The 72,089-nt window shown below is 36.8% G+C and overlaps 1 protein-coding gene, 1 long non-coding RNA gene and 1 other non-coding gene across 3 annotated transcripts; 2 read left to right on the forward strand and 1 right to left on the reverse strand.

Moving 5' to 3' along the window:
* Nucleotides 1–34,705: 34,705 nt before the first annotated feature.
* LOC127083682 (uncharacterized) lies at nucleotides 34,706–35,857 on the forward strand. The gene is made up of 3 exons (XR_007788499.1): nucleotides 34,706–34,741; nucleotides 34,905–34,955; nucleotides 35,707–35,857. It is a non-coding gene; the product is annotated as an uncharacterized LOC127083682 (long non-coding RNA).
* A 59-nt stretch (nucleotides 35,858–35,916) lies between these two features.
* LOC127082672 (uncharacterized) lies at nucleotides 35,917–37,560 on the forward strand. The gene is made up of 3 exons (XM_051022897.1): nucleotides 35,917–35,927; nucleotides 36,421–36,658; nucleotides 36,738–37,560. Exons 1-3 carry the CDS (start codon nucleotides 35,917–35,919, stop codon nucleotides 36,942–36,944), a joined length of 456 nt encoding a protein of 151 aa, XP_050878854.1. The 3' UTR covers nucleotides 36,945–37,560.
* A 13,897-nt stretch (nucleotides 37,561–51,457) lies between these two features.
* Nucleotides 51,458–51,564, reverse strand: LOC127088665 (small nucleolar RNA R71). Its single transcript, XR_007790491.1, has one exon. It is a non-coding gene; the product is annotated as a small nucleolar RNA R71 (small nucleolar RNA).
* Between the last annotated feature and the right edge of the window lie 20,525 nt (nucleotides 51,565–72,089).

Below are 72,089 nucleotides of genomic sequence, written 5' to 3' on the forward strand. Positions count from 1 at the left end.
TCACGAAATGCAATAGAGGTCGGAGATGAAGACTCACCACTTGCAATGGGATTGACCAACAAGCTTTGACGACCAGGTAAAGCGGCCTCTTCAATCCCTCCGAGCGCTCTCTTTCTTTTATTTCGTTAGGTTTTTTTTGAACTGTAGCCGCAAAGATCTTCTAGGGTTTCTTCTTCGCTGCTCTCTCTAACCTTTTTCAATTTTTCGTCTCTGATTGATTAGGGTTTTTTTCGAATCGACCTCCTCCCCCTCCTCTCTCTCACTCGCTTCCTTTTATGCTGCGGATTAGGGTTTCAGTTGGTGTGACTGGCTTTCAAAGGAGAAAGCTTCCAGTATTGCTTTTGCTGCTCAGAGTTGGAGTTCAACCTGTTTGGTGATAGGTTCGGAAAGGTAATCTGCACTCTTGCTTTCTTCTTCGCTTTTTTGTCTCAATTCCGATTCGGGAACTTTTTGGAATTTTACTGCTTGACAGTTATTAATCCTATTCTTTTTACTGCAGCGACTTAGAGGGAGCATTGATTGATTTTTTTTTTTTAACTGCCTGTGACCATGTGAAGGAATTCGTGACTTTCGTCTAAGTAAAGCAGTATCCATAATACTTCCAGCCGGTAGACCATCAACGAAAGAAGTCTTGAAGATGTTGATCGGTTGCAGAGATCCGCGGGCCAAAGCAAGGACGATCGTTGGTATCTATGATGATGCTCCACTTTTTGTGAATTCTTCAGTCAATGGCCCCCATCAACCACAAGAACTTCCCAAGAAAACTCCCCGAAAATGAGGATAGTCGGCAAGAACCCTTTCAATGAGGTTAAAAGCACATTAATCTTATAGGCTTCTGTTTTCTTATTCAGTCCGCTTTGATCACTTGCAAGCCATTCAACTGTCGAATTATAACTCTTGCTTTTGCACAACCATGATATTGAACCACATTCACATCTGGAGCCCAAAGCGCAAACTCAGTGAGCCAATTGCCCATCCGTACCCATTGTCATCAGCCACGCCGGTAACAAAAGCTCTTTTACCTTTCAAATTAATTGGTAATATTGGAATTGGGCTTGTTTTCACGGTTTTGCCTGGCCCTTTGTTGTTTGTTGCAGGTTTTGAAGTCTGTTCGAAAAATCTTCTAGATAAGATCGTCGGTGGCAGCGTCGACGAATATTGTTGCTTCATCACGTACAAGTATTTTTGACTGCTTCAATAGAGTTCGGCCAAGAGAAACAAGTTGCCGTTGCCCTACACTCTAATTGTCTCCATCTGCTTTTTTCTATGTTCAAATTGTGGAGAAAATTGCATCTGATGTTGCCCTTGCATCTGACCCGTTTCTTGCATTGCAGGTATTGATGTGGGCTTGTTTTGGCGCAGGAGGCTGGACAGGTGGTTTTGGTTGTCTTGCATAGCCATTGCAGTCATAAATGCCGGTGTCTTGGAAATTGATGCGACTGGAGAGTGCAGCTGCTAAGTTTTCCAAATCTTCCCTTGTATGGACAGCACTTAGGGACACTCGCAGCCCGCATGAGTTAGGAGGCACTATTGGTGGATATTATTATGGGAATTACCGCGTATGAAAGAGAACATGCAGAGCACCAAATGAAGCTACTTGAAGCTCAAAATGCTGCATCTGAAATTTCATTGGATGAGACAAATACTGATTCATAACTTCTGTATCTTGATGTTATCATTGTTGTCAAATTTGTATGGTCAGACAATTGTAACAAACTTAATGCAATTTTACGGCAGCCTGATCAAATGTGCCTTCAATCTATGTTCCGTGAGCATCATAAACAAGAGTTGTTTCTTCTAAAGACGTGTCAAGCACACAATGTGATAAAATAAGTGATGCATGTTCCACTCCCACATTTCTAAAGAAATTGGTATTAATATTTTGTAGGCATCCAAAATAACATCATGATCAAACCAACCCAAACTAGATGTTGTATTCAGCTGACGAAGAAGTTTGGCCACCGTAACACTTAATGACTCTTGAGTAGCAGACTGGCCCACATGAATGATTAATTAAATGAGCGATGCTTCCTGCTCTAGTGGCATCAAAGTCTCTTTGATGCATGCTCTCATCATTAAATAATAAAGGATGTAAAACAGATGACAAAAGAGCAACAATCGAAGCAACTCTTTGCTTGTTGTAATTTATATGTAATATCCAAGATGAATGCACCAAATTCCAAGTAAACTGTGCATCTATCACATGACTACAGGAAACAACTGCACTTGGTGTCACTTTGGCAACTAGCTCAAATAACATTCTGAGTGATCTTAGCATGGATAAAACAGGACTTCCTCCAGCATTTTCAAAGCTCTCAACGAGATCACCAAAAATGCATCTCAGAGTGTCATCTGAGAAGAAAGTGTAGTTTTCTTCCAAATGAATCCCATTTTTGAGAGCATGAGAAAGAACTGACAGCAACGATTCAGGCATGCCCACTTAATATCCAACAAAATAGCCCTTCGAGATCTTGCCAAAATTCCGGGTCCTAGGAGATCATTTGGCGCTCACGAAAAAGGAGTACCATATTAGAGGAATAAAATCATGAGGACTAAATGATGAATGAAATGATGATACGAATATCAGGGTCAAAATCAGGGTGTGACAGTTGCCCCTATTTAAGTATCTTCTACTAGAGAATATGAAGTAGGACACTCTTCATATGATCATAGTGGGAGATGGTTAAATACTAAGAAGACCCGGATTTTGATCCTGAATTCCTATGACATGATGTGATATGATATGATATGACATGATATGATATGATATGGATATGCATGGATATGCATGGACGCATGATTCTTTTTTTTTGTAATTTTATCTGCTAGGGATATGATGGACCCTTGACAGGAGATGCTAACAGACAGACCAAACTGTGGGGAATGCTGATGATCTACAGGGAGACAGACAAATGGTAAGAAACAACTTGCTGGGGAAAACTGTCCCGCTTGGAGAATCAGGCACACTGGGGAGTATTCAAAATGAGGTTTGATGAACGACACTTAGAATACAACCGAATAAAGGAAAAGATGCTACAACAGGTTCATAAACGACCTGACAACGCTGGGGAAAAATCAAGGAGAAAACTCTTCAGAACAGGTTCATGTATGAACTGACACCGGAATAAGGAGGTTCAATGACACTTTCATACATGACCTGAATAGGATTAAACAAAGAATCTTCAGAGTAGGTTCAAGCATGACCGGACCCCGGAATAAAAAGGTTCAATGACAGGTTCATATAAGACCTGAATAGGATTGAACAAAGAATCTTCAGAGCAGGTTCAAGCATAACCGGACCCCGGAATAAAAAGGTTCAATGACAGGTTCATATAAGACCTGAATAGGATTGAACAAAGAATCTTCAGAGCAGGTTCAAGCATGACCGGACCCCGGAATAAAGAGGTTCAATGACAGGTTCGTACATGACCTGAATAGGATTGAACAAAGAATCTTCAGAGTAGGTTCAAGCATGACCGGACCCCGGAATAAAAAGGTTCAATGACAGGTTCATATAAGACCTGAATAGGATTGAACAAAGAATCTTCAGAGCAGGTTCAAGCATGACCGGACCCCGGAATAAAAAGGTTCAATGACAGGTTCATATAAGACCTGAATAGGATTGAACAAAGAATCTTCAGAGTAGGTTCAAGCATGACCGGACCCCGGAATAAAAAGGTTCAATGACAGGTTCGTATAAGACCTGAATAGGATTGAACAAAGAATCTTCAGAGTAGGTTCAAGCATGACCGGACCCCGGAATAAAAAGGTTCAATGACAGGTTCGTATAAGACCTGAATAGGATTGAACAAAGAATCTTCAGAGTAGGTTCAAGCATGAACGGACCCCGGAATAAAATGGTTCAATGACAGGTTCGTATAAGACCTGAATAGGATTGAACAAAGAAAGGAAAAACTCTTCAGAGCAGGTTCAAGGATGGCCTGACCCCGGAATAAAAAGGTTCAATGACAGGTTCGTATAAGACCTGAATAGGATTGAACAAAGAATCTTCAGAGTAGGTTCAAGCATGACCGGACCCCGGAATAAAAAGGTTCAATGACAGGTTCGTATAAGACCTGAATAGGATTGAACAAAGAATCTTCAGAGTAGGTTCAAGCATGAACGGACCCCGGAATAAAATGGTTCAATGACAGGTTCGTATAAGACCTGAATAGGATTGAACAAAGAAAGGAAAAACTCTTCAGAGCAGGTTCAAGGATGGCCTGACCCCGGAATAAAAAGGTTCAATGACAGGTTCGTATAAGACCTGAATAGGATTGAACAAAGAATCTTCAGAGTAGGTTCAAGCATGACCGGACCCCGGAATAAAAGGGTTCAATGACAGGTTCGTACATGACCTGAATAGGATTGAACAAAGGATCTTCAGAGCAGGTTCAAGCATGACCGGACCCCGGAATAAAAAGGTTCAATGACAGGTTCGTACATGACCTGAATAGGATTGAACAAAGAATGGAAAAACTCTTCAGAGCAGGTTCAAGGATGGCCTGACCCCGGAATAAAAAGGATTGGACTTTGACCGTAAGCAATGGACTACAACCAGCTTTTAACGGATTTTGCCAACAACAATTGGACTTTGAAATGAGTTCTAGTAACAACTGAGCTTGGAATAATGCCTAGCAACAACTGATTTTTAGGAGACACCAATGAGTCTTGAAATAATTCAAGGAAAGACATAGGGGTTCTGGAACTTCGTCAGAATAAAAGTGACATGTCTGGGAATTCATCAGAGAGTAAAAGAAACAAATTCTGGAAATGCATCAGAATTACAAGTGATATTCCGGAAATACAACAGAATGCAGACACATTTGGTAATATATCAAGGAAATTCTGGAAATACATCAGAATATTGACACATCAGAGAACACCTCAGATAGATGGTGAAACATCTGGAAATACATCAGACAAGTTGTGGAAATTCATCAATAAACCAAGGAGTAATCCGGAAATTCATCGGATAATCCAAAAAGAAAATGAACCTTAATGGAAAATTTTCTAATAGGTGCCAACTGGGTTGGATTTGAAAATGACTGCAAAAACCGGATGATGGTTTAAGGGCACCAAATACATACCGGAATCAAAGGTCAAAGGATATAGGATCAACAACAAGACCTGGGTCAATGCAAAATGAGCACGAAGTACATTTCGGCCATGCATGATTTGTATTCTTTTATGCATGATATATGAATGATCATGCTATGAGAATGCTGACACTTGAGTGGACTGGGAGTTGGTAAAGGCTTTTTATGGAAGCTCATGATTCCTCAACACCGAGAACTTAACCAAATATTTTATGATAGATGTTGCCAAAGGAGGATTCTACCCAGTTTGATAGCCACAACTTAGCCAATGGATCCTTTTGGAGGATTAATGAATCGTGCTAGCATAACTTTCGGGCACTCGTCTTGAACTCAATAGTTGTTGACGTATGGCAGAATTCGTTTGAGCAGTTTGAAAGCACGAAGAAAGAAGTTCTGCCCCTCTGTGGCTCATCTTGCCCCAGTTTGTTGGGACTTTGGAGATGTTCACTTTGAAAGTGAGTTTGGAAACAACTTTCCATGAGATCACCTCGAGATGGCTTGCCCCAAGTGTTTGAAACTTGCAATGGTCTGAACTTGACTAACCAAATGTTGGAATGGTAGACTCTTGATTGATTGTCCTTTGGATAGCTGGACTCATTGAGCTCCGAGGTGGCTTGCCCCGGACTAAGTCTTGAAGCAAATTACTCTTGGCTAACTGAACCATGGAGTGATTGGACTTACTGAGCTCTGAGGTGGCTTGCCCCAGTCTGATTCTTGAAGCAGATTACTCTTGGCTAACTGAACCATGGAGTGATTGGACTTACTGAGCTCTGAGGTGGCTTGCCCCGGTCTGATTCTTGAAACAGATTACTCTTGCCTTAAGGACCCTTAGAGTGATTAGCTCGAATTAACTGATGCTCAAAGTGATTTGCCCTTGACTAGACTTCTTTCACTCCATCAAGTTCTTCAACTGTATATTGTTGGAATTTCTTTGACGCTAAGTGTTGACTTGCAAATAAGATTGTTCATTCAAAAATGGTAATTTTAATGCAGTGTTTATGCAAAAATTTGAAATCAAAATTTATTGATATGAACGGGTGAAATGCAGTGAGCGGGTCAATGATAAGAACACAATGATGATCTAGTCACTCACAGTACACAAGTTGGTGCCATCAAATGATTAACAAAAATCGTTTGGGGTCAGGTTAACACAACCTTGTTGTAGTATGCTTTCAAAATAAACCCTGCCTCAATTAGGTCTTTTAAGGGTTGTAACGTGGTCTGGTTCACGGTTTTTTTTTTTTGAAACAAAAGGGTATAAGGCTCAAAATTTATTTTTACCCACCCCTTCTTCTTGATGATCTCCAGTTCCTACGTTCAGTTAATTCAATACACGCATTCGACTTCCAAGATGGTTCGAAGGTGTGATGAGGATTCAAGACGAATTTTCTTGAAATGGCAGTCCCCTTATTTTGTTTTTGTTGAGGATTTAATGACCTCCTTTTTTTGTTTTTCTTTATCCCTTATTTTGCCTGGACCACTTCTTTGAAGCTTTCGGCCCACCGGGATGCCCTAACTTTTGCCTAAGTCATTTTGTGGTATTTGGCTTAGCGGGCTTTTTCGACTGCCATATTATTGGTGGATGAGGATCAACCAACACTAATTTTAGCTTTCCTTAACTTCTTCGACACTTCAATATGTGCGCGAAGGATAACATGTGGTTGAACCTAATTGGAGGGTGTACATATGGACGATCTTTTTGAAAGATCGAATGCACGATCAAACTATCTGAACACAACTACCCTGCCCCAGGTTAAGATTAAGGGTTTTAGATCCGAAATAAACACCAACTTCTAGGCTCAAAGTGGTTGACTAGGGATTAACTCCTTATCTCTTCAGTGTTTGGGGATTTGAAACAATGCCTTACATCATCGACAAGGTTTTACTCAAAAGCATACCACAACAATTTCAGGTGTTTCGTTTTCATCATCCTCCCTCCAATCTTTGTTAACACAACAGTTTGATAAACAAGAGTGAATGAGAGGAGAATTTTTGTTTTTTAACATAAATGAAAAACGAGTGAATACGAATGGATCGATTCAAAAGATGCATAAACATTTCGTTAATCTTACCAATTCAAATAAAACAACAATGTTTAAAAGCAAATAACAACCAACATGCAAAGAAACTACAAAAGAAGTGTTGAAACAACCAAATGATTGCCAGCTTTAGGGGATTGATTTCTTCAAACTTGAAGATTAGGATCAACCACCTTTTTGACATGATGATCTTCAAATTCTTTTATTTCAATCTCATCGTCGAACGCAGCCCTCTTGGATCCACTACTCACTTCTCCTTTCCTTTCATTGGTATAGGTCGTGACATTGGAAATCCAAGGCGGTATCTCCATGCTCTTACCAGGAAACAATGATAGCTCACTAGCCACATCCCTGACATCTTCCTTGTGGTACAAAACCTTGAGGGGTCTCAAGGGTCCTTTCCCTTTCTCATTACCTGGCCCAGAAATCAAGGTATATGTACTTGAGCCTTCCTCCTTGAGTGTTAGTGACCCTATGTCAATCAATCTTTGCAGCTTGAGTTTAAAACTCATACATTCCTCGATGGAGTGCCCCATTGTTCCAGTATGGTATTCGCACTTGATCTTCGGGTGATCTTCTTCAAAGACTAAGCTCTTCTTGTTAATCAGTTCTCGTACCAAATATTTTAGCGCACAGCAAGAATCTAGGTCATGTCCCAATGCCCCTTTATGGAATTCACACGTTGCATTTGGATTGTACCATGGTAGGTTTGGTGACACAGGCGTGAGAGCTCGAGGGGTCACCAAAGCATTCTGGATCAGTAGCGGGTAGAGCTTGCTATATGGTACCGGAATCGAGTCATTGTGATCCTGGTTCTTCTTGCTCTGATTCTGATTTTTGTTTTGAACCTGACTTCGGTGATTTTGAGGAGGAATGGCCAGAGGATGTTGATGATGACGTCTTGAGGGAGGTCCATATATTGGTAAATGAGGAGTTGCCACATAGAATTTCCCTTGACCTGGGGTAACACCAGATGGATGTGGCGTAGTAGCTCTCTTTGTTGCAGCAGCGTATATTGGGTGACCCTCTCTTCCCAACAAGACTTGCACCGTTTCCAAGACCCATCTCATTTGGCTCTTCAAAAGATTAAGTTCCCCCTTCAGTGCTTCTTGGCCTTGCCTTAGCTCGTCCATCATCTCCTGAGACATGGTTCTTTGTTCTAAACGCGTGTTAGGAATCACTTTGCTTCACGGACAAAAAATGGATGAGTTTTTGGTATTTTCGAGAAATGATATGAAATGCATGATGACAAATGCATATGCAATGGAATGTGAATGAATGCAATGCAAGCCATGCATATTTGTGTTTTTTCTTCAATACACGGGTTCAAAAGTCCGAGGTACTGACGAATCTGATTGTTTTCCAAGAATAGGTTCTCACCGGGTAAGATCTAAGGCTTTGTTACAAAGGATCCTCAGAGTCATTGATTCACAAGAATGTTTGACGCTTACGGGAAATACTTCCCGGTCGTCAACTCCATCAAGGGAATCTATTCTGGGTGAGGTTCTCGTACCGACTCTTACGAAGTATACACCTCGCGAGTCCGTACTACGCAACCATCGACTGGGTTCTAGACAGGGTACTCAGAGTCATGGATTCGAAAGACTGTTTGACGCTTACGGAAAATACTTTCCGGTCATCAACTCCATCTAGGGAATCTATTCTGAGCGAGGTTCTCGTATCGATTCTTACGAAGTATACACCTCGGGAATCCATACTACGCAACCATCATTTCTAGTTGGCCAAAGGTTTAATGTTCTAAAAGGTCCTTAGAGTCATGGACCCCTTTGAAACATCGCCGCTTACGAGGTATACACCTCGGGCGACAATATTTGCAAAAGGATCTACTCTAAGTGAGGTTCTCGTACCGACTCTTACGAAGTATACACCTCGGGAGTCCGTACTACTCAACCATCGTCCTATCTTATGTTTTTTCACTCTAGACTCGGGTGTAGAGTCCTTCCCACATGGTTTGCAATCAAATCATCCAAGTACCAACAATCACAATAGAACCAATATACAACAGATATATCAATATAATAATAAAGATAATCAAAAGCAATAAATAAGGAAAAGCCACACAATTAAACAAACAAAGGCACACAAACGTCCTAACTAGGCTTGACTCGCTTAGGGATTAGTCTGACTCCCCAGCAGAGTCGCCATCTGTCGCACCTCGAAAAAAATGGGGATACGACTACAAAGCGAAGCGCGATCGCACGCTCGCAATGATGGACTAAACAGAGTCGCCACCGAACTTTATTTATTCCTAAAAAGGAAAGGGGAAATATCGATAAAACCCAAGACAAACGAAAGGATAAGATATGGTCATCGCAACCAATATCCGGGTTCGGGAGTCGATTACGCAAGGGGAAGGTATTAGCACCCCTCACGTCCGTTGTACTCAACGGGAACCATTAGGTCAGTTGTGTGCATTAATGTTAGTTTGAAATGTTAGGCTTTTCGAATTATTATGTGGGAAAGAATAAATAGAATCAAAAGAAAAGAGAAGATGTTTTTGGATTTTTTTTTAACGAAGGACTAAACCTAAGCTTTTTATTAGTGGGCCTGACAAGATTTACAAATCCTGCTCCTACGTATCTCAAAAGAGAAATCAAGGCTTACGTAGTTCTGGGTAGAAAAATGTTTGTTTGTTGGTCGATTTTAGCGAAAGCTATATTGTATTAATCGACGAAAACATTGTTTTACCCAAAACAGATGAGGAGTGGACGCATACCACACATCGAACGGATTTATAGATCTACATTCGGAAAAGCGTCATTTATCTCTACTCAACAATCGTGGCCGAAACATTGTTTTGTATCACTTAAGACAACATATCTTTCGTTTATGAAAAAGGTTTTTGACTAGTCGCACGACGGCGAGAAAAAGTTTGATTGGTTGGATGTATTTTGAGTGATGGCGAGAACTTGGATGAGCGAGATATACATCTCGAATCCTAGCCTCAGGAGTGCACGGCATACGCCATGTTCCATTTCCATCTTTATTGAAAAAGTATCAAGTTAGGAATTAGGTATTTTAGAATTTGATTGAGAAAGGGTTTGAAGAAACCGCATTGACAATTTTTAGGCGATGGCGAGAGTTGAGATTGGCGAGGCATACGTCTCGAATCTTAACCTCAGGAGTGCATGATATACATCATGTTCCATTTCCACCTTTATTGAGAAAAGTGTTTAATAAAAATTAGGTATTTTGAGTTTTTGTTATAAAAATGACTTGACATTAGATCAAGCCTTTGATGAACGATTGAGAAAGATTTGGATAATTGTTTGAGAGGAAACAAAGTGGATAAATTTGGATGATGGCGAGAGTTAAGATCGGCGAGGCATACGTCTCGAATCTTAACCTCAGGAGTGCATGATATACATCATGTTCCATTTCCATCTTTATTGAAAAAGTCTTGAATATGAATTAATATTTTTGAGTTTTTATTATGAAAAATGGCTTGACGTTGGATCAAGCATTTGATGAGGTTTTGAAATGGGATGGAATAGGAGGGAGAAATGAGTTGGTTCGTTTATTGAGAAAAAGCTCGACGTTGGATCGAGTCACATTTTTTTGTATTTTTGAAATTTGTTGATTTTATTCTTATATTAGCATCTAACTAAACAAACAAGCAATAGAGAAATAAAAAGTACAAAATTATTACACATTGGGGAAGTGGGGTACATTTGTCAAATGGGGATTAAAAAATCATGACATAAATAAAATCGGGCCCAAACAAATAATGCATGAGTGTAAGTGCAAGGGAACCGGCTCATTGTAAGAAAGCCCAAGAGTAAGCTATGTGAGGTTGATGGCGATGCTTAAAAAGCAATCGACTTACAAGGGTGTGAAAAAGGGGGGGCTCGATATTAAATCGAGAAAATATGATTTTTTTTTGTTTTAGAAATGGTTTTGCATGTATGATGAAATTAATAAAGAAACATGGACATACAAAAAAATTACAAGAAACAAAATACTAAGAGACAATAAAATAATAAAAATTAGAAGCTAAAAGAAAATGAAATACTAAAAAACTAAAGAAAAAAAATGAAATACTAAAAAAAATTACGTATGAGTATCGAACCCACTCCCCCTAAGACTATGGAACTACCCCCTCTCCACCAAGCCACTTAACAACTAACTATTATTTCAGTACTAATCTAAATATACAAACTAAAGTAAATTAAAAAGAAAGAATTAAAATAAAAACTAAAATGAAAGAAAACTGTTGGCCTACCGGTAATTAAACCCAGCCGCATGGCTGTTGGGTTTAAGAGACTGGATGAGTTGGGAATAGTAAAAAAAAGAAACATGGGAAAATACCAACGTTAATATCTACTGTAAATACCAACGTTAATGTCACTTAAATGGAGTTAAATGATTTTTAAACATTCCTTAAGTTAAATAATAAAAAGAAAAGACAATGAAAGAACTGGTGTTCGATGAACATGAACTCTTCCTTTCTCAAACTCTCTACCACTCTCATTCTGTATCACACGTCTCTCATGAACCCGTCTCTCTCAATCGCGTCTTTAATCGCTCTCCACGTCCCTCAACGTTCGCCCAAAAAATCTCTCAAACGCGTCTCTCTCGTCTCTCTCACGCTATCAAACTCTTAAAAAAACTTAAGAGGAAAGATTCTGAAGGGAAGTGAATCACGAAATGCAATAGAGGTCGGAGATGAAGACTCACCACTTGCAATGGGATTGACCAACAAGCTTTGACGACCAGGTAAAGCGGCCTCTTCAATCCCTCCGAGCGCTCTCTTTCTTTTATTTCGTTAGGTTTTTTTTGAACTGTAGCCGCAAAGATCTTCTAGGGTTTCTTCTTCGCTGCTCTCTCTAACCTTTTTCAATTTTTCGTCTCTGATTGATTAGGGTTTTTTTCGAATCGACCTCCTCCCCCTCCTCTCTCTCACTCGCTTCCTTTTATGCTGCGGATTAGGGTTTCAGTTGGTGTGACTGGCTTTCAAAGGAGAAAGCTTCCAGTATTGCTTTTGCTGCTCAGAGTTGGAGTTCAACCTGTTTGGTGATAGGTTCGGAAAGGTAATCTGCACTCTTGCTTTCTTCTTCGCTTTTTTGTCTCAATTCCGATTCGGGAACTTTTTGGAATTTTACTGCTTGACAGTTATTAATCCTATTCTTTTTACTGCAGCGACTTAGAGGGAGCATTGATTGATTTTTTTTTTTAACTGCCTGTGACCATGTGAAGGAATTCGTGACTTTCGTCTAAGTAAAGCAGTATCCATAATACTTCCAGCCGGTAGACCATCAACGAAAGAAGTCTTGAAGATGTTGATCGGTTGCAGAGATCCGCGGGCCAAAGCAAGGACGATCGTTGGTATCTATGATGATGCTCCACTTTTTGTGAATTCTTCAGTCAATGGCCCCCATCAACCACAAGAACTTCCCAAGAAAACTCCCCGAAAATGAGGATAGTCGGCAAGAACCCTTTCAATGAGGTTAAAAGCACATTAATCTTATAGGCTTCTGTTTTCTTATTCAGTCCGCTTTGATCACTTGCAAGCCATTCAACTGTCGAATTATAACTCTTGCTTTTGCACAACCATGATATTGAACCACATTCACATCTGGAGCCCAAAGCGCAAACTCAGTGAGCCAATTGCCCATCCGTACCCATTGTCATCAGCCACGCCGGTAACAAAAGCTCTTTTACCTTTCAAATTAATTGGTAATATTGGAATTGGGCTTGTTTTCACGGTTTTGCCTGGCCCTTTGTTGTTTGTTGCAGGTTTTGAAGTCTGTTCGAAAAATCTTCTAGATAAGATCGTCGGTGGCAGCGTCGACGGATATTGTTGCTTCATCACGTACAAGTATTTTTGACTGCTTCAATAGAGTTCGGCCAAGAGAAACAAGTTGCCGTTGCCCTACACTCTAATTGTCTCCATCTGCTTTTTTCTATGTTCAAATTGTGGAGAAAATTGCATCTGATGTTGCCCTTGCATCTGACCCGTTTCTTGCATTGCAGGTATTGATGTGGGCTTGTTTTGGCGCAGGAGGCTGGACAGGTGGTTTTGGTTGTCTTGCATAGCCATTGCAGTCATAAATGCCGGTGTCTTGGAAATTGATGCGACTGGAGAGTGCAGCTGCTAAGTTTTCCAAATCTTCCCTTGTATGGACAGCACTTAGGGACACTCGCAGCCCGCATGAGTTAGGAGGCACTATTGGTGGATATTATTATGGGAATTACCGCGTATGAAAGAGAACATGCAGAGCACCAAATGAAGCTACTTGAAGCTCAAAATGCTGCATCTGAAATTTCATTGGATGAGACAAATACTGATTCATAACTTCTGTATCTTGATGTTATCATTGTTGTCAAATTTGTATGGTCAGACAATTGTAACAAACTTAATGCAATTTTACGGCAGCCTGATCAAATGTGCCTTCAATCTATGTTCCGTGAGCATCATAAACAAGAGTTGTTTCTTCTAAAGACGTGTCAAGCACACAATGTGATAAAATAAGTGATGCATGTTCCACTCCCACATTTCTAAAGAAATTGGTATTAATATTTTGTAGGCATCCAAAATAACATCATGATCAAACCAACCCAAACTAGATGTTGTATTCAGCTGACGAAGAAGTTTGGCCACCGTAACACTTAATGACTCTTGAGTAGCAGACTGGCCCACATGAATGATTAATTAAATGAGCGATGCTTCCTGCTCTAGTGGCATCAAAGTCTCTTTGATGCATGCTCTCATCATTAAATAATAAAGGATGTAAAACAGATGACAAAAGAGCAACAATCGAAGCAACTCTTTGCTTGTTGTAATTTATATGTAATATCCAAGATGAATGCACCAAATTCCAAGTAAACTGTGCATCTATCACATGACTACAGGAAACAACTGCACTTGGTGTCACTTTGGCAACTAGCTCAAATAACATTCTGAGTGATCTTAGCATGGATAAAACAGGACTTCCTCCAGCATTTTCAAAGCTCTCAACGAGATCACCAAAAATGCATCTCAGAGTGTCATCTGAGAAGAAAGTGTAGTTTTCTTCCAAATGAATCCCATTTTTGAGAGCATGAGAAAGAACTGACAGCAACGATTCAGGCATGCCCACTTAATATCCAACAAAATAGCCCTTCGAGATCTTGCCAAAATTCCGGGTCCTAGGAGATCATTTGGCGCTCAGGAAAAAGGAGTACCATATTAGAGGAATAAAATCATGAGGACTAAATGATGAATGAAATGATGATACGAATATCAGGGTCAAAATCAGGGTGTGACACATATGACATTTCAATTATTGTCAACATGCGCAAACCGACTTTGAGCACATTATTTAGGTTTTGTGTATCCTTCAATTCCCATCCGTACAAATCCCGATTTTACCTTTTTTCGATTTAATTTTGAAGTGTTTTATAAATATAACTTATTGTGTTATTTATTTTCTTCACATGGCTTACTCTTAGGCCTTCTTACAAAGAGACATTTATCTTGCACTTACACTCATACATCACATTGTTTGTTGTTTGGGCCCGATTTAATTATTTCATTACTTTGAATCCCCATTTGACAAAATGTACCCCCACTCCCCTGGCATGTAATAATTTTACTGTTTTATTTCTTTATTGCTTGACTGTTTAGCTAGCTACTAACACAAGAATAAAATCAACCATTTCCAAAAGACCAAAAATAAGACTCGATCCAACGTCGAGTATTTTCTCAATAAACAATTCAATCCATTTCTTCCTCCCATTCTATTCCATTTCTTTCAAAACTTCATCAAATGCTTGATCCAACGTCAAGCCATTTTTCATAATCAAAAACAAACTTAATTCATATTTAAAGACCTTTTCAATAAAGGTTGAAATGGAACATGGTGGATACCACACACTCTTGAGATTAGGGTTCGAGATGGATGTCTCGCCTATCCTAGCTCTCGCCATCATCCAAACTTATCTATTCTGTTTCTCTCAGACATTCATTCAAAAATTTCTCTTAAACGTCCATCAATGCTTGATCCAGCATGAAGCCGTTTTCATAATAAAACTGAAAAATACTTAATTCCTATCTAAAGACTTTTCAATAAAGATGGAAATGGAACGTGGTGGATACCACGCACTTCTGAGATTAAGATTCGAGGTGGATGCCTCGCCTATCTTAGTTCTCGCTATCATTTAAAATTGTCAATGCGGTTTCTTCAAACCCTTTCTGAATCAAACCTCAAAAACACTTAATTCTTATTAAACTTTTTTGCAAATAAGATGGAAATGGAACGTGGTGGATACCACGCCCTCCTGAGACTAAGATTCGAGATGGATGTCTCGCCCATCCAAGTTCTCGCCATTATTCAAAACACATCAAACCAATCAATTTCTTTTCTCGCCGCCGTGCGATTGACTCTCAAACCTTTTCTCGCCACCGTGCGATTGACCCTTCAAACCTTTTCTCAAACGAAAGGTACTTTGTTTCAAAATAATGCAAGGCAATGTTTCTCCACCTGTTTTGGGTAGTCCAACAATGTTTCCGTCGATTTGACACAAAGTAGCTTTCGCTAAAATCGACCAACAAACAAACATTTTTCTACCCAGAACTACGTAAGCCTTGATTTCTCTGTTGAGATACGTAGGAGCAGGATTTGTAAATCTTGTCAGGCCCACTAATAAAAAACTTAGGTTTAGTATTTCGTTAAAAAATTCAAAAAACATTCTCCTCTCTTCTATTCTTTCTTTCCCATCTAATAACTTAAAGCCTAACATTTCAACTAACACTAATGCGCACAACTTACCTAATGGTTCCCGTTGAGTACAACGGACGTGAGGGGTGTTAATACCTTCCCCTCGCGTAATCGACTCCCGAACCATGATTTGGTTGCGACGACCATAAACATTGTCGTTCTTTCTTGGGTTTTATCGATATTTCCCCTTTCCTTTTTAGGAATAAATAAAGTTCAGTGGCGACTCTGTTCAGTCCATCATTGTGATCGTGCGATTGCGTTTCAATAGGTCGTATCCCCATAAACCGAGGTACGACAATTGCATGCTTGCATGGGCGTGTGATAGGCCCATCAAGTGATGTATTCAGATCCAAAATTTCTTGAGAATCATACTGAAATCATGTCATGTAGCCATGCATTTGAGTTTGAAATATGAAGTTGAAAATCATCCAATTGGTGCCTTGAAAAGAACTGATGCGCATGTCCTTCATTCTTTGTCCAAATGAGGTGATCTTGGACTTTTTAAAAAGGTCAGATCAAGGGAAAGAAATTTCATGTTGAACACGTTTACATTTGAATGTTGGATCTTGATGAATTTTGAGGTGGAAGTTTGGAAAATCAAACATGTTTAAAAAATTTCTAAGTACTAAGTCAAATGTTCACTTCTTCCACCTTGAATAACCTTTTCTATGGGCTTCAAATGGAAAAAGTTCCTTCATAAAAGTTGTAGATATTTAAAATGTATTCCATTTGGTCATAAATTTGACCTAATTTGGATTTGGCGTGAAGGAGTTATGCATTTTAGAAGTTGAGGAAAATCACTTGTTCAATGGTAATGACCCAAAATGACCTATAATGTTTCCTATTGGCACATGCATTTGAAAGTTGAATTTTAAATTATTCCAAACATCAAAGTTGAAAAGGACATCTTCAATGTTATCATAAAACTTTAATGGCTTTAATCTCATAAAAATTGAGCAAGTTATGGTCTTTGGAAGTTGACCTCCTAACAAGGGTTCAAACAAAATGACCTATAATCTTTGACCATAAAAAATTCCTTTCTAAGAAAAAATAGCTCTTGACTTCAACATGAAATTTTTTTGGAATTGTAGGAGATAGGGTCTAGGGAACCCCGGTTTTGACTAGTTTACTTTCTCTGGTCAACCACCCTGAACCAACTTGCTAACTTTACGTTATTTTCATCTTTAGGACTCGTGGAGGATCATATATGAGTAATATGATGTAATATGAAGTATCCATTGAAATATTTGATCAAATGTTGAAGAAACTTTTTGAGTAAGTCACATAAGATACCTAAATGAATTAGGGTTTCCAAGGCAAACAATCTTAAAACTCTTGATGATTTCTTGATCAAAATGATATGTGAAGATCATGGGGACCCATATATGATGTCTAGAGTCAATGTAAACCATATCTTGATTGATCTTCTTGCATTGAGGGTCTTAAACCCTATATATGAGCTTGATGGAGCATGGGCGAACTCACACACTACCTACAAAAGCAACAAAATATACATGGACATATTTTTTGATATTTTGGCTAGTAAATAATGAAAAACAAAGTATGGTACAATCAAATGTGCTCGGTGACCTCTCCCAATGTAAAACCAATGAATGAGGGGTAAGGAAGATACCAAGGTGTGATCACAATGCCAATGCATATGATGAGATAACATGAGGGATCTTTGGGTCAAAATTGGGGTCTTACAACTGCCCCTATTTAAGGAAATTCTAATTGAGGATGTGTAGTTTAAAATCTTCGTATCAACTCAGTAAAATGGACTTAAATATCAACATATAGAAAAAAAACTTTGGTCCCTTAGAGACCTCATGATGCATATGATATGAATGTTAAAACTAATCTTAGTGGGGAAAATATTGCCATAAAGGAAAAGAATCTGGAGAGACTGAAAGTCCACAGGAGCATATTGCATTCCATAAGGAAAACACACTGGGGAGACAGAGACTCTAAGGATGAACAACTGTGTGTAGGCCAGGCTACGACTTGAAAACTATTGGAGACTCGATGGAAATTTCCATGGAAATAACTCAATGAAAAGACTTGGTTGTGGATAAGGGAAATCTATAGGGAAACAAGTAAATCGGGACAAAGCTGGAATACCTGAATCAAACTCAACTGGGGAAGAATGATCTTCAACAGATGAGTACCAGAAATATATTATCTATTACCAGCTACTAGGTAGGAAGATAATATACTCTGATAGAGGGACATCCGTTACCGATTAGGGTAAACATGTCAAGGATGACTCGCTGAGAAAAAGAAGGTGTATTCATTACCGGTTACTAGGTAAGAATGACCTACTGGGAAAAATAGGATTTATAACTACCTGTTACTGCGCAGAAGACCAAAGAGAGTATATCTGCCACTGGTTAAAGTGAACAAATCCGGGATAAACTCAAAAGGAAGAATATTTGTCATCAGTTAGGATGAACATATCAAGGATAGATTTCCGGGGAAAAATAGGAATTATATCTACCAGTTACTAGATAGAATACCAAAAAGAGAATATATGTCACTGGTTAGGGTGAACATATCAAGGATAGACTCTGCAGGGGAAAGTTAGATTTATAACTACCTGTTACTGGGTAGAATACCACAAAGGGAGAAAAGTTGTCATTAGTTATGATGAACATATCAAGGATTAACTCTGAGGGGAGAAGTCAGATTTATATCTATCGGTTACTGGATAGAATACCGAAAAGAGGAGAAAATTTGTCATCAGTTAAGATGAACATATCAAGGATTAACTCTCTAGGGGGTGAAATAGGGATTACAACTACCTTTTTATTGGGTAGAAAACCATAAAGGGAGAATATCTGTCATCGATTAGGATGAAGATATCAAGGATGGGCTGCCTGGGGAAATGTCAAAATGAACACGCTAGGGAAAACAAAGGAAGTAAATTACATTTACCGGGTATTGGGAAAATGTAAAGTACTCAAATTTTGAGAAGAATATTACCAGTTACTCAGTAATAGACTCTCAGGGGACCAAAACATACATCTAGGTAATAACTAGAAAGAAACGGTCAAACAAAGACTTGACCCAATGAGGATATAACTCAAGAGGAGTGGTTCCATCCAGATAATTGACCGGGGAGGAAACTGAAACAATAATCATCCATGAGGAAATAACTAAGTGGGGAAATGAGGTTAAATTCTTTCTGCTTAATGGGCTGACACTCTACTATTGAGAGAGGACAGACACACCAAACCTGTATAGGGAAATAGTATCACTGTAGCAGGGGATCAGAAATAAGGAATCAAATGTAATAAAGATGCATAATGAAATATATGATGCTGTGTTTTATGCATGAATATGTATATGTTTGATGATTATGCTGACAAAACTAGCATAGAGGATACAAATATCACAAATTTGAATCACCACTACAATACTCGACTAATATCAACAAGATGGAAACACCGAATGGAGAAAAGATGTTGGGGATGAACACCAATCATCTAGCTCTGAATAATTCAATCCTGGTTGGGGAAGGAGAAAATATCTACTGAGGATCTAAAGTGTCAACTCTACGAGGAATGTTAGGTCAACATCATATTAAATGGGAGACAACCTCGCAGAGGACCAAATCAAATACTGTTCAAAATTCACACGGTCGTATTTGAGGTTGAACACCGCGGGGAAGAACAAGAGATAAAACTCTGCACAGAGGATCTAGTTAAATTGCTCAGGATGCGAGCCTACAACTCAGCTGGGAAAATGGTTTTCAAAAGGGACCGACCACCAGTTCAACTCTATTGGGGACAAATGATGAATCGTTGGGAATTATCAACATACCAACTGCTTGGGGAAGACAAACGAGGCTCCGCATTGTCAAGACTTACCTTTTTTCAAACTGCTGTTGATATTCCTTACTGAAATTAATTGTTTTTAAAGTAATTATTTTTATTATTTAAGAAAAATTATTTTTATTTATTAATTTAATTCAAAATTATCATCATCAAAATTCAATTTTATTTAGCTAAAATAAATAAGAGTAGAAACAATTGGATAAAAGCTCAACTTTATTTAATAGGATGGTAATCTGTAAATGACAAGACCCCATAGTTCTTTACAAAATTTGAAAATGGTAATTTACATGGAAAAGGGATACATTGAATACAATGATCACTACTCTTCCTACCAACTTCAATATTCGTTGTGCTCTTGGCTTTGGTTGAGAATGATGAATCCGAACCAAATGACTTGCTCAAAACTACTCCAATGAGACGCTCATTTTTGCCTAAGCCGCCCTTTCAGGTTTTCAACTTAACGAGCTATTCTTTTCTTTTTAGGCGAAGTATTTCTTGACTGCATCGACATTTATAGGATGAGTGAACTCTTTGCCATCCATAGTTGTAAGAATCAAAGCACCGCCTAAAAAGGTTCTCTTCACAACATATGGGCCTTCATAATTAGGAGTCCATTTGCCTCTAGCATCAGGTTGAAAAGATAGAATCTTCTTGAGCACAAGGTCCCCTCTCTAAACACACGATGCCTAACCTTTTTATCAAATGTCTTCTTCATTCTCTACTGATATAACTGACCATGACACATGGCAGTCAATCTTTTCTCTTCAATTAAATTCAACTGGTTATATCTGGTCTGGCACCATTTAGCTTCAGTCAACTTGCCTTCTATCAAGACATGCGATGATGGGATCTCAACCTCTACTAGGAGGACAACTTCCATGCCATAAATAAGAGAGAAATCGGTTGCCCCTATTGAAGTGAGGACGTATGTACGGTACCCATTTAAAGCAAATGGGAGCATCTCATGACAATCTTTGTAGGTTACAACCATCTTCTAAATGATCTTCTTGATGTTCTTATTTGCAGCTTCAATAACCCCTTCATCTTAGGTCTGTAGGGAGAAGAATTATGGTGTGCAATATTGAAGTCTTTGCAAAGAGGTTCCACCATATTATTGTTCAAGTTTGATCCATTGTCAGTAATGATCTTACTTGGCACACCATAACGACATATAATTTGATTCTTGATAAACCTTACAACAACTTGCTTGGTTACGTTTGTATACGACGCCACTTCAACCCACTTTGTGAAGTAATCAATAGCCACCAAAATGAAATGATGTCCATTTGAAGCTTTGGGCTCAATCATGCAAATCATATCAATTCCCCACATGGATAAGGCCCATGGAGAGGAAATGACGTTCAACAGTGTCAGAAAAATATGAATCTTATCTGCATAAATTTAACATTTGTGGCATTTCTTCACAAACTTCCAACAATCAGAATTTGTTTATATATGTTGTTATTTAAGTCCATTCTACTGAGTCGATACGAAGATTTTAACCTTCACATCCTCAGTTAGAATTTCCTTAAACAGTGGAAGCTGTAAGACCCTAATTTTGACCCTAAGATCCCTCATGTTATCTCATCATATGCATTAGCTTTGGGATAACACATTGGCATCCTCCTCACTCTACATTCATCGGGTTTCCATTAGGAGAGATCACTGATCGAAAAAATAGCAAGTGTACTATTTTTACCGATGTAGTAATAAGGAGTTTTATTTCCAAGTATCGATCTCAGGGATTGCGTAGGAAATACTTATTTAACTTTGATTCTATCAGAACAAAAATATAATGGTTTGGTTGTTTTAGGAATTTCGGCAATAAAAACAAAAGACAGTAAGATATAATTGATTAATATAAAATATGCTAGGGGAAGTGGTTGACTTAACCAAGTATGAATTCAGTCAAGATTTCCTTAATACGTATGAAACATTCAATTACCTAACCTCAGAATGTTCTTCCTTAAGTCCTTAAGGAAGAAACTATTAAACTACCAATTCTTACTCAAATGTCCATTCAATTAATCATTGGTTTTAATCATAAACAATATCAAAGTTTGCGGTGGTTTACAAAAGTTACTAGTCCTAGATGATGCAATCATAAACCTAATTGTGTGAAAACCCTAACAATCACAATCCTGTTATTGATAGTCATAGATCAATTTGTATTTGTCTGATACAAAAGCATAATAACATCACACAATTGAATTGAAATAAGTAACATAGTAATAAGGAAATCATTTGTTCAAATTCATAACATCCGATCAAATCAGGACCACCCCCCTAACATAGGGGGTTTAGCCTCTCATAGTAGTAAACGAAATCATAGTATGAAAATTAGACATTACAAAGAACTAGGAGATTTGGATCTTCAATGGTCGGAACCCTTGAATCTCGCCGTCTTCAAATCCTCCGTAGTAGCTATCTTCTCAATGTCGTGTTTTCTTTCGTACGTCAAAAAGTGTTTTCTCCTTTCCCTTCCAAGCCTTCTAATAGCTTCAGATGAATCTCCTCCCAGCAAAAGGTCCAAACTACCCTTAATGAGCAGAATAGGTTCACAAAGCACAAGTTTAGGTTCCCAAGCCGCGTCCAACAACATGGGTCATGTGTGTACACACGGGTGCTCGTGTGTGCTCTCCAAAATGATTATTTTCAGATTAAGTTACAGGGGCGTCAACACGGGCCTGTTCCTACACACGGGTGCCCGTGTTAACTCTCTGTTTTTCTGCCTGACCAACAACACGGGCAGTGTTGTGGCACACGGGTGCCCGTGTTGAACTGCTGTATTTTCATATTTTTGCCTTTCTGAGTATCCCTAACTCCACTATTAGTGCTTTTAAACCTGTGCAACGGCCTGTAACAATAACACTACCAAAACGAAGCGTAAAAGAGACCTTTTTGACATAAACATGTAATAGAATGAAATGCGATACCAAACTAATAAAACATGATAAATGACTCTGAAACAACTATAAACAAACACAGATCTTACCAAAGTGATGATAATATGTCGGATTAATGGTGGGAATTTAATGGAAATGGTGACCGATCAATCACCAAGCACTTTTTTATTGTATAATACTTTGTTTTCTTTATTTATTTACTAACCAAAATTCCAAAAATATATCAATGTATAGTTTGTTACTTTTGTAGGTAGTGTGTATGATCACCTATGTTCTATCAAGCTCATATTTAGGATTTAAGACCATCAATGCAAGGAGATAAATCAAGAGTGTTGGTTCTAAGTGTTGGCAGCAACTTTTGTAAAACAAAGAGTGTTCACAAGATGTTGCATGTGATGTCTTAACATAAGATATCTATGTACCTGCTGGAGTTTAAAAACATAATTATGCAAGATTATTTCAGGATGTCATATACGATGTCATGACATCTGATATTATGTACCTGCTGGAAATTATAAATGGAATTATTCAGGATTGTTCCAGGATGTCAGACCCGATGTCATGACATCCTGTACACAGAACATTCAGGGTGAATGTTATGTGTTATGTGATTGCGCATTTAATGGAAATCTATGTATGATTGAAGATCTGATTTGCAGGCGCATTCAATCATTAATTACAACTTGATTTACTTATTTTCCAAAGAGATCTAACCAACTATCATGAGAAGATTTAATTGGAAAATAGTTTTAGGGTTTTCAAGATGTCCAAGCCCAGCTGAATGCTTCTATAAATAGGACATAGAAAACCTGATTTGATACACAACCAATACTTAGCAAAATATTGAGAGAATATCAGGGTTTGTGTCTTGTTTAGTCGTGAGACTTGTAAGCCATTCAATTCATCCATAGATGATTGAATTGGTCTGATTTGTGAGTTGTAATTTATCACTCTAAGCTTGTAAGCAAGAGTGTGTGTCTACTTGATCGAAGCTGTTAAGCAAGATCAAGTGTGTGTCTACTTGATCAAAGATGTTAAGCAAGATCAAGTGTGTGTCTACTTGATTGAAACTGCTAAGTAAAGTCAAGTGTGTGTAATTGAAGAGTGTCTTCTTTTCATAAGTAATTGTTGTTTAAAATCACAGATGTGATTGAGGGGGAGTAAGTGGGTTCTCATATCTAAGAGTGCTTAGGTAGAAATCACACGGGTAGACATTAGGTGAGAAAGACTGTAACTTGTTGAAGTGTACTGAGACTCTTTGAACTGATTCTATTTAGTGGATTTCCTTCCTGGCTTGGTAGCCCCCAAACGTAGGTGAGTTGGACCGAACTGGGTTAACAATTGGTTGTGTCTCTTGCATTACTATTCTTTATCTTTATCCTGTTTGTTTTACTCAGATATTAGTGTCGTGACATTAATATGGAGAGAGATGGAGGATCTGTTCACAGGCCACCAATTTTGGATGGATCTAACTATGACTATTGGAAACCTCGAATGGTAGCTTTCCTAAAATCTCTGGATAATAAGGCTTGGAAGGTTGTGTTAACTAGCTGGGTACATCCAGTAGTTACTAAGGAAGGAGAAGCCACAACTGACAAGAAGCCTGAAGAACAATGGTCCAAGGAGGAGGATGATCTAGCCCTTGGAAATTCTAAAGCATTGAATGCCATATTCAATGGAGTAGACAAGAATATCTTCAGGTTGGTAAACAACTGTGAGGTGGCTAAATATGGTTGGGACATCCTCAAAACCACTCATGAAAAACTAGTAAGAAAAATAATCAGGTCACTCCCTAAGAGATTTGCTATGAAGGTGACAACCATAGAAGAGTCTCAAGACATCTCCAACATGAGAGTTGATGAGCTAATTGGCTCTCTCCAAACATTTGAGATGGGAATGAATGATGGTTCTGAAAATAAAACCAAAAGCATAACCTTCATGTCAAACACAAAGGAGGAAAATAGTTAGGATGTTGATGAGGATCTGGAAAATGATATAGCAATGCTGGGAAGACAGTTCAACAGACTGTTGAAAAAGATGGATGTAAGATCTAAGGTAAATGTCAAGAACATCTCATCTGACATCAGTAAATCCAACAATGCTGGAAGAAGAACAAGGTCAGATGATAAGCCCAAAGAAGGAAAAGAAGTACAGTGTTATGAATGTGATGGGCATGGACACATTAGAACTGAATATGGAACCTACCTCAAGAAGCAGAAGATGAGTCTTGCTGCCACTTGGTCTTATGAGAGTGAAACAGAAGAGTTTGTAAATCTGGTGACTGCCCTAACTGGAAGATAGGGTTCTGATGAAGACTCAAGTGATGATGAAGTAACCTTTGAATAGTTGGCCACTACCTACAGAAACTTGTGTTACAAAAGTGTAGAGGTGTGTAAACAGGTTGAAAGCCAGAAGAAGGTAATAACTCAACTTGAGAATGAGAAGGTAGAACACTTGGAAACCATCTCCAAATTAAAAACAGAAGCAGTGGTTCTGAATGCCAAGCCAGATGAAAGTCAATAAGTTGAAAGCCAAAAGAAAATGATAGTACAGTTGGAGAATGAGAAGGCAAAACATGTGGAAACCATCTCCAAGTTAAAAACTGAAGTTATGTTCTTAAATTCTAAACTAGAAGAGATGACCAAGTATGTAAGAATGTTTAACAATGGATCTGACTCCTTAGACAAGATTCTCCTAACTGGACAAATAACAGAGACAAATCCGGCATTGGGTATAATGAATCTAAGGCTGAGTGCAGTTACACTGGTTACAAACCTAAATCCAAACCTAAGTGAAGCCATATTAAAAGCAAACCTGAGATGTCACATCATATGTCACAACATTAGAAGGGAAGACAGCAGAAAGGGAAACACCAAAGATGGAGATGCCATTACTATGGAAAATTTAGCCACCTGAAGCCCTTCTGCTATAAGCTGTATGGTTATCCTATCCCTGTTCATCATCAGACTCACTATCAACCAAGACCCAAACATCACAGGCCTGTCAACAAGAAGCAATGGGTTCCTAAGACTAATGTTACAAGTCAAATAGCTCACACTCCCTTCAGAGTTTCAGCCAAAGAAGATTGGTATTTTGATAGTGGATGCTCCGGACACATGACTGGAAACAAAGACCTGCTAACTAGACTTCATCCTCATGCCATAAGCTATGTGACTTTTGGTGATTGAGCCAAGGGTGAAATCAAGGGGATAAGTAAGCTTGATTTCCCTGGAGTTCCTGAACTTGACAAGGTCCTAGTTGTTAAGGGCTTGACTGCAAATCTAATAAGCATCAGTCAACTATGTGACCAAGGTCTAAACGTTAACTTCACTAAAACTGAATGCCTGATTACTAACAAAGAAATTAAAGTGATCATGAAAGGAGCCAGGACCAAAGACAACTATTACATGTGGAGCTCTCACATTGGTTATTTCTCAAAGTGTACCTGAGTCAAAGAAAAAGGGATGAAGATGATCATATCTGCTAGAGGAACTCCCAAATTGAAGATTGATGAAAGACAAATATGTGAGAAACGTCAGACAAGGATGTCACACAAAAAACTCAGACTTGACATCACTTCCAAAGGAGAAAAGGTCATGGTGGCTTAAATAGATAGGAGGTTGGATCAGATGGTTGAACATGTTTTTAGTCATATGCAGTCTGAAGTTGGAAAGAACTTTGTTGGACTTGAGCTACAAGTCAAGCAGATGGAAGGGTCTATGTTTCAATCTCAAAGTAAATGTGCCAAGAACAATGTGAAGAAGATTGGGATGGAGAGTGAAAGGACACCTGTTCCTTTGAAAGATAAAAATGGTGTTTGTGCTATATATCAAGCTGAATATATAGCAGCTGAAAGTAGCTGCTCTCAACAGGGTTGGTTGAATATAATGTTGAATAATACAATGTCACACATGATGTCATGACATTGTACTATGACAACCTGAGTGCTACAACTATGTCCAAAAATCCTATTCAGCACAACTGGACTAAGCACTTTGATTCGTGTCATCACTTCATTAGAGAATTTGTGGAAGACAAAATCACAGCACTAAAGCATGAAATGCAATTAGCTGACAAATTTGCAAGGGTTTTAGATGATAATCAGGTTGAATTTTTAAGAGGGAAATTGGGGATTTGTAGTCATGAGAAGTTATAGCAATTAAAGTGGAGTGGAAAAGGTAATAAAAATATTGTCTGCCCACTTAAAAGAAAGTGCCACATTTATGATAAATCATTACCTAGTATTGGAACTAGTATCTATGCCATTTCCACACGCTACCTCAACACAACCATTTCCATCTTCATCCAACTTCTTAGAAAACCTCTGCTAGGGCAAATAATTTTTTTTTCAAAAGTCCAACAAAATGTCACAACATCCCTCATCATCAGGATCAAAACCCACTCACAAAGGAAGGACTCCCTCCATGGAGTTTTTGGATGAAGATATTCTGGAGGTTATCCCCCTCTCTGTTATTCCAGGTGACGTTCCTGGCCCTTCTTCCACAGTTGGAAGTAACCAAGGTAACATTCCTGATAAATCTCCTCATAAAGATAACGTGCACTTTACAGATCGTGCCATTAGGAACATAGTAACTAGGATTCTAAACAAAGGGCATGCAGTCAAGGGTGTTTCTACCCCTCTGTCTAGAAGGGACCCCTCTCTTGAGGTGGAACCCCAAGCTGAGAAAGATGATGATTCATCTAGATCATAGAAGGAAGTGGCTGCTGAGGGATTATGTTCTCTAGGTAAAACCTTGCCTAGTAAGAAACCAGTAGATGGTTCTTATGAGACTGCTAAGAATGTTATTAATCTGGAGGAAGAGAGTTCAAAGGAAGAGGATGACACCTTGGTTTATCATGTTAAACCAAGTGTTGCTAGGAAATTGAAGACCATAAAAGGGAAGACTGTGGTTGAAATGATGACAGCAAGAAAAGGTAAAAAGGTTGCTGGTGTAGGACCCTCCAAATCATGGAGTAAAGTTGAGGTTAGGAAGAGGAATGTCAGAGAGAGTTCTGACTCTGATGATGATGTCGAAGTCGATGTCCCAGATATTTCTCCTGCTAAAAGACAGAATGTTAAGAAGTCTCCAGGCAAAGTTGCAGTTGTTCACTTAGATAACATCTCTTTCCATCTAGAAGATGGTCCTGCCAAATGGAAGTTTGTCATTCAAAGGAGGGTTGCTGTTGAAAGGGAGCTAGAAAAGGAGGCTGTAGAAGTAAAGGAAGTGATGGATTTGATCAAGAGTGTTGGTCTGATGAAAAATGTTGTTGCTTTGCCCCAATGTTTTGAAGGGTTAGTAAAAGAGTTTGTTGTGAATATCCTAGAGGATATTTATGAAAAGAGTAGCAAGGAATTCTGCGAGATTTTTGTAAGAGGTAGATGTGTGAGATTCTCCCCAACCATAATCAACAAGTTCCTAGGGAGAGGAACTGAAGGAGGTGTGGATTTAGAGGCTACAGACAATGAAGTCTGTAGGACTATTACTGGTGGCCAAGTTAAGGAGTGGCCTAGTAAGAAGCACCTATCAGCTGGCAAGCTAACTGTTAAATATGCCATCTTGCATAAGATTGGTTCAGCCAACTGGGTGCCAACTAATCATATCTCACCCATCTCTATTGGTCTTGGAAGAATCATTTATGCTATTGGAACCAGGATAAACTTTGACTTTGGAAGGTTTATGTTTGATCAAATTGTTAGACATGGCTCCACTAATGCAGTAAAGTTGCCCATTGCCTTTCCATCCATCATTTGTGGAATTATCTTGAGCCAGCAACCAGGCATTCTCAACATAAGTGATATTCCCAGCAGAAGAAAGCCTCCACTATTCATTCATTACAAGTTGTTTGAAGAAAGCCATGTCAATGATGTTGTCATGACATCTGCAAGGAAGGAGCCTGCCTCTCAAGGTAGTTTGATTGATCAATTGAAGGAAACTTGTAAGGAGCTGGATAATGGTATTAGGGTTGCCAAGGCAATGAAAGAGGCTTTGGAGGTTCTTATTAGTAGCTTAGAGAAGGAAGAGATGGAAAAGGCTGGTGAGGCCAAGGATTCAGATGCCAATACCTCAAGTGAGACGTCCAATGCTCAATCTAGTGGCAGTTCTGATTCTGAAGGTGAAGATGATGCTTCTTCCTTAGACTGAGTGGTAATGGTTTCCCCTTTTTTGAAGACTGTGCGTGTTGTGTGCTGTGATGAAGACTGGGTTGGTTTGGCTGTTGTGTGTGCTGTTATGAAGGCTGGTCCCCCTACTATTTTGACTACTTTGGATGCTGAAGAATTTGTTTTTTTCTGTTGACATGTTTGTAATTTGTGGCAGTCCTTACTGATGCCTTTATGTAATATTTGGGCTCTTAATGAGTTCCATGAATTTCTAATTATCTCAGCTATCACAGCTGTGTATAATTAAGGTGTGTATCTCCTAAATTTTATGTTTTAACATTTTAAATGTTATGACATCTGTTGTGACATTCTCTGCTAGGCTGATTGACATTTATTTTGTCTAATTGGTCACCTTTGGTCAATTTTGACTAAAAAGGGGGAGAAGTGTTTATGTGGAGCAGTTAAATATGTGGAGATGTATGTGCTGGTGTAGCTGAACAGATGAACGACTATTATTGAAGGAGATGTGGTTGATGTAAGACAGAATGATGTTCTGTTTACAAATGTTGGAGGAGATGTCTGATGTGGTGCACAGGTGATGTTGGAGCAGATGTCAGAGGGTGACTCTGAGTGTTACAGGTGTTGTTATTGTCAAAGGAGATGTCTGTATTGAACAGACTTAGGGGGAGAAGAAGTACCTTGTGCATTTGTGTGTTTTACTAGTTGCTATCATAGCTAGTAATTTTGTGTTTGCTTCTGCTTCTTCTTAAACTGTTGTTTAGCTACTGATAGTTTTTCTTGTGAACAAAAAGGACAGATATATGTTTTAGCCAAAATTTGCCAAAGAGGGAGTTTATTGGTTCTAAGTGTTGGCAGTAATTTTGGTAAAACAAAGAGTGTTCACAAGATGTTGCATGTGATGGCTTAACATAAGATATCTATGTACCTACTGGAGTTTAAAAACATAATTATGCAGGATTATTTCAGGATGTCATACACGATGTCATGACATCTGATATTATGTACCTGCTGGAAATTATAAATGGAATTATGCAGGATTGTTCCAGGATGTCAGACCCGATGTCATGACATCCTGTACACAGAACATTCAGGGTGAATGTTATGTGTTATGTGATTGCGCATTTAATGGAAATCTATGTATGATTGAAGATCTAATTTGCAGGCGCATTCAATCATTAATTACAACCTGATTTACTTATTTTCCAAAGAGATCTAACCAGCTGTCATGAGAAGATTTAATTGGAAAATAGTTTTAGGGTTTTCAAGATGTCCAAGCCCAGCTGAATGCTTCTATAAATAGGACATGGAAAACCTGATTTGATACAAAACCAATACTGAGCGAAATATTGAGAGAATATAAGGGTTTGTGTCTTGTTTAGTCGTGAGACTTGTAAGCCATTCAATTCATCCACAAATGATTGAATTGGTGTGATTTATGAGTTGTAATTTGTCACTCTAAGATTGTAAGCAAGAGTGTGTGTCTACTTGATCGAAACTGTTAAGCAAGATCAAGTGTGTGTCTACTTGATTAAAGTTGTTAAGCAAGATCAAGTGTGTGTCTACTTGATCGAAACTTCTAAGTAAAATCAAGTGTGTGTAATTGAAGAGTGTCTTCTTTTCATAAGTAATTGTTGTTTAAAATCACAGGTGTGATTGAGGGGGAGTGAGTGGGTTCTCATATCTAAGAGTGCTTAGGTAGAAATCACACGGGTAGAGATTAGGTGAGAAAGAGTGTAACTTGTTGAAGTGTACTGAGAGTCTTTGAACTGATTCTATTGAGTGGATTTCCTTCCTGGCTTGGTAGCCCCCGGACGTAGGTGAGTTGGACCGACTTGGGTTAACAATTGCTTGTGTCTCTTGCATTACTATTCTTTATCTTTATCCTGTTTGTTTTACTCAGATATTAGTATCGTGACATTACCTTCGACATCTCATATATGATACCAGAATTTCAAAGAGGTGGCTTGCATTGGCTTTACACATCATGTATGGATCCCTATTGTCTTCACATATCATTTTGATTAAAAATTCCTCAAGAGTTTGAAGTTTATTTGCCTTGAAAACCCTAATTCATTTGGGTATCTTATGTGACTTCCTCAACAAGTTTCTTCATCAATTAATCAAATATTTCAAGGGATACTTCATACTACATCATCTTATGCCTATATGATCCTCCATGAGTCCCAAAAGTCAAGAGAATCTTAAGCTAGCAAGATGGTTCATGGTGGTTGACCAGAAAAAGTCAACTGGTTAAAACTGGGGTTCCCTAGAGCCTATCTCCTACAATATTTGTCATATGAAAATGATTCCAAGAGAAAAGTTACTCAACATGACACTCCAAACAACTTTCATGTTTAAGTCAAGATCCAGTTTTGCTTGGAAAGTCATTTTTTATGGTGAAAGATTATAGGTCATTTTGTTTGAACCCTAGTTAGGAGGTCAACTTCCCAAAACCATAACTTACTCAATTTTAATGATATGAAAGCCATTAAAATTGCTTGGTTAAATTCAAGATGTCTACTGCATAATGGGAGCTCTGCTTGTCTTAGTCTCTCCTTCCATGTCCAGAATGTAAAAATTTGCAGGAAAAAATAAATCGTTAACTTGGACAAGGACATCTTCCACTATGCTAGTCGGGCGTGCATTGCTCCTGTTCGCTAGTTGGACGATCAAACCTGTATGCTGCAAAGGACCAAGATTAAGGTTATTATAAATAGAAGTAGGCATAACATTAATGCCCACTCCCAAATCAAGCATGCAATTCTCGAATTTACTATCCCCGATGGTACAAGGGACAATAAAAGTTCCCGGATCCTTCTGCTTTTGTGGCAAGAGTTGAGTGATGGCTGAAACATTTTTCTCGCCTGTAACTTTTTCAGATGAAGGCTTGGGCTGAATAAAAGCATAAATATTTCTTCCCAAGTTAACTTCTCACTTCCTTTAATCCTCCTCTTATTTGTACACAAATCCTTCACAAATTTTGCGTACTTAGGAACCTGTTTAATTACATCAAGAAGCGGAATATTTACCGCAACTTTTCTAAAAACATCCAATATCTCTCTTTCCTTGTGTCCCTCCTCAATTCTTTTATTTTTCAGAACTCTATGTGGTAAGGGGACTGGTGGCACATACTCCTTTTCTTTAATTTTTTCAGATGAAACAGGTTCAGATGGAGTAGGTTCAGATTCAAATGTTACCTCAATAATTTTTTTATTTTTTTCAGGGGCTGTTTTTGTAACCTTTCCAGATCTCAATGAAATCACACTCACATTAGCATTAGAATCCTTTGGATTGACAACTGTTTGGGCTGGAAGTTGGTTCGACCCTTGGGATTGCATATTATTTATTTGAGTAGCAAGTTGTCCCATTTGCGTGTTCAAGGTCTGAATGCTAGAATCGGTCCTTTGTTGGAATTGGAGATCGTTGGCGGCAATTTGTTTGACAAGATCTTTGATTTTTTTAAAATATTTACTATTATATAAAAAAATAACTCTAAACTTAACTATGATTAACAGTTTCTAAATCATAGAGAAAAAACCTTGTAAAATAAGTTTGTTAAATGTGGTCCTAAATTTGTCTGTCACATCATTCATAGAAAAAGAAACTAAAAATTAGAAAACTAGAAGAAAAAAAAGTACCCTCTATTGTCTATCCAAAAGAACCTCATGTACCAGTAATGTTCACATGAGAACATAGTTTTTGTAGGGTTCCATGTGAGTACATATTCCTTTCTAATGGTATGGTTCTACTTAGTACATTTTGATTATGACATTATTGCAATTTTGATTATGACATAGTTTTTGTAGGGTTCCATGTGACGTTTCAATTTTACTTGTTACATTTAGCATGTTTTTTTGGTGAATTTTCAGTCACCATATTTGAATAAGTGTTGGAGTTGTAATGTAACTGAGCCTTCAACAAGTGGAAGAGAAAATTATCTTCATAAATAAATATATATGTGACATCTAATATTGAAAAACTACCACATTTGATTGAGAATCGAAACATTGCATTATTAATCGTTTGATGGATTCTTTTATTTATTCTTTATTTTTAAGAATAACTTTTTTCTTTATTGAAATAAAAATTAAATATTTATCATAATAGAAATATTAAAATAATTTAAATAGTTTAACATTTTTAAAAATAATAAAATATATAAAATTATAATGATTATGCACAATGTGATATAAAGTTAACGAAAAAAACAATGAGTTAAAAAGTTAAAATATTTAAAATAATAAAATTTAAATAAATTATATGGACTTTAAAGATTTAAATAAAAAAAAAAGTTGGCACCAGTACGATTTATTTATAATATCTGGAAGTTGAAGGGATAAATTTGTATGAAATTGAAATTTTCTTACATAAAGAGTTTAAAATAAAATTAAGTTATTATTAATTTAATAAATAATTAAAACAGATAATTGATTTTGTTTAATTCAAATAAAAATAATAAGAAGAAAAAATAAAATAAAAAAGGAATAGTTCGTTTAATAACAACAAAAGTCATACAGTAAAAATAATTAAAATACACTACAAACAAAACTAATAATATATATATATATATATATATATATATATATATATATATATATATATATATATATATATATATATATATAGAGAGATATATAGAGAGAGAGAGAGAGAGAGAGAGAGAGAGAGAGAGAGAGAGAGAGAGAGAGAGAGAGAGAGAGAGAGAGAGAGAGAGAGAGAGAGAGAGAGAGAGAGAGAGAGAGAGAGAGAGAGAGAGAGAGAGAGAGAGAGAGAGAGAGAGAGAGAGAGAGAGAGAGAGAGAGAGAGAGAGAGAGAGAGAGAGAGAGAGAGAGAGAGAGAGAGAGAGAGAGAGAGAGAGAGAGAGAGAGAGCACTACACCAAAAATGACTTTTAACAGCGCATCTTAGACAGCGCTTTTAAAAGAAAGCGCTGTCTAAGGTTAAAATTAAAATAAAACACGGAAAATGTTCCAAAAAAATAATGAAAGCGCTGTCTAAGGGGGGGTCTTAGACAGCGCTTTCTAAGATCCCCCTTAGACAGCGCTTTTAGAAAGCGCTTTTAAATATAGACTTTAGTCAGCGCTTTTGATAAAGCGCTGTCTAAAGTCTTTAAATTAAAAAAAAAAATTAAAACCAAAAGCGCTGTCTAAGGGGGGGATTTATTATTATTATTATTAGAGTTTAATTGCACATTACAAAAGGTTACTTAAAATCTTTATTAGAACCAAAAAGGGTGAAAGAAGATTAGAACCGCTGGCCTCATCCGAAGGTGATTTACACTCACTCCACAAACCAGTAACACAAATGAGCCCCTCCTCCCATTCCTAATAATGTTCTAGAATCATCCTTTCCACTTCTTCTGGTTGTTGCCGTCGCTATTTGGCTGCTTCCGCCACCGAGATTCCTCCACCATCAATCCAATCCATGGTAAATTCCTAAAATCATCACTCTTGAAAAAATATTCAAGAATTATGGGTACGGATTCCAATGGATGGAACCGTGCTCGAGGGTTAGCATTCAAAGCTCTCCTTTTCATCGGTGGTGCTCTTCTCGTTAAACGTCTCCGTAAGTCCACCACTCGTTGGGACCATGCTCGCTTGGTCGCTCACTCCCTCACCGACGAAAAGGTTTCCACTTAATTCTTCTTCTTCTCAATTTTCTTTTCTTTTTATAAATTTTCTGAATTTTCTAACTCTTCATGCAGTATTCCAAGGACCAAGCTTCTAGAGACCCTGACAACTATTTCAATATTAGGTTTCTTTCTCAATTTTCTGATTTTAATTTGTTTAACCTCTTTATCTTTTTTTTTTGTAATTTGATTTTTTTTTTTTGAGATTTTTGCAGAATGCGTACTTGTCCAGCAGCAGAGTTAGTAGATGGTTCAGAAGTTCTATATTTTGAGCAGGTGTTTCTTCTCTCTGATTAACTGTTTCCAATATTATGCTCTTAAAATTAGCTCAATCTTGATTTCCTTTTTGCTTTTAGGCTTTTCGGAGGAGTCCACAAAAACCCTTTCGCCAGGTAGATTATATGTATTTTGATTATGTTTTTTTTCTTCTATTCTTTATGCTTGAATTATGAATGTGATCGATTGATTGATAGGATCCGCATCGAAATACACTTTTTAGGTTACTGATTTAAAGATATCTATATCTTAGTTGCCATTGTTTGTATCTTTCTGCAGAGGTTGTTAATGGCAAAACCTTGTCCGAAAGAGTTGACATGTGATGTTGAGGTATGTATTCACTCACTATGATGTTGATGTTCTTTATAAGATTTTGCCAATATCCTAAAGCTGATTTGTGCCGAAAAAAATGGTCTAGTTGTGTTTTTTAGGTTTTTTCCATCAAAAACATTTGTTGTAACTTGTAACAACCCTTGCCCTGGATTTTTTTTGCCTTATCTCCTTTGTTATAAATATTCACAAATTTCATAGGCTCCCTCTTATTTTCTTTTAGGAGTACCAAATAGATAGCTGAAGAGAGGAGGCATAATTTTTACACGAGTGAAAATTTTAACATCAGAGGATCCATTCTAGAAATTAATATGGTGATCTTCCATAGTGGGAATTTACGATAATATTAGTAGCATCGATAAAATAACATATGCTATGCCTTCTTTGTGAAGGTTTTTTTTTCTTAACTACTTAAACTTATTCTTATTTATTTGTTTTTATGTATATATAGATAGTGATGCAGGAATTAGGGGGTCAAGTATAACTAAATTCTGTTACTTTGTGTTAGATGAGCACTCACACAGTCACACTTCTGTCATGCGTGTTAATATAATTGATCTAACCATTGCCCTGCATTATATGGATACTTGTCCTTATATTTCTATACTGATTTATGGGATCATGATTCCATTTTAGGTTTGTTTTTTTTCTTTCTATTTACAGAATAGTATATTCTTCTTGTTCTTGTTAAAAGTGAAAGTTATATCTTGTTTTAAATAGAGCATGAATTCTAACTTCTCTTCTCTGGCAGTTAAGTACATATGCCATTAGAGAAATGGAGGAATACAAAAATTTCTGTGATCGGCCAAAGGATCTGCGCCCGCAACCAGAAGAAGTCATTGGGGTAAGCATTAAGTCATATTCATTGTTCATATTGTGGTCTTAGCTTATCGTTTTTTGTTAGGGAGAAGTAATAAATCTCACATTTGATAGGTTTAAAATGTTCTGGTGTGAGTTATAAATGTTAAGTTGGTGAGATTAGTGTGTTTCCTGATGCCCGATTCTGATAGTATGTTATGGAAATTAGTTAAGTTACTGTTTGTTATTCAGTTCTAACTGTTTTGTACCAGCTTAGAGACTACATGTTAAGCCTTAGGAAATAGAATTGAGAGAGACATGTTCATCAGCACATTGACATGGAGAAAATCAGAAAAAGTAAGAAAAATTGTGCATGATTTCTGAAGTGTATAATTTTTTCATTCATAGTGAATCATTCAAGTGGGTTTATGTCCCCTCCAGGTGTAGGAGTTCATCTCTGAACTGGGTAACCAAATTTTGCGTGTGTTCTTACAATTAATTTTTTCACATTCCTTGCTTTTCAAGCACTCGATTGGTTTTCAATCACTCGATTGGTTTTCAATCACTTAATCTGCATTAGTATTGTTCTTCATCAAGATTAAACTCAGTTTCTGCTGAGTCATGATCCTGACAATTATGGACCTTTTTATCGATTGTGTGTATTCAGGAATTTGGTGAATGAGGATAATTTCTCTGGAAATTGGGTAACTGTTGGAGTGCTAACTGGGAAGGGGATTCAAAAAACAAGTTCAAATGGGAAGAGCTTTTGTATATGGAAAATTGGTTGTTTGGATGAAAACACTGTTCCTATTTTCTTGTTTGGAAATGCTTATCAGAGGAATTCCCAAGAGCAGGCAGGAACGGTCTTTGCATTCTTCAATTGTGGTGTTCGCAAGGATGCCAAGGTATAATTGTTGGGAGTTGGTTAGATTTTTTCAATAATTTTCTATGAGTTCTGCAATCTCTTTTATATTGTTTTTGCAGGGTAATGGCTTTTCTTTGAGTATATACTCCCCTAACCAAATTGTGAAGATGGGCACCTCTGTAGATTACGGAGTTTGCAAAGCGAAAAGAGCGGATGGGATGGCATGTACAATGGCCATAAATAAGTATGCAAATAAATTATGTATCTACTATCTTGTTATTTATTTTGATATGTTAAATGTGGAATTGCCACAGGGTTCTTTGTAACTGTGTCTCTGAACCTAATCATCATATATGCAATTTAGAAAAGGAGTAAGGAACAATCACACTTTTTTCTCTATTTCTAGACACTTCTATACATAGATTATCCCTTTGCTGAAATAAGTCTAATCTAAACATGTGGAATTTGACACTGGTTGGATTTGTAATTTTAAATCAGAGTGCTTGCACTTGTTCTGACATTTTTCTGTGAAAAATAAAACAAAAGAGGAGCGAATGTGAAAGGAAGAAAAAATTATACTGCACAAGGTGTTGTTTCAAAATGTGTACTGTATAAGTTGCAAGACACATTTGAAGAAAAAGATTCCCATGGGTTCAGTTCAGTTGAGAAAATTGAGTGCAGACTAGGTGAATCAATAGTTTAGATTTTTATGAAGTACATGCAGTTAGATAGCAATCTATGAATCAGAATCTACTTTGCATGATTCACATTTGCTATTCACGAGCACTATCAGCAGTAACATGGATCCACTTGCATGTAATACTTAGATTCCTGTTAAGCAGTTTTTTCAGAGTGTGCCATGTTTTATAATAGATTTAAAACTGTCTGGAAAACTAGAAGTCTTATATTGGTCATTTTTATACAAACAAAAATTAAACTTTCAAACGGAAAGGTCAATCTTGTTTTTAGAGTCCTGTTAAAGGGAACATAAAAAGCATGATATCCATATTTATATTTGTTATATTATTTTATTAAATTTTCCTTGACGTTCCTGAATTATTATTCTGTTTCTGTTTCTTCAGACTCCAACTATTACTTTTCCATGTTTGTTTTCCTTACAATATGATACTAGTATATGTAATGACTTGTAAATGTGTACATAAATTTGTATATATTTTGATACATTTAAGGCAAAATTGGTTTGAATTGGTATATATGTATATTTGTTAGCCAAAAATTGGTAGAAAAAAGGCCAAAATGGCATATATAAAATGTGATAATTGTCTGTCAAAATCTGGTTGAAAACAGGTAGAAATTCTGGTTTATAAACCTGGAAAAAAATGTGGTTTAAAACAAAAGCTTCAAAAATTTTCGTATACCTTAGACAGCGCTTTTGTAAAAAGCGCTGTCTAAGGGGGGATTAGAAAGCGCTTTAGGCAAAAGCGCTGTCTAAGGGGGGGGGGGGGGCTTAAACAGCGCTTTTTGAAAAGCGCTGTCTAAGGTATACCTAAAAAAATTAAAATAAGAGGGTCTTATAAAGCGCTTTTGGCCAAAGCGCTGTCTAAGGGGGGGGGGATTAGACAGCGCTTTTAAGATTTAAAAAAGCGCTGTCTAAACCTTTAGCAGCGGAGGTTTAGACAGCGCTTTAAAGCGCTGTCTAAGACTAAAAAAAGCGCTGTCTAAGGTCTTGTTTGTTGTAGTGGAGAGAGAGAGAGAGAGAGAGAGAGAGAGAGAGAGAGAGAGATTCACTCCAAAATAATACATTGATTTTTCTCACCTCACAATTTTACATCTATTATATTAAATATTTTTCTTTTAAATATTATACATTACTTTTGCTTCACAATTTTCTCATATTCTATTAGTTTTTCTTTTTTTAAAAATATTTGATTATTATTATTATATACAATTTAGATATATATTATATTTTAAAATATATTATAGTATTTATAAAAAATAATATAATGCTTGAAATGTATTATGTTTAAAAAATATAATGTGTAGTATTTTATAATAAATATTATGGAGTTTTTACTTTAATTTTTTTATAAAAAATAATTTTAAAAAATCCCATTTAAGGCCTGGTAATTCGAAATTCATACATAATCGAACTCAGATAGGAAATTTTGAACCTATATTAGAACGTAGCTTTTCTAGTCCAATTTGACAGCTATACTTGTAGGAATGACACATCATTAAACTATTTATATTTTAAATTCATATCACTTTATATGGCATCACATAAACTTTATAAAATCACAAAAATAGTTTTATTTTTAACTTTTTAGATGTTAAAAGAATTAAAAAAATTGTCTTTATTACATCCATAATTCACCTTACATGAATAATCCATAATTTAGAATTACAATTGTTATTTTATCATCATTAACTAATAATAATTATATTACATAAATAGTAAAAAAAAAATAAAAAATAATCAGCTTTCTGCATCCTCTTCATGTAAATCTTCTGCAACATCTTTCATGGACCTCTATCTCATGATCGTCACATACAACAGCCTACACATACACATCCAAAAAATTAAAAATTAAAATTACATTCAAACAGCATGAAACAAACGTGAGTTTTCTCATACATCATTCATCAAACTTTTCACATACATACATACACCATATTTCTTTCTTTTAAATTAAAAGCAAAATCGAATAAGTCAAACAAACTCAAATAAGGAAAGAACGCGTGAACTGATCTTAACAAATTTTCTCTAAAAACTCAAATAAAAATCATCACAAACTAACACAAAACTCTTAATCCTCACCCTTTATTCCAAATTACCTTCGCACAGTTCCTGAAAATTTCAGTCTCAACCTCTCTTTCTCAAATTCCAACTTCCAGAATATCATTTCAAATTCCCTATTTTTTTTCTCAATCTCACAACTGATTTTTCACGAAAATCCTCCTATAAATTAACCCCTGAACTATGTCAAATTTAACCATCACCTATCATACCCTAAATTTCACCCTGAGTTTTTTGTTTCATTTGCGTCAACATAGCATGATCATTCCATTTGATCATGCATCTCATCAATCATAAAATATTCATTAGGGTTTAGGTGCAAAGTCTGGGTTTCTGGCATTTCATCTCATCTTATGGGCATCCATTCATCGGTGGATTAAGGAATCTAGGGTATTCCTTAGGCTCAGAACATTTTTCATCTCATTCCATTTCTCAGGGGTACAGATGGATGATAAATCAAAAGTATTTTATTTCATCTGTGTCTTTGAAAAACATCATTGTCTTTATGATTGAGAATCATATGACAAAAGTCCAAGGGTTGACTTTTGAAATTGGTTTTTATGATTGGTTATTTGATGCATTAGGTCCAATATTTGATCATTTACTTTTAGTTCTTTGATCATAGGTCATTTGCATCACTATCAACAGTTTGAGTTTGCGGAATTTTGGTCAAGATCTTATTTGCATTAACCTTCTCTCTTCTAATATCTGAGTTTAGGTCAAGGGTGCAATTTTTGACTTTTATTGTTAGTTTCACCTCTATCCCCTTTTTCATCATGTTTGATTTCTTAAAGGTTGTTTTTCTTGACATCTTTTTGCTTTTATTTGCATTTTCATCTCAAGCATAAATAGTGAATTGAAAAAGTTTTAATTTGAAGCAACTTTTGTTTTTAGATTATAGTTTTTATTTTACAAATATAAAAGAGTAAGATTAAAATAAAATTTGTTTCCATTAGTCTCAAACAAAATTTTAAAAAATTAGAGTACAATCTGAATTATGTTTTTTTACAAATAGTACAAACTTTTAAAAAATTGAGAAAAAGAAAAGAGGAATTGAGATCATTTTTGTAAAGCTTCCTCTTCTCATGTGCAACTAGCTACACGGTTGCCTCCATCTCTTTTTCCTTGTGACTTCACCATCATCATGTCTTTCTCATCATTCTATCAACACCATATGGTGTACCAGCCTTCCAACATAATGAAACCACACAAAATAACTCAAACAGAATGAAAAATAACCAGGGTCAAATACGCTGGGAACACAATGGACTTGAGTCAACGCGCTAAAAACAGGGTCAAACAAATCAAAGGTCCAGATTAAAACGTTTAAACATGATCAAAGGGATGAGAGGGTGCAACACACCACCAGAGTTAGGACTCCGGTTATCTTCTCCGGTGGACCTCACCGGACTTGTCCACCATCAACCTTCACTAAAATAAAAAGTGCATACACTAATTTGAAGAGAAAAATGCCATAAATCCAAATTTGCCCTAAAAACTCTCTAATTCTCACTATATTGAAAGATACGTGGAATTGAAAATTGAGCAGTATGAACTAAGTTGCTTTAGTTCGACCTCAAAGAAACTCAATCTTGTTGCCTACATCGGTATGACTTCAGCCAACCAAAAATTAGTTGAAATGATGGGGAATTTATAGAGAATCGAAGAGAGGAAGTTAGAAAAATTTCACCTTCTGTTTGTATTGATGAAGCTTAATTTGTATCTCAATTGGCTTGGGCTTGCTTCCACTTGATTGCAGGAGGTGAAATGAGGGCTCAAATGGCTTGGATTCTTGGAGTTTTAACTTCAAAACAGAAGTGAAATTGAAACTTGATTTTCAAATGAAAACCTTTAATTTTATCCTTTAATGGAGGTGGGAAGGTTGCAGGAGAAAAGCTTGGGTAAGGTCTCCTCCATTCTGAGCAATAAGGCATTTGTAATTTATTTTCACACACCTCCATTCAAATGCCAAAAATAGTATTTCAAGTGTCCATGCTTAAATGGGGGTGTGATAGGCCTATGAGATGATGTAATCAGGTCCAAAAATGATCATGAGTGATAGTGAAAGTCTAACATGAGGCCATGCATTTGTAATTGAGGAGTCATCATGAGATTCATCCAAATGGAACCATGAAGAGTAACCATGTGCAAGTCATTCAAAACTTGTCCAAATGAAGTGAATTTTGACTTTTTGGAAAGGTGATATCAAGGGGAAAAATATTAAAGTTTAACACTTTTCCATTTGAAGCTTTGATCGTGATGAGTTTTGAGGTGGAAGTTTGGGAAATCAAACATAATTGAAAATTTTCTAAGTACCAAGTCAAATATCCATTACTTCCACCTTGAATAACGTTTTCTATGAGCTTCAAACGGAAAACGTTCCTTCATTGAAGTTGTATCTCTTTCAATCCTTTTGAATTTTGTCCCAAACTTGACCTCATTTGGATTTGACATGAAGGAGTTATGCATTTTAGAAGTTGAGGAAAATTGTTTGTTAAATGGTAATGGCCCAAAGTGACCTATAATGTTTCCTCTTGGAACATGCCCTTGCAAGTTAAATTTGAAGTTTCTAAAAGAATAAAAGTTGGAGAGAACATCTTTAAATTGATAATGAAACTTGGATGGCCTTCATCTCATGAAATTTGATAGAATTATGGTCCTTGGAAGTTGACCTCCTCACTAGGGCACAAACAAAATGACATATAACCGTTCACCATAAAAAATGACTTTCCAAGCAAAAATATCTCTTGACCTAAACATTAAAGTTGTTTGGAATGTCATAAGGAGTAATGTTTCTATTGGAATCATTTTCATATGACAAAAATTGTAGGAGATAGGGTCTAAGGAACCCTAGTTTTGACCAATTGACTTTCTATGCTCAACTTCATTGAACCAACTTGCAAACTTGAAGTTGTCTTGATATTTTGCACTCGTAGAGGATCATACATGTATAAGATGGTGTGAAATGAAGTATCCTTTGATATGTGTAACCAATTGTTGAAAAAACTTGTTGAGGAAGTCAGACAAGATACCCAGATGAATTAGGGTTTCCAATGCCAACAAGCTTCAAACTCTTGATGATTTCTTGATCCAAATGATAAATCAAGAACACGTGAATCCATATATGATGTCTAGAACCATTGTGAACCAAATCTTGATTGTTCTCCTTGCACCGAGGGTGTCAAAACCTAGTTGTGGGCTTGATAAGACATTGGTGGATGCACACACTACCTACAAAAGAGACAAAGCTATACATAGACATATTTTTGGTATTTTGGTTAGTAATCAAAGAAAAAACAAAGTCTGATACAATCAGACGTGCTTGGTGATCTCTCTCAATGCAAACCCAATGTATGAGGGGTACGGAGGATGCCAAGATGTGACCTCAAAGCCAGTGTGTAAGACCCTAATTTTGACTCTAAGACCCTCATGGCATCATGTTATTGCACAAGTGCATTGCCTCAAGGATCATATCATGTTTGGCTCCTTAACCCTAAGGTTGGAACTTGTTTGAGTGTTTTGAGATCACCAAGCATGCTTGTGTTGTATATTATTGCATTTCTTATTGGATTACTAACCAAAAGCACAAAAATATGTCACTAACACCTTTTGTTTTGAAGCTTAAGTGACCATGTGCTCCAATGCTCCTAGGAGGCTCCTGAGCCCAATACAATGGCTAGATGAAGATGAGAAAAAGCATGACAATGGTCCACAAAGCTCCCAATCATAATATATGTCTCCCAAGTATCTCAATTTCCCAATTTGATCAATATAACCCAAAAGGCTTGAGGACTGTTTCCCATGGAAACCCTAATTCCACTATGCTTTGATTGTGCCTTGCCCATGAAGCAATCTCAACCTATGATCAAATTTAATCAAGGTAAGTTCTTTCATTCATAATTTTATGCATATGTGAGCCTATTTGAGAATCCTCAATCATTTATTCATCAAGATTGGAAGTTTGGCCTTGAAAAGTTGACCAGTCAAGTCATCTAACTAAGCTGAGGATCAATGTGATATAACTTTTGATGTGTTTCTCAAATGAAGATGACCCCAAGAGAAAACATGTTCTTAAGCACCATATGAACAACTTTCATGTTCATCCAAAATCCATTTGAAACTTGGAAGGTCACTATTCATTTCAAAACATTATAGGTCATTTTGACTGAAACCCTAATTTTGGGTCAACTTACCAAGGGCATAATTTCCTTAATTTTTGATTTTGAGGTGATACCAAATGAATTGGAAATATTAAGATGTATACTTAAAATGTAATGTTGGACAAAATTTCATAATCCTAAAATACATACATTTGATAATCCAAAACATTATAGGTCACCTTGGACCTAATTCATTTAATTTGAAAAAATATCCAACTTCAAATGCCCATAACTTTGTCATAGAAAATCCAAATGATGCAAACTTTGAGTCTAAAGTGACCAACTTCAAAATATCTACAACTTTGAGGTTGGAGGTCTTCTCATTTTAAGCTTGTATCATGAGGATAAAGGGGTGTGATTAAGCTTATTTTTGGTGAAATTTTTCAAAGTGACTTGAATATGTTTTGTACTTGAATTTTCCAAGCCAGTTTTCATCAATTTGAAAATGCCAAATGATTTTTTTGCCTAACATGACTTTTGTTCCTTATTTCAAGGGATTTTCAACCATTACTCACAATACTCATTTGGATCTACCATTTGTGAGTTTCGAAATTATCTTCATTTAGGTGCATTTTGGATATTTTATGTTATAACTTGGTATGCAAGTTGTTTCCATTTCATATGCACGTCCAAAGGCTTTCTATGTGAACTCAGCAATCTCTTTCATTCATCATTGGTCCTTCCACACGCTTGCAGAGGCCCATGCATCAAAATTCAAATGGCCATGCACATGAAAGAAGCGTGGGATTCAGCCACATTCAGTTATAAATAGAGGCGCCATGAGCTTCATTCATCAACCTTTTGGAGATCCAAATTTCCGAAGAAGTGAAACCATAGCCATACCAAAGGAATTATTCAAAAATTGTTCTTACTTTCGAGCTTGAAATTCAGCATCACTAGCTGATTTTTAAAGCCTAATTCCTTAGCCTATCACTTCCATTACACTCAAGGATCAAAGAGGAGCAATGACCTTGAAGGATACGTAGCCAGAAGTTCTTCAATTTAGAGGTATAATCTTAAACTTTTTGGGTCTAGAACTCTCAATTCAATGTAGTATCCTTGTGTTTATGTGATTTTCTGAAGTCCTCATACTTGAGGCAAGCTTGTGATGCCTTAAATTTTCCATTTCATGAACATTCAGTATGAACACCATGATTTTCTCCTTCACATTTCTCTCAATATAGGAATAGTGAGGGAGATCCATTGGTACAGTGGTGATCTACATCACACGAGCTTCATTTCCATGTCCTTGTTTTTCATTTCCATTAAAATTTTATTTCCTACAACTAGTGGCCGGAATTGGTTGTCTGGCCGGGGAAGATGGTGGTTTCCACCACCTCCACCACGTGTGCACACTTGGACCATTGGATCACCTTCCCACGATTTAATCTTGGTCATTCATTGTGATTACTTCATTTAATGCTGAATGTGGCGCGTTTGACTCATGAGTAGCGTGTTCCCTCATATCTGGACCATCCCTTGATGCCACGTCAATTAATGAGTTGCATCTTGTGGCGCTGCTTTTTTCCATTTATTTCATTTTCCTTTTATTTTCAATTAATTCCTTTTATTTTCAAAAAATCATAAAAAAATTTATTTGAAGTCAGAAAAATATGGGACCAATTCCAAAAAAATTCTTGAAAAATCTAGTTTCATATTATGATTTTTAATATTTTTGTGACTTCATTTGATATTTTTCATGGATTAATTGATTTTTAATGGTTTTAATGCATTTTAAAATACTTTTTGACTTTTGAAAAATAAAAAAAAAATATTTTCCTAGCATTTATGGATCATGATAAGTCAATAAAAAATAGTCTCAACAATTTCTTGTTTGTTTTGAGATTATTTGAGATTTTAATTCATATTATGCTATTTTTAATTACTTTCTGATTTCAAAAATTTGTGAGAAAATTAGTCAAAGCTTGTTTGACTATGTTGAACCTATGAGAATTTAATTGGACTTGTTGGAGTTGTTTTGAATTGAATTTGAGGTTCAACCTTATTTATTTATTTTTTATTTGTATTTTATTTTAATTCAAAAAATGTCAAAAAAATATCATTGACTCTTTGACTTGTTATCTCCATTTCTCTTATGTTTCGTGTTGATTGAGGTTGATTTGAATCAATTTTGATCAATTGGATTTGTTGTTGACTTCTTATTCCCCTCCCTTTCATCTACGCCCCTTTTTTTCCATCAATGGTCAATGAGTTAAAGTCTTATGGTTGGTCTTGACAAATGAGAAGTTTACCCTTCTTTGATTCAAACCAAACTCAACTTGATCCATGATCAAGTGAGTTGTTTTGTGTCCAAGATAGGTTGCTTCTTGCTCAAGCAAATAACCTAAAGTCAATACAGGGCCCTTCTCCTTTTGTTTTGGCATGGCAAGTTTATGGAGCCTGGCTTACTAGTCATGATCTCTAACTTGTGTTATTTGCCTATATTCTTATTTACCGGCCTCAGATAGGTGTGACTACTACATTAGTCCACTTACGATTGCTTAACATAGCGCTACATTGTCTTATGACAAGCTAACATAACTTTACTAACTACTAACTTTAATTTGAGCATTTAATTTCTTGCCAGTTACTTTTAATGCCATTCATTTCTTGCTCATTATTCATCTTGATTTTCACTTTGCTCACTTGAGCACATATTTTATGTTTATGTCATTTTTCTTTTGCTCATTTGAGCCCATTATTGTATATAAATATATTGATATCTTGTGTTTGCTTTGTGTTTGTTTTGTGTGAACCAAATGCAAAAGGAGAAAGGACTTAGAATTAGGACTTACCTATGCTTAAAGGAGTTCAAGAGCAACTAGGCCTCATGCCTTTAGAATGCAAAATTTGTTGAAGAGCAACTAGGCCTCATGCCTTTAGAATGCTAAAATTCAAAGTTGACTTTAAAGGACTTCTCCAAACTTACTCTTTGTCCATTCCCTTTATTGTGTTGTGAACCTTTTGATGTTTGCTCTTGTGTGATAGGGATCCCATCTTGAGATTGTGAAAAGAGGACCATTGTCATGAATAGCCAAGTTAAGAGCCAAGCCAAATAGAGATCCTAGGAGCTTGAATTCAAATTGTTTGATTGCTTGTTTGTGTGCTAAGTCCAAAGGAAAGGAGCATATTGAGTCATCTCTATGACTCCAAGAAAAGGAACTCCAAGGGTTTATCTTTCCTCCTCTTATCTTTGTATGCATTAGGAATAGCCCTTCTCTTCTTCTCCCCACTCTAACCAAGCCAAAAATCTTTTTTTTCAAACTTTGATTTTGTTTCAAATTATAAACCTAGGCCTTAAGCCTTTGATTTTTCAAAATCATTTTCATGAATACTCATTGTGAATAAACTTTAATCCAACTTTGATCTCATTTTGTAAATAAGTCTAACTTGTAAATATAACCCATCTCAAGATGTTTTTGTGGTTCCAATGGCCACCTTGTTAAAATCTTTTCAAACATTAGTCATAGGTTTGAGTTATCGTAGTGGTTGATGTAAATCTCACCTCATCCTTAGTGGTTGGATTATAAGTCTTCCATGCTTATTATAGGGTTAACCCCTTACTAGCATGTTGAAGCCTTCCTCACACGGTGGATTGTTGGTTTAGGTTGAGTTTTCTCCCTTTGATAAGAAAAGACCTTAAGGCTTTTGGTCAAATCAATTCACCAATCTTTGAGATTTATACCCCAAACTATGAGGTTTTGATCCTCCTTTGTGACGGTACGTAGGCAATGAGTACATCCATTCAAATAACAAAATTTGTAAATATAATCTATTCTCTTCTCATCTCTCCAATCTTTTGCATAAATCTTTTCACAAATACCAACCTATAACACATATTTGTAAAAAAGGTTCCCTTAGAGTACTAAGGATGTTTTAGGTGCATAAAAGCTTCCCATTTCATAACCAACCCCCTTACCTAGATCTCTGACATTTTTATTAGTTTTTGATTTGAAAAACTTCTTACTTGGCTTTTGCTCGCTTTTTAGCCTTTCCTTTGGACAAATAAAAGTGCGGTGGTGACTCGAATTGTATTTTGACTTTTGGTTTAGTCAATAAACCTAAAGGTAACGAAAACCCCGCTACACAGTGCGTATGATGAGATAGAATGAGGGATCTTATGGTCAAAATTGGGGTCTTACAGCTGCCTCTATTTAAGTACATTCTAACTGAGGATATGAAGGTTAAAATCTTCGTATCAACTCAGTAGAATTGACTTAAATAACAACATCTAGAAACAAATTTTGGTCTCTAAGAGACCTCGTGATGCATATGATATGAGTGTAAAAATAATCTTTGTGGGGAATATATTGCCACAAAGGAAAAGAATTCGAAGAGACCGAAAGTCCATAGGATCATTATGCATTTCGTAAGGAAAACTCACTAAGGAGACATATACTCTGGGGGGTAACAAGATATGCGTAAGCCAGGATACGACTTGAAAACTGCTGGAGACACGAGGGATTTTCCATGAAAATAAATCAATGGAAGGACTCGACTTGGGAATAAGGTTATCTGCAGGGGATGGCGACTTCACTAAGGAAATACGCGCTCAAACTCAACTGGGGAAGAAGAAACTTCAGCACAGGAGTAAAAGAGATGTATTATCTACTAGCGGTTACTGGGTATAAGATTAATACACTCAGACAGAGGGACATCCATTATCGGTTAGGGTAAACATATCAAGGATGACTCGCTGAGGAAAAAAAGGTGTATTCGTTACCGGTTTCTAGGTAAGAATTACCTACTGGGGAGAGAAAAATCAAATAGAACTTACAGCTACCTGTTACTAGGAAAAAGACCAAAGAGAGAGTATTTGTCACTGGTTAAAGTGAACATGTCAAGCATAAACTCAAAGGAAGAATATCTATCATCGGTTAGGATGAACTTATCAAGGATAGACCACCTGGAGAAATAAGAAGAATATATGTTACTTGTTAGGGTAAATATATCAAGGATAGACTATTAGGGAGAAATAAGAATTACAACTACAAATTATTGGGTAGGAAACCAAAGATAGAGAATATCTGTCACCGGTTAGAGTGAACATATCAAGGATAGACTCAGCAGAGGAAATTGGATTTATAACCATCGGTTACTGGGTGGAAGACCACAAAAAAGAGAGAACCTGTCACTAGTTAGAAGAACATATCAAGGATTAACTTTGAGAGGAAAAGTAGGATTTATATCTACCATTTACTGGGCAAAAGAGCGCAAAGAGGAGAAAATTCGTCACCACTTAAAGTGAACATACCAAGGATTAACTCTCTAGAGAATGAAAGTCGGGATTATGACTACCTTTTTACTGGGTAGAAAACCAAAACACAAGAATATTCGCCACCAGTTAGGATGAATATATCAAGGATAGACTGTCGGGAAAACGTGAAAACGAATCCACTAAGGAAAATAAAGAAAGTAGATTACATTTTACTGGGCATTGGGCAAAAATAATGTACTTAACATCAAGAAGAATATTACCAGTTACTGGGTAATAGACTCTCGAGGACCAAAAGATCTATCTAGCTAACAAACTAAAAAGAAGTGGTTGATCAAAGACTCAACCCAATGAGGATATAACTCAGGGGGAGTGGTTCCATTCAGATAATAAACTGGGGAGGAAACTAAAATAATAGTCATCCACGAGGAAATAACTCAGTGGGGAATGAGAAAGGATAAACTATTTCTACTTAAGGGGATGACACTCTACAATTGAAGGAGGACAGACGCACCAAATATGCATAGGAAACTAATATCACCAAAGCAGGGGATCAGAAGAAAAATTAATGCGATAACATGCACATTGAAATATCTGATGTTGTGTTTTATGCATGACTATATATGTATGTCATTATGATTATGCTGATTGATAACACCGAATTACACCGTGTTTTTGACTCGGATTTCACATGTTTATTAGGACTTTATTATCATTTTGTTTGTATTATGCTCTCTTTTCTCTTGTTTTCATATATTTAGCACTTTCAAACTCTTTTGGAAGAAACGAAGGAAAAAGACCTAAAATTAGTGTTTTTCGACGAAATTACACACATGGCGTTGCACATGGCGGCCGCTATAGGGGAAGCCATGAGTCATCAGCCCTCAACTAGGAGCTAACCTCCACGTTCCCATGATCCACCCCATTTTCCCACATGGCGGGCGCCATGAAGGGATGACGGGCGCCACCTTTGGAAATCACGTTCCCACTAAGTCCCACTAAGGAGAAGCTGGAGGGCACCATGGTCTTTACAAACTGCTGAAAATCTCTATAAGTAGCTCCTTCCATTTCATTTTCTAATCATCCAACTTAGTTTTGCAACACTAAGCATATATTTATCATTTGTAATAGCGATAATCCGTCACCTCGGGGGGTTATCGCACCTTTGTAAGATTGAGTTGGGTCACTTCGAGTTGTTGTCTTCTTTAGCACTCGCTTTATTTTATTTATTTTCCGTACTCGCTTTTACTTTATTTATTTTCCGCACTCGCTTTATTTTATTTATTTTCCCCACTCGCTTTTACTTTATTTATTTTCCGCACTCGCTTTATTTTATTTATTTTTCGCACTTTACTCTCTCTCTCTACGTCTCACATTCTAAAACAAACTTTTCATCATGATTAACACTGTTATGTTTGTTTGTGTTGCCATGTCTGGATAAATCTTTTAAAGGTTAGAATGTAAGGATCACGGTTAAAGTAATGTTTCACATATTGAAATCTGTAGAAATACTTAAAAGGCTGTTTTGAATTTTAACTTGAGTTTTCCAAAACAAACTTGGTTAGTTTTAATTATTAGAGGAATGCGAAAGCACCCTGGCTTAGTAACTAGGATTTTTTTATCACTTTAAGGAAAAACTATTTTTGAAACTGTTTTCGGACGTGTTGATAGGTTTAAAATCAGGAAACTCCTTGGGTAAACTTTCCAAATCAAAATCATTTTTCAACTAAGTTTACGAGTCTCATTTCTTAAAAATAGGTTTACTACTTTAGCATTCTGCGCACCTTTTATAAGTAACAATAAAAGGCCTTAATTTAAGGGTAAACTCGGTTTTGAATACGCGAAAGCGACAATTCCTGTTAAATGGATTCTTTTCAAGAGTAGAAAATATTGCCTCATAAGTAGTTCTATTTAGAATATCGAAACATCACTTAACTGACGTGAATTACATTCAACTTGTATTTACCTGCATTTATTATTTACTGTCATTTTGCAAACCCAATATCTCTTTTATACCGCCTTAGATAAACACCATAACGATAGTAATCGATAGATTGACGATTGGTCTCTGTGGGATCGATATTCTTTTATATTACTTTGACGTTATTCGTGCACTTGCGAATCACAACGATCAACTTTTTGGCGCCGTTGTCGGGGACCAACTTCGTCAAATTTCGTACCCTTTTGTCACACTGAATAGACTAAGGCATTATTAGCCGGTAAATGCGAAGAACCCGTAGTACCGAAAATTTAGTAGATCCTTTAGCGGAACCCGGATGTTATACTTGTACACGCCTCTTACTCATCAGAATTAAGAAAGATATGGCCGAGAGTCGCGATAGGCGACCTCTTAAGGAATTTGCCCAACCCTCTGATGAGGAACCTAGTTCGAGTATAGTAAACCCCCTTATACCGGCTAACAATTTCGAACTAAAACCATCTTTGTTGGAATTAGTGCAACAGAACCAATACGCGGGTCTCGCTACTGAGAACCCGAATCAACATTAAAAAGCTTTTACCCAACTAGCCGACACCTTTAAATCTAACGGCGCTTCACCCGATGTGATTTGTTTAAGATTATTTCCTTTCTCCCTCAGGGATAGAGCACGTTCATGGCTAGATTCACTTCCCTCCAATTCAATAACTACCTGGGAAGACCTTAGGAGAGTATTCCTTGCTAGATATTTCCCCCCTAGTACGACTGCTGTTCTTCGAAACCAAATAACTAGATTTGCTCAAAACCAAGGAGAATCGCTTTTCGAAGCTTGGGAGAGATATAAAGAGCTATTAAGAGTCTGCCCACACCATGGCCTAGAACAATGGTTGATCGTTCATACCTTCTACAATGGACTCCATTATAACACCAGGATGAGCATCGATGCTATCGCAGGTGGCGCGTTGATGAACAAACCTTATCCAGAAGCTTGTGACCTAATTCAGGATATTTCCCAAAACCATTATCAATGGGGAACTGAATGAGCATCAATAGAGAAAAAGGAGACCCAAGGTGGAATACATGAGGTAAGCTCTGTAGACATGATGCAGGCAAAAATGGACGCTTTAGCCCTTAGGATCGAACATATCTCTACAAACACTAACACCGTAGCAGTAGTCCACACAGAGTGCGGACTTTGTGGATCTAAAGGACACGAATCGGCGGAGTGTAACCTTTTGAACGAACTAAATACCGACCAAGTAAATTACGCCCAAGGTAACCCATTTTCAAACACTTACAACCCTGGATGGAAGAATCATCCGAATTTCTCCTATAAAAACCAGAACCCTATCCAAAATCATGCACCTCAAAGACCGCAAGGTTATCAAGCCCAAAAACCAAACCAAGTTATGCAAGTTGTGCCCCAAAAGTCTAACCTTGAGAAGATCATGGAGAGCTTTATATCGGGCCAGACTCAGCAAAACAAAGAATTCCTAAACCAAAACATTCACGTGAACGAACTTATAACGCAATTAGGAACCAAGGTTGATCAAATAATCAGTCACAACAAGATGCTTGAAACCCAGATCTCACAGGTAGCACAAAACCAAGCCCTGTAAGACCCTAATTTTGACCCTAAGATCCCTCATGGCATCATGTTATTGCACAAGTGCATTGCCTCAAGGATCACAACATGTTTGGCTCCTTAACCCTAAAGATGGGACTTGTTTAAGTGTTTTGAGACCACCAAGTGTGCTTGTATTTTATATTATTGCCTTTCTTATTTGAGTACTAACCAAAAGCATAAAAGTATGTCACTAACTCTTTTTGTTTTGAAGCTCAAGTGATCATGTTCTCCTATGCTCCTATGAGGCTCCTAAGCCCAATGCAATGGCTAGATGAAGATGAGAAAATGCATGACAATGGTCCACAAAGTTCCTAATCATCATATATGTCTCCCAAGTATCTCAATTTGCCAATTTGATCAAGATAACCGAAAGGGTTTGAAGATTGTTTCCCAAGGAAACCCTAATTTCACTGTGCTTTGACTGTGCCTTGTCCATGAAGCAATCTCAACCTCTGATCAAATTTAATCAAGGGAAGTTCTTTAATTCATCATTTTATGCATATATGATCCTATTTGAGGATTGCAGCACCTCAAATTTGCACCTCCCATTTGTACATTCATTTCATTTTTAGGTCATTAATATTGCATTCACATTGCATAGTCCATTACATCTCATCAGTCAAGACTGGTCAGGAGATTCAACTATGTAAGAGAGCAAGAGCATTTTCCATGAGATGAAAGCCCTATGGTTGTTCTAGAGAGCTCATGTGAATCAAGGATCATTTTGAAGCAGTTTGACCAAGTGTTGAAGGTTCAAAAGCCATAGTACATGTCCAAGTCATCTGAGGCCCATAAAAGTCAACTGCAAAGTCAACTGTGAATTTGGAGGTGGGAAGTGATTAGAGATACTTCATTCATGTTCAAACAAGTCTCATTTGACATTTCAAACACTCACATTGAAGAATTTGAAGTCAAGTCAAAAATTTCCCAAAATAGAAAGTGACCCATAATTTGAAATTTCCAAAAATGGAAAGGTTTTGGACTAACTTCAACTTAATTTTACATCATCAAGAAAGCTTCAAATGAAATTTTGTCCAACATGAACGTTGAATATCTTTCTCTCCCATTTCCAAAAAGTCCAAGATCATGAATTTATGATGTGTGGTTGAGGAGATATGGTCCAATCATGGCAAAGTGTGCTTAAAAATTCAAATGGCCATATCTTTTGAACCAAGGCTCCAATTTTGGTGGTTCTTTTTTCATTTTGTTCCTCATGACATGCAATTTCCAAAACATCCATTACATGGCATGAAATTCCTTTGCATGATCATATGCTCATGTATGATATTTTTGAAGGGAAAGTTATCAAAATCAATTTGGGTGATCATATGCATGAAATACCAATTCCAAAGTGTGCATGGGCTATTTTTAAGTGGATTTGGGCCAACTTTGGGTACTGTTCACGCATGCATCTCATGCATGAGGTGAAAATCCAATTTTCTCACACACCTTGTAACTTGTTAATCCCATTTAGTTTTGGCTTAAGCATGTTTTCAGAATCATTAGCAAGACATACATAAGCATAATCACAACTGCATTTGCCATTAACAACACTTTCAGATCTAGATTTTGGAAATTGATCAAATTTTTCTCTCAAAAAGAACTTCCAATTTTCTCACATAAAGGCCATTTCTCTTGTGGGAATCATGATCATGAAGTGTTTCTGAGGAGGATTGAACGTAAATTTGGGAGAATACGTGCCATGCTCAACCATACATGAAGCTTGAAGCATTAATGGAATTTTCAAATTCAACTAGATCCACACGTTCTCAAGCATCAATCTCTTCATCAAACATCATTATAAGCATCACAGAGTAGATTTGGATCACCAAAAAGCTTCGGATCATGCAAAATCAAGAACTGCTCTTCAAGAGGTTCAGTTTTCGAATCTCTTAATTCTCAAATTAATTGCCATATTCTTGTAGATCTTGTGTTCCTGATTATTCTGAGCTAAAAATCGTGTGAAATGATGCACTATAATGTGAGATATGAGTGGTTCAAGTTTTGTGCATAGATTTTCTTTTGCTCGATTCTCTTTGATTATGTGGAATTATGCTTAGCTATTGATTGATCTGTTATCACCATGGAAGGATCTTTGTTTTGGTATAATTTTTGTTGATTTCTGGAAAAATTCTGGAAAAACGTATGAAGCTCGTGCCGCTGTTCATCTTCTTCCTCATGAAGAAGATGAAGATCTTCATGTGTGCGTCGACTGTAGCGGTGGCTTGCGTCGACTCTAGGTTCTGGCTGTGGTCTTGCATCGACCTATTAATGGTCTTGCGTCGAATCTAGGTTCTGGTTGTGGTCTTGCGTCGACCTATTGATGGTCTTGCGTCGACTCTAAGTTCTGGTTAGGCTTTTTGCAAAACGGCACCGTTTCACTTGAGCGCACATTTTTGAATCTGGCCAAGGTTCGATTCTGGCCGAGCGCATTTCATTCAAAATCAGTCCATTTTCACATGTTCCCTCCTTATTTCATGCTACATGTCCATTTTGATTTCACATTTTTTCATTAACTTCATAAAATCATATAAAATTGAAAAATCATCCAATTTAATCCCAATTTTTTGCATAATGCTCCTTGTTTTGTCTAGTTTTTTATGATCGTGAATTGGAAAGTTGTGCTTGGCTGGAAAATTAATTTGCTCTAGGATGATTGAGCACATGTGCATTTATGACCTTGCCTTACTCTTTCCTTTGTGAAATGTTTGATTCTAATCCAATGGACTTGAAATTTTACATGCTGATTCTAGACACATTGATGGACATTTTTGTTTTCGTTTGACATTTTTCCCATGCTCCATTTCTGTTTTATGCTTGTGATAACATGGTGTGACAATTTGTGTCACACATTTGGTTGTTTAACTTGTACAATGTGATTTCCATGCCAAATGACCTCTAATGCTTCTGATTTTTTGTGTGATGGATGTTGTGGATGTGTTAATTGCTCATGAATTTTTCCAGGTTTATTTGAATCATTTCTGTTTTGATTGAGAATTTTCATTCATGATGATCATTTGGATGCCTTGAATTGGTCTTTGACTTATCTTGCACATGAAATAGACTTGCTTATTGATTTTGCTTTGGTCCTTTTTAGGACTTGTTCTTGATTGTTTAAATGTGATTCATGTTGAGTTTGGAGTTCTGTTTTGGATTTTTGATCCTCTTTTGACCCTAGGCTTTGACCTAGTGGTTTGGACTTACCATTTGGAGTGTGAATTTCAGGTTCAAGTGTACATTTCCATGATTGGAGTGGCTCCTTCATTTAAGCTTGGTCAATTGTTGTCATTTTCTAACCTTTGTGTGTTTTGTAGGCTTTGAGAACAATTCACTTGTGCTTATGGCTTGCTCATTGTTGTCTGATGATGCTTTGTTTGTCTGTTTGATATTGACTGTTATTGATTGTTTGAACTGTATGCTGACTGGTTTAGCTGTTTCCACAGGTACCTAAGTTTCTTTAAGTTCATTTGAACTTTGCTTTGCTAGCTTGTGGTTTGCTTACCACTGAGGTATAATCTCTTGATCTTCATGTAGTCTAGAAGACCTTTCATGTTATGGTGGCAGGCACCTGTCTGAAGCCCTCCTTAAGAGGCAATGTTTGTGGATGTTTAATTTTGTGCCAAGAAGGTAAAGACCTCTTAAGAGGCAATTGGAAGATAAAAGGGATGTGCAATCCATCCCAGGCTATTCAGTTGTGTCATTCCCTTTGCTCACACCATGTGTTGATGCATTATGAATAAGAACCCAAGATCTTGTTGTGTCAGTCATCTGTGGAGAAGAGTTTCTACATTCTGAACTCCCACACTTTCTATTTGAGTCAAGCTCTCCCAGGCCAGGGATAAGAGTTGTGAGGTCTTACCCTCACTTCCCATTTCATCTGCTTCACCCTAACTCTCAATGTTAGGGTTAAGAGCTAAAAACACCCCATTCCAGTTGGCTTGTTTCTATAGCCTAGCCTTGTATGAGCCAATTGTTTGCATATAGTGTGTGTGCTTGCTCTCTTGTGCTTGTATTTGCTTGATTGTGTTGTTTAGGCTAGCTTACTTCCTATGCAAGTTAGGATAGAGACCTCAACATAGGGATCGTATGCATGATAACTTCTAGGCTCGAGTCGTAGTCTCCCTAGTAGTCTGTTATCTCCCTTTGTCTCTGGTTAGGTTAGAAGTTCTTTCCCTGTTTAGGGGAACTACGTCGCCCTGATCCTCATACTAGATGAGGTACGTAGGCAGGAGATGAGCTGATCTCTCCGGGCGCCCTTTTTCTTTTTCAACCCCTTTGTGTGTGTTTGGAGTCTGACGTAAGTCCAGCGATTGGCAGTTGGTTTCCTATGTCTTGTTTGCTTGTTGGAGTCTGACGTAAGTCCAGCGATTGGCAGTTGGTTTCCTATGTGTGTGTTTGTTGGTTCGGAGCCTGATGTAAGTCCAGCGATTGGCATTCGGTTTCCATGTTTGCCTGTTTGTGTGGAGTCTGACTTAAGTCCAGCGATTGGTAGTCGGTTTCCTGTGTGGGTTTTGTTTGGCGTGCGTTAGCCGAGCTACGAGTGCTCTGATTCTTCTCCGGTCAGAGAAGATACGTATGCATAGGATGCGACGTCCTAGCGAGCACGTTTCCCCTGTCCCGAACTACGTCGACTCTGATGTCTGTGTTTGACAAACTACGTAGGCCCAGGATGCGATATCCTGCCGAGTCCCGTTTCTTCCGTCTTTCTGTGTTTGTTTCCAGCCTTGTGCAGTGTGTGAGCAGTTTTAGCAACCTTTCTTCTATTCTTTTGTGCGTGGATCCCGTCGAGTACGACGGATGCGTAGGGGTGCTGATACCTTCTCTACGCATAACCGACTCCCGATCCCATCTTTCTTTGGTCGCGAGACCATGTCTTTTCCAAGTTTACTTCGAGTGTTTCCTTTCCCTCTTTTGGGATAAATAACGCACGGTGGCGGATCCGTTGTTTCTTTTTCCCGCCGGTTTTTCGCGTAATGCGACAAGGATCCTGAATCATTTATTCATCAAGATTGGAAGTTTGGCCTTGAAAAGTTGACTAGTCAAGTCATCTGACTAAACTGAGGTCCATTGAGATACAACTTTTGATATTTTTGTCAAATGAAGATGACCCCAAGAGAAAACATGTTCCTAAGAACCATATGAACAACTCTAATTTTCATCAAAAATCCATTTGAAACTTGGAAGGTCCTCATTAATTATAAAACATTATAGGTCATTTTGACTAAAACCCTAATTTTGGATCAACTTACCATGGGAATAACTTCCTTAATTTTTATGATTTTGAGGTGAGACCAAATGCATTGGGTTATGACAAGCGCTAAGGATGACATAACGTTACTAACTACTAACTTTAATTTGAGCATTTAATTTCTTGCCATTTACTTTTAATGTCATTTATTTCTTGCTCATTATTCATATTGATTTTCACTTTGCTCACTTGAGCACATATCTTATGTTTATGTCATTTTTCTTTTGCTAATTGGAGCCCATTTTTGTATATTTCTATCTTGTGTTTGCTTTGTGTTTGTTTTGTGTGAACCAAATGCAAAAGGAGAAAGGACTTAGAATTATGACTTACCTATGCTTAAAGGAGTTCAAGAGCAACTAGGCCTCATGCCTTTAGAATGCAAAACTTGTTGATAAGCAACTAGGCCTCATGCCTTTAGAATGCTAAAATTCAAAAGTTGACCTAAAAGGACTTCTCCTCCAAACTTATTCTTTGTCCATTCCCTTTATTGTATTGTGAATTGTAGATGTTTGATTTGTTGCATTTTATGTTAAAACACTAACTGGACTCTAATGTCTTGACTGATGTCATGACATGCTTTGGAGATGTTTGATTGGCTGCATTTTGTGTTAGAACATCTAACTGTACTTTGATGTCTTGACTGATGTCATGACATACTTGAGTAGTATGTTGCAGGTTTAGCTAATACAAGATTTACTGAATGTCAAACTAGATGTTATGATATTCATCCCTGACAGCAGATACTGAGGTATAGAACAGTTGGTTGTCTGTTATAACTCAGTATTTAATTTCAGTATGTTTATCAAGGGAATAACAGACCTGACATAAGGCCTACTGTCTGAATGTCAAACTTGATGTTATGACATTCATCATTGACAGTGTAAGACCCCAATTTTGTCCCTAAGATCCCTCATGGCATCATATCATATCATTGCATAGCCTCAAGGATCATTAAGCATCTTGCCTTCCTTTCCCTTGGGATGGGATCCCTTTGAGAGTGGTTCTTGATCACCAGGCATTGTTTGCATTGTATATCATTGCTTTTCTCATTTGCTCACTAACCAAAAGTACCAAAAATATGTCATCTAACATTTGTTTTGCAGTCTAAGCAAGCACAGGTCAAAGCAATTCAAGGTTTACTTTTAAGCAAGAGCATAGGGTATTTTCTTGGTATGAGGCCCACATGATCTTTATCTTGATCTTATATGAGCTAAAGGTTCATTTTGAAGCAAATTTCCCAAGTGGTTGAAGCTCAAATTCATCAAGCATTGCCAAGGTCACCTGAGGACCATATGGTCAACTGCACAGTCAATTGAAGGCTTTGAGGTGTGGGAAATGATCTGAGGCATCCCATTAATGTTCATACAAGGCCTATTCATCAAGTCAAACCTCTACATTGAAGAATTTGAAGTCAAAGCAAATGTTTCCCAAAATGGAAAGTGACCTGTAATTTCAAGTTTCCAAAAATGGCAAGTTTTTGGATCAAATTCAACTTGACTTTCCAACATCAAAGAAGCTTCAAATGAAATTTTGTCCAACATGAAAGTTGAAGATCTCCCTCTCCCATTTACAAAAAGTCCAAGATCATGAGCATCTGATGAATGGTTGAGGAGATATGATCAAATGATTGCCAAGTGTGCATGGAACTTCAACAAGCCATAACTTTTGATCCAAAACTCCAAATGGAGTCCCTCTTTTTGCATTATGCTCCTTATGACTCATATTTTCCAAATCCATCATTGCATTCCATGAAATTTAATCACATGATCATATGCCCATGCATGTTCATTTTGGAGGGAAATTTGGAAATTCAAATTTGGTGCATCATATGAACAAAATACCATTGCCATTATGCTTATGAGATGATTTTAAGTGGATTTGAGCATTCATATGGTACTGTTCAAGTCCAAATTTGCATGGCACCTCACATTTTCCAATTTTGGTCATGCACCTCATTTTCACTAATGATAATTAACTCATGCTTAATTCTGATTTGGATGTGATTAAGAGACCATATATAAATCAAATCCTAACAGAATTTGAGGGTTTTTTGAACATTCTAGATCCAAAATTTCTCTTCCCTCCAAATTTTTCTCTCAATTGAAACTTGAAATTTTTTCACATAAGCCATTGATTTTGTTGCATATTCGTGTTCACTGATCATCATTGAGTGCAGATCAAGCTCTTGGTTGAAGAATTCGAGCAGAAATCAAGCTGTGCAAGCTCAAGAACATGAAGATGGAAGTGGAAAATTAATCAAGATCCAGTTCGTTTCAAGCTTCATAACAAGAATATAGAAGGAGATCTAGACACTTGTGAGAGCCTGAATCCACGATTTCATTATTCTGCTCTTCAAGAGGTTACAATTCGATCATCACCTTTCTTTATTTTATGCACATATTATGGTAGATCTTTCCATGCTGATGATGTTGATGTTTTTAGATTGTGATTTGGTTAGAAAATGAGCAAGATATATGAATTTGAATTTTTGACATGCATTATGTTTGCCTTCGATTCGCATGATTCTTTGAGTTTTAGACTAAATGAATGTTGGATTTGTATTCCTCACGTTGAGATCTTTCATTTCATGTACCTGTTTGCAAATTTTGGAAAAAAATTCTGATGAAGTTACTGTAGCGCCACCGCCTTCACGAAGAAGACGGTGGAAACCACCGCTGGCCGCCGTGCATGAACAGTAATTAGGGTTTCTCTGGTTCAGCTTATGAATTCCACTGTTTGAACGTTGTTATCCTTTGCCTCGTGCGTTCGAATCCGCGCCATGTTATTTGGATTTTCCAATTGTGATTTATTTCATTAGCCAAAACGCTGTGTTTTGCTTGCCGCACCCATAGCCTCTAGGTCTTGTGTTCGAACCTGGCATGTTGTAGTTTCCATTTCCATGTTCATTTCATATTATTTCCATGTTTCACATTTTATTTCATTTTATTCATGTTAATTCAAAAAATCATAAAAAATAGCATGTTGATCCAAATAATTCCAAACTTTTTCCTACATGATCATGTGAATGTCTACTATTTTATGGTGTTGATTTTCTGATTTTATCATGTTTGGATTTTTAATTGTGTTGGATTATTTGAACATGTATGCAAATGTACCATGCTTCATTCAATTGATTGTGGAATGCTCAATAATTGTCCAATTGCCATGAAATTTTATATGCTGATTCATAGCATGACACATGATTTGTGGAACTTTATTTGGTATTTTTAGCATTTTACTTCTCTGTTTCGGACACATGAATGTTTGGTGTGACAATGTATGTCACACATTTTGATGCTGATCTTATTCATTTTCATATCCATGTCAATTGAGCTTTTCTGTTTCCAATTTTTTGCATGATGATTTTGTTTGATATGTGGTATGCTCATATAAATTTTCATGATTGTTTGAGTCATTTCTGTTTTAATATGGATTTTTGATTCTTGATGTTCAATTGTGTGCTTTGAAATTGCCTTTGCCATATCTTGCTCATGAGATGACTTTGCTTAATGCTTTAGACTTGGTCCTTTTTAGGACATGTGCTTACTTGATTAAACATGCTTCATGTTGAATATTGGTTGCTGTTTTGACTTTTTGCTTCACCTTTGACCATAGGCTTTGCACTACGGGTTTGGACTCACATTTTGAGCTTTGTATTTCAGGTTCAAGCAATTAGTTCTAATGGATGATGTGCTCTCAATACTTGAGATGCAAATTACTTTGGTTGACTAATTTTGATTGTGTTGTAGGTCCTTTGGTGGTGAACTCAATTGAGTTTATGGCCTACATGTTGTACATATTGGGAATGTCTGACTGTTGTTATCTGTTGGTTGTTTGTCTGAATATCATACTGATTGTTTAGCTTTTCATACAGGTACCTTATCCGCTTTGAGTTCATTATTTGAACTTTGCTTTGCTTGTGGTTGGCACACCACTTAGGTAACCTCTTTTCTCCATGTAGTCTGGAAGCCCTGTCGTTTCTTTTGGCAGGCATTTGGCTGAAGTCCTCCTTAAGAGGAAATGTCTGTGTATGTTTATCTTTGTGCTAAAGACCTCCTTGTCGAGGCATACAGGTTAAGTCCTCCTAAGTGAAGAGGCAATTGGCAGATAGAAGGGATTAGCAATCAATCCCCTGCTAATCGTTTGAGTCGTTCATTATGCTCGCACTACGTGCTGAAGCTCTTGAACCTAACCCAAGATCATTGTATATAGAGTCAGTCATGTGAAGTAGAGTTCCTCATTCTGGACTCCCACACCTTCTTTGATTCAAGCTCACCCAGGCCAGGGTTAAGAGCTATGTGGTCTAATCCTCATTTCCCATTTCATCTGCTTCACCCTAACTCTCAATGTTAGGGTTAAGAGCTCAAAACACCCATAACAGTAATGGCTTCTTTGTCAAGGTTGATATGACCCCTTGACTAAAGCCCAACTTTGATTGAGCCTCTTGATTGTGTATAGAGTGTGCTAATGGATTGATGTGATTGCTTGTGTTTGCTTTGCATATTGTTCTTGCATATTGTTGTTGCATATTGTTGTTGCATATTGCTTTTGCATTTTTTATTTGCTTCGTTTGAGGAGTCAGATGTAAGACCATTAATTGGATATCTGTTTCTTATTCCTTTTGGGGAGCTGGATATAAGACCATTGATTGGCACTCCATTTCCTGTATCTGTTTTCTTTTGTGGAGTCAGATGTAAGACCATTTATTGGCATTCCATTTCCTGTATTTGCTTCTTTTGTGGAGTCAGATGTAAGATCATTGATTGGCTATCTATTTCCTGTTCCTTTTGGGGAGCTGGATATAAGACCATTGATTGGCACTCCATGTCCTATTTTGTTTCTTTTTGTGGAGTCAGATGTAAGACCATTGATTGGCTATCTGTTTCCTATCTTGTTTCTATTTTGTGGAGTTAGATGTAAGACCATTGATTGGCTATCTGTTTCCCATGTTGCTTTGTGGAGTTGGACGTAAGACCATTTATTGGTACTCCGTTTCCCGTTCTATTTTCGGAGTTGGATGTAAGACCATTTATTGGCAATCCGTTTTCAGCTTTTATTCTTTTTTTAAACCTTGCTTATTGCTTTGTGTTGCCTATTCTAGAGGAACCACTTGGATCATCTACATATGATCTCAAGAAGGGAACTCCTATGAAGTTTTGTTCCTCATCCTCCCACCTTTTTGTTCTTTAAACCTCCATTTGCATGTTAACCCAAACCAAAAAACTATTGTGCAAACATTTTCACTTGTTTTCAAAACTAGAAACCTAAGCCTTATGCCTTTGATTTTCAAAACTTGCTTTCATAATACTCATTGTGAATTGAACATTAAATCAACTTTGACTTCCTTTTGTGAATAATTCTAATTGGTTAATTCCACCCACTCAATTGCTTTTGTGGCTTTGTCCACTTCTTAATCAAGTTTTCATACATTAGCCATAGATCTCAATTATCTTAGTGGTTGATGTGAATCTCACCTTTTGTCCTTAGTGATTGAATTGTAAGACTTCCTTGCTTATTATAGGGTTAACCCCTGACTAGCATGTTGAAGTTTTTCTCACATGGTGGACTTGTGGTTGTATAGGTTGAGTTTTCTCCCGTGGATAACGAAAGACCTTAAGGCTTTTGTTTAAAATCAAACCACTCATCTTTTTGGAAATCTTTTAGCCGAACTACGAGGTTTTGATCCTGTAAAGGTACGTAGGCAATGGATTCATCCATCCAAACACAAAAATAATAAATTTGTACATTCTTTTCTCATCCCTTCAATCATGTTTGCACAATAAATATTTCATAAACAATAACTTCTTGCAACAATTTCTGAAAAGGGTTCCCTAGGAGTACCTAGGATGTTGTGGGTGCCTAACACCTTCCCATAGCATAATTACCCCCTTACCCAGATCTCTGTACCCTTTTTATTAGTTTTCTTTGCAAAACTTCTTAGGCTTTTGTTCGCTTTCTAGCCATTCCTTTGGATAAATAGAAGTGCGGTGGCGACTCTAGCTTGTATGATTTACCTCGGATCTAATCAATATTTCCGATGGTGACGAATACACCGCTACAGACAGCATATATTGAATAATAGGCAGGTTGGTTTTCTGCTACAGTTCAGTATGTATCTCAGTCTGTTCTTTAGGAGGATAACAGACCTGGCATAAGGCTCATTGTGTAAATGTCAAATTGGATGTTTTTACATTTATTACTGTAAGCTGATACTGAAGTATAGACTGGTTGGTCTTTTACAGTACAACATTGTGTACAGTCTGTTTTCAGGAAAATAACAGACTTAGCATATGGTCTATGTTCTGGACGTCAAACTGAATGTTGTGACATTCATTCATGACAGCATATGCTAAATTGTAGGATGGTTAGTTTTTCTGTTTCAGTATTTTTCTCAGGCTATTTTTCAGAAATCCAACAACTGAGCTAAAATCCAGGAAACTAACAACTAAGCTACAATTAATGAACCTAACAAATAGCCTATTTGTTAGTACCCTAATATGTGGAAATTAGGTTAACTTGCTTGACCTTAATTTTAGGAAATACAAGTACAAGGCCCAAGTGCTGCAATATAAAAGGATAGCAATCCTTCATTCAGAACTCGGGGGTTTAGGCGTGAAGATTGTATTGTTCCATCATACTTCACTACTGTATTTTTGTGTGTCTTGTATTAGGTGTATCTTGTGAGCCAAGCAATTACCACCTAGATGATTGCATTGGACTAGGGTGTTCATTGAGTTGTAAGTGTTGTGTCACTCTAAGCTTTTAAGCGTGAGTGCTGTGTATCTTGATTAAAGTTGTTAAGCACAATCAAGAGTTGTTTGAAGTGTGACTTCACGATTATCTTTAAACTTAATTAAAGGTTGTAATCACTGAGGTGATTGAGAGGGAGTGAGTAGGAACTCTGATCTTAGTGTAAGATTGAAATTGCATTGGGTAGGTATTAAATGATAGGATTAAATAGTTGGTTTAAGGTCTGAATTAATACTACTAATAGTGGATTTCCTCCTTGGCTTGGTAGCCCCCAGACGTAGGTGTGTGTGACATCGAACTGGGTAAACAATTCCTTGTGTTATTTACTGCACTTTATTTTTAAGTTCTGCATAATTCTTGTCTGCGCAGAATTGGATGTCATAGCATCCCGTGTGACATCGAAAGTTTGTTAACTAAAATTTCAATTGGCATCAGAGCAGGCACCCTACCTGTTAATTTCTGGGTAAGATCTAGGGAAGTTACTTTCTAGTACCATGGACAAGGATGTAGAATACTCAAATAGACCACCCATGCTGGATGGTTCTAACTATGATGACTGGAAGCCTCGTATGATAGCCTTCTTGAGGTCTCTAGATAGCAAAGTCTGGAGAGCTGTCAACAAAGGATGGGAATATCCAACGAAGACAGGTAACGATGGAATCACTATGCAAATTCCAGAAGAAGAGTGTGACAAGGAGCAAGAGGCTTTAGCCCTTGGAAACTCTAAGGCCTTGAATGCACTGTTCAATGGAATAAGTAAGAACATCTTCAGACTGGTGCATCACTCTGAGCTGGCTAAAGAAGTTTGGGATATGTAGCACCTCAAATTTTCCCTCCTCATTCATGCATTCATTTTTTAGGTCATTTAACATTTCATATTACATTTCATCATGTCAATCAGAATTAGCTCCAAGAGGATGTCATCCAAGTCACTTTGTGGGTTCTATCTGAAGGATCAAGCTTAATGGGCCCAGTACAGTTCAAAATTCAACTATGAAGCCAAAAGTCAACTGGGAGTCAACTAAAGGTGAAATGGCCAGGGAATGACTTGAGTTACTTCCAACATGTTCAAATAGGGTCTATTCATCATTCAAAATGTTAATCTTGAAGGGGCAAAAGTTTGTTCATGAGCTATCATGCTCGCTAGGTGAACAGAATGGGTCGCCTAGCGAGTCCCAAGAAAAGCCACCAGAATCACCTGCGCTCAGAGGCATTTCCTGAACTGTCATGCTCGCTAGGCGAAGCCCAAGCGTTTTAAACAAAAAAAATGAGAAAAAAAAACGAAAAAAGAAACAAAAAAACGAAAAAAAGAAAAGAAATAAATAAATAAATTTAAAAAAAAAACAAAAAAATCTTGGACTTGGACCTCTCTCATTTAAGCCCACAAAGCCACGAAAATCAGGTTATAAATTCCAAAAATTTCATTGAAACAAAACCCTAGAGAAAAAAGAGAGAGAGAGATTCTAACTAATTCAGAGAAACCTCCAGAGACTGAAGGGAACTCATCTGCAAAGAACCAATTCCCTCTCATATAAACCCTAAGATTGTTCTACAGAGCCAACAGTGAAATTTCCACTATTCAGTTATGCCCTATTTCCACTACTTTATACTTCCAACCTGAAATTTCTGAACGTATGAGGTATTATGGGTGAATTTGGAAGAGTGGGTATCGTTAGGTTTAAAAAGGCATAGCATTCTTGTAAGTGAGATTGTAAGTCTCTAATTCTTTATGGAATTGTGTGAAAACTTGACCTTTTTTCCTTTCATTAGAGCTAGTGGCATACTTTTTTATTTATCCAAGTTGGAGCCTTTCTCATGGATGATGTCTTGGTTCATGTATTCATACATGTGAATGAATGGTTGTGTGTTTTCTAAGGAATGACTTAAACAATTTAATTCTTCATTAACCTTTGACTAACTTCTTATTAATGTTGATTTACTTTCAAGTCATTTACTTAATGCACTTTAAATTTCAGTACCTTTATCATTCATTGCCATTTACATTTCATGTAACTTGTTTATGTTTCAAGTCTTTTTCACTTTGGTCATTTGAGCCATAGGCAACTCCCCTATGCTTTGAGGACTTAGCCAATGCCACTATCTGAGATTGAGTTATCCCTGACTTTGCCTTTCATATGATGCAAGACCTTGAGTTCCCTTGATTCATCTCACACTTTAACTTTGTGCTTAATTGTTATACTATTACTATTGTTGATGTTTGATGATTGCTTTTGAGTTCACCACAAGGAATATTTTCATCTGATACATTGGAAGACATTGAAGATTGCTAGCTATTAGAGTGATTGCTTTAATATTATGGCTATCCTCATTTGATGCCTTGGTCTTCATATTGTTTTCTTGGATATTCCTTGTGTTTGTTGCTTGCTAAAGTACTAAGGAAAATGGGTTTCTGTATGACATTCTTGTCTATTTGATTGCATCCCATTGGTCAGATATCTTCAACCCTTAACTTTTAATTTTTTCCTAGGATATTCCCTTCATCTCCTCTCACTTCTTTAATTCAAAATATCTCCCTCTTTTCAAAACCTTTTTTATTTGTGTCTTTCAAGTTAGACATGTTTTAATGATTAGAAACTTTGGCCTTATGCCATTGAATTTTTAAACCTTTTTCTTAATCAAACTTATGAATAAACTTAATTGTATTGACTTTAATTCCAAAAAGATAAAAAGAACTAACAACCTCATTCAAATCTTTGGCCTTTTGTTCCTTTTCTTTTGAACTTTTGGTTAAAACCAATTCACCAACTTCTTTGAAATTTTTACCACGAACTACGGGGTTTTGATCCCTCATTTATATGTTGATACGTAAGCATAACACTGAAGGTCTTGTCAAACACGAAAATATAATTAATGAATTCTTTTTTCATCCCCTCACACTATATTTTATCAAACATCATTTAGACCAAAAACACTTGCACCCAAAAATGGCTCCCTAGGAGTACCAATGACACTTTGGGTGCTAACACCTTCCCTCTGTGTAACCAACCCCCCTACCTGTAATCTCTAACATTTTATTTGTTTTGATTTAAAAACTTCTTATCTTTGGGTTTTATTCGTACTTTTTCCCTTTTCCTTTGGAAACAATAAAAGCGCGGTGGCGACTCTAGTTTTATTGACGTCAAGTTTATCCATAGCTTGATGGTCATGAATTTACCGCTTCAACCACTCTTGTAGAATTAGATGTCAAGTAAATATGAGAGATTTTCCAAGTCTGGAATTTTAAACTCCTCACTTAAGTCATGTTTGAAATCTTTAATCTTCTTCTTCGAACATACTATTAGCAACACATCATCGACATAGAGACATATTATAAACAATTCACTATTGCTTCTTCTTACATATACTCCATGCTCAGTTATGCACTTCACAAATTCCTTCTCCCTTAGAAAGTTATATATCTTCTTATTCCAAGATCTTGTAGCTTGCTTGAGTCCATACAGGGCTTTATGCAGCCTGTATAACTTGCTTTCTTCACCATGTTTCACAAACTCAATTGGTTGTGCAACATAAAATTCTTCATCTATGGGGTCATTCAGGAATTCACATTTCACATCTATCTGACATGTATGCCAGTTGTTCATGTTTGCTAGACCAACAACCAACCTTATTGTTTCGATCCTAACATTAGGTGTAAAAACTTCATCGAAGTCGATTCCTTCTTTCTAATGAAATCCTTTTGCCACAAGTTTTTCCTTGTGTCGAGTTACTTCTCCTTTGGGATTCAACTTCATCTTGTATACCCATTTCACATTGATTTCCTTCTTGCATTAAGGCATTGGCAAGTGACCAAGTGTTGTTGACTTTGATGACATAAAATTCCTCATTCATTACTTTCACCCACTTCTAATCTTCAATGCCTCAATTGCATTGACTAATTTTACATCTGCATAGAAAACATAGTGTACCATCTCACTTTCGCCATCGACCACATCATCTGATGTAATCACACATTCTTGCAACCTTGCAGGCATGTGTCTTATTCTATGAGGTTTGCATGTTGAACATCTATTTCGACTTCTTCTTATTGAACATCTATTTCAACTTCAATTACTGGTTCTTCACGTAATATTCTCACTCAATCTTTTCTGACATTTTCGGTCCAATCTCATTCCTTAAGCTCATTTATGATCACGTTCATGTTGATCACTACTTACTTGTTCGTTGGATCGAACAACTTGTAACCTCCAATCAAATGTTATCCTGTTAGGATTATCTGACTCGACTTGTCATCAAGTTTTCTTCTCAACTGATCAGACACATGTCTATCTGCTATAGATCCAAATACTTTCAGATGACTCAAGCTAGGCTTAAAACAAGACCAACATTCTGCATGCGTAATTCCTTCTAGCTTCTTTGTTGAACATCTGTTCAGGATGTATGTTGCAGTCGACATAGCTTCTCCCCATAATTTTTTGGGTATATGCTTGCCTTTCAACATACTTCTCACCATATTCATGGTGATTTTATTCTTCCTTTCTACAATTGCATTATGTTGTGGAGTGTAGGGTTGCACCACCTGATGCACAATCCCTTCTTTCTCACATAACTTTTCAAAGTCTTTTGACACATACTCTCCACCACCATCAGTCCTCAGAATCTTTAGCTTTCGACCAATTTGTCTTTCGACCATAAATTTAAACTTGACATATACCTCGATCACTTCACGTTTCTTTTTGATCAGGTAGGTCCATAGTTTTCGACTGAAATCATCTAAGAATGTGACAAAATATCTATTACCTCCAATCAAATCCAGCTGGATAGGACCATACACATCAGAGTATATAACTTCAAGAAATTCCTTCAACTTGTTTCCTGCATCCTTGCTAAATTTGTTCTTGTGCTACTTCGCCTGCACACATTCCTCACATACTTCATTTGGAATGTCGATTTCTGGTAACCCAGAAACCATATTCAGATCTCTGATTTCTTTGAAATTGAGATGGCCAAGTCTATGGTGCCATATCCATTCATCCCTGGTAGATGCATTTGCAAGGAATTTGTGCTCCATCATATTAATTTTAATCATGAAGGTTCTATTATGATACATAGGTGGCTTCAAGATTAGCCTTCCACCTGAGTCGAGAACTCGCATCATCTTGTCTTTAATCAGCACTTTGTAGTTCTTTTCATCCAACTTCCCTATGGTGAGCAAATTGCTTTTAATGCTTGGTATGTATAGTACATTGGAAATTACTGACCTTTTGCCATCTTTCCTCATAATTATAACATCACCAATACCTTCACCTGCTAGAGTATTGTCATTTGTAAATTTTACCATGTTCTTCATTGAGGGTTTCATGTTGACACAAAAATCTTTCCTACCAGTCATGTGTGACGAACATCTTGAGTCCAAGTACCATTGGTCTTGGAATCTTTCTTCATCTCTTGTTGTGACTATCCAAAAAAAACTTTTCTTCTTCATGCTTTGCAAACTTTGCATCAGTTTCCCGATTCTTCTATTTTTTAGGATAATCACTTGATTACTAACCATACTTCTGGCAATTAAAACACTGAATGTGACTTTTGTCAGGTTTTTGACCACCACCTCTTCCTCTACATACAACACCACCTCTCTGGTTACTTTGGTATAAGGGTCTTCTCTGATTTGACCAGCCTCCTTCTTGCTGACTTCGACCAGTCGAATTGTTGTATCCTCATTTACCTTTGTTGTTGAGCCACTTCCCTTTGCTTTTATTTTCTCTTGTTGATTGCGCTTGCAAGGCCACATCACTCTTCAACTTGCTTGTAGCTCTTTCATCCATTCTTTGTTCATGAGATTCAAGTGTCACTTGAAGCTCTTCTTTTGTCAATGTTGACAAATATTTCAACTCTTCTATGACTACTACCATGTGGTCAAAATTTCGAGCCAATGACCTTAAGATTTTTGAAATAAATGATCTTGATGTCAACACTTCTCCACATACCTTGATTTGATTCATCAGTTTTGTAATCCTAGTGAAAAAATCAATTATGCTTTCATGACGCGTTTGTTGAAAAAGGTGTCACTCCCTCCTTCACAAGATCCCAAAGATCTTTATAACAAAAGACAATATTTATCTGCTTGCACCAATTCTCATAATTCAGATTCTTCAGAATTGGGAGACTCTCCAAAAAATGCATGTTTGGATGATTCATCACCAACGTGTTTTGCTTCCCACAAAACGCTCGGGCTAATGCTCTAGATGCCAGAGGTTGGAATTAAACCCAAAACTTTAAGTAATTCCGAGTCAATCTTGATGAACAAGATTCAATCAATCGATCAAATTCCCACTTGCAATTCACTCTTCACTCGAGTGAATCAATCAACCTTGGTTGCGAGATTATATCGTTGCACAATGATGATGAAAACAAGAAAAAAATTGAATAAGAAAGAAGATTAGGGTGTGACGGGAATCAGGGAAGAAGATGATTTCTACATAGTCTCTCTCTGTCCACAGTCTATGAAAAATCTCGTTAATTTTGCAACTGCAAGTGATTACAAAATCGATCTCAAAATAAGGGTTACTCCCTCTATTTATAATTAAGCTATCTAACTCCCTAAACTAAATCTCAAAAATTACAAAGGTCCAAATTATCTATTTTGGTCTAAGTCAAAATCATGTGCCAAGCAATCTACTTCGGCACACAATATTTCGACGACAACAGATTCTATCAAAAATACTACTTTAAAACAAAGAATTACAATTCAACATTTATTAGATTTTTATATTGTTTTTAAAATAAACAATATTGTCTATTTTTAATCCAAACTTTTTTATACAAACAGTTATCTATTTTTAATACATATTTTAATACTAAAATAAACTATTTTTCATTTCATATTTATAACATAATAGTTACATATCTCCATTTTTTTCATACTAACATTTGTTATAACAAAAAGTATTAGTAATATATTCCAAAAATATCAACACCAATTTCAGTAATATATTTTGATTTTTTTTTAACTCATTTCTCCTTATTTAAACAAAAAATAATTAAACACATGGAAAATTAATATTAAATAGCACCCAACTTCAACAAATATCAGAATAAACATTTAGAAGGAAAAAAAATACTTTGGATGAACAAAAACTACAACACACCTTAACTTTGAATCTCATTATAAAATTTGATATATTTAGATAATGAAAATGGTATGTAAAATCAGAAAATAAAAAATAAAAAGTATCAATAAAGATCTCATAGAAACTAAAAAATATAAATTAAACAAAAAAGAAATATAAAATAGTAAAATAATTACCTTTAAAGAGATGAAATTTTGTAGAATTAAACAATGAAAGTTTAGAGGGATGAATGTCAGGAGGAAGAAAAATGAAAAAAGTTTAGATCGTGGAAGTGGAAATGGTTGTAGTGTGAGATTAACAAAGGAATTTGCGAGGGGGCTCCACACACTCTTAATCAGCCATATTTAGCTTGGGATAACCCCTCACAAAATGAAAAAAAATGCATTAAAGCCGCTAACACTCCTGGCATGCAAAGCGGTGATGGGATAATTGAGTCAGACATTTGCTAGGGGGCTCCCACGTTGTTAAACGGTCACACATAGCTTGGGGCATCCTCTTGCAAAATGCAACTAACAATAATTAAAACTATTGGCATTGTTGGCACGCGAAACTGTGATAGGTCAATTGGATCAGACATTTGTAGAGGGCACCCCACACTTTAACAACGATCACTTTTTACATTGATTAGCCCCATAAAAATTACAATGCGACTAATACTGTTTTCAACGGTGAACATGTTGTTAGAGGCT

This window comes from Lathyrus oleraceus, chromosome 5 (assembly GCF_024323335.1).
Source record: "Lathyrus oleraceus cultivar Zhongwan6 chromosome 5, CAAS_Psat_ZW6_1.0, whole genome shotgun sequence".
NCBI lineage: Eukaryota > Viridiplantae > Streptophyta > Magnoliopsida > Fabales > Fabaceae > Lathyrus > Lathyrus oleraceus.

Bases quoted from the DNA above. Each gene is read 5' to 3' on its own strand.
- LOC127082672 (XM_051022897.1), top strand. The intron at 36,659-36,737 runs GTATAATTGTTG...TTGTTTTTGCAG, and splicing joins GTGTTCGCAAGGATGCCAAG to GGTAATGGCTTTTCTTTGAG.